Source organism: Trifolium pratense, linkage group LG7 (assembly GCF_020283565.1).
Source record: "Trifolium pratense cultivar HEN17-A07 linkage group LG7, ARS_RC_1.1, whole genome shotgun sequence".
NCBI lineage: Eukaryota > Viridiplantae > Streptophyta > Magnoliopsida > Fabales > Fabaceae > Trifolium > Trifolium pratense.
Window position 1 is genome coordinate 39,406,599 of NC_060065.1, and position 72,089 is coordinate 39,478,687.

The 72,089-nt window shown below is 32.4% G+C and overlaps 5 protein-coding genes across 7 annotated transcripts; all 5 read left to right on the top strand.

Moving 5' to 3' along the window:
* The first annotated feature begins 9,923 nt into the window (after positions 1 to 9,923).
* LOC123893943 (G-type lectin S-receptor-like serine/threonine-protein kinase LECRK3) lies at positions 9,924 to 14,423 on the top strand. Its single transcript, XM_045943783.1, has 2 exons — positions 9,924 to 10,888; positions 12,040 to 14,423. The coding sequence occupies exons 1-2, from the start codon at positions 10,176 to 10,178 to the stop codon at positions 14,378 to 14,380; spliced, it is 3,054 nt and encodes a 1,017-aa protein (XP_045799739.1). The 5' UTR covers positions 9,924 to 10,175; the 3' UTR covers positions 14,381 to 14,423.
* A 1,919-nt stretch (positions 14,424 to 16,342) lies between these two features.
* LOC123893945 (cyclin-T1-3-like) lies at positions 16,343 to 39,731 on the top strand. Of its 2 annotated transcripts, XM_045943786.1 has the most exons (11): positions 16,343 to 16,475; positions 17,621 to 17,721; positions 17,806 to 18,022; positions 18,115 to 18,144; positions 18,236 to 18,379; positions 35,245 to 35,526; positions 35,908 to 35,989; positions 36,598 to 36,732; positions 37,587 to 37,762; positions 37,851 to 38,002; positions 38,246 to 39,702. In XM_045943786.1, exons 6-11 carry the CDS (start codon positions 35,345 to 35,347, stop codon positions 39,268 to 39,270), a joined length of 1,752 nt encoding a protein of 583 aa, XP_045799742.1. In that variant the 5' UTR covers positions 16,343 to 16,475; positions 17,621 to 17,721; positions 17,806 to 18,022; positions 18,115 to 18,144; positions 18,236 to 18,379; positions 35,245 to 35,344; the 3' UTR covers positions 39,271 to 39,702. The 2 variants fall into 2 exon arrangements, with proteins under 2 accessions (XP_045799742.1, XP_045799743.1); XM_045943787.1 differs by lacking the exons at positions 16,343 to 16,475; positions 17,621 to 17,721; positions 17,806 to 18,022; positions 18,115 to 18,144; positions 18,236 to 18,379 and adding an exon at positions 32,840 to 33,096 and having other exon boundaries at positions 38,246 to 39,731.
* On the top strand, positions 23,423 to 31,110 carry LOC123893944 (G-type lectin S-receptor-like serine/threonine-protein kinase LECRK3). Of its 2 annotated transcripts, XM_045943785.1 has the most exons (5): positions 23,423 to 23,801; positions 24,802 to 25,024; positions 25,139 to 25,268; positions 27,631 to 28,081; positions 28,725 to 31,110. In XM_045943785.1, exons 4-5 carry the CDS (start codon positions 27,765 to 27,767, stop codon positions 31,063 to 31,065), a joined length of 2,658 nt encoding a protein of 885 aa, XP_045799741.1. In that variant the 5' UTR covers positions 23,423 to 23,801; positions 24,802 to 25,024; positions 25,139 to 25,268; positions 27,631 to 27,764; the 3' UTR covers positions 31,066 to 31,110. The 2 variants fall into 2 exon arrangements, with proteins under 2 accessions (XP_045799741.1, XP_045799740.1); XM_045943784.1 differs by lacking the exons at positions 23,423 to 23,801; positions 24,802 to 25,024; positions 25,139 to 25,268 and adding an exon at positions 26,382 to 26,549.
* A 2,018-nt stretch (positions 39,732 to 41,749) lies between the features above and the next one.
* Positions 41,750 to 50,454, top strand: LOC123893947 (cyclin-T1-3-like). The gene is made up of 7 exons (XM_045943788.1): positions 41,750 to 41,910; positions 42,960 to 43,116; positions 43,492 to 43,573; positions 45,475 to 45,609; positions 49,517 to 49,692; positions 49,774 to 49,925; positions 50,184 to 50,454. The coding sequence occupies exons 2-7, from the start codon at positions 42,962 to 42,964 to the stop codon at positions 50,249 to 50,251; spliced, it is 768 nt and encodes a 255-aa protein (XP_045799744.1). The 5' UTR covers positions 41,750 to 41,910; positions 42,960 to 42,961; the 3' UTR covers positions 50,252 to 50,454.
* A 3,591-nt stretch (positions 50,455 to 54,045) lies between these two features.
* LOC123893948 (cyclin-T1-5-like) lies at positions 54,046 to 63,932 on the top strand. The gene is made up of 7 exons (XM_045943789.1): positions 54,046 to 54,353; positions 55,693 to 56,007; positions 56,364 to 56,445; positions 57,123 to 57,257; positions 61,879 to 62,054; positions 62,143 to 62,294; positions 62,542 to 63,932. The coding sequence occupies exons 2-7, from the start codon at positions 55,781 to 55,783 to the stop codon at positions 63,600 to 63,602; spliced, it is 1,833 nt and encodes a 610-aa protein (XP_045799745.1). The 5' UTR covers positions 54,046 to 54,353; positions 55,693 to 55,780; the 3' UTR covers positions 63,603 to 63,932.
* The last annotated feature ends 8,157 nt before the right edge of the window (positions 63,933 to 72,089 follow it).

A 72,089-nucleotide genomic window follows, 5' to 3' on the forward strand; every position in this document is an offset into this window, starting at 1 on the left:
CACATGCTTTCATTTCATTAACTAATTTTGCAATCTTTGTAAAGAATTCACTTACAGTTTCTTTTTCTTCCATTTGTAGCTGTGCAAACTTGCTTCTTAGGGTTTGTAGCTTCACTTTCTTCACCTTCTGATCTCCAGCATAAGCTGTAGCCAAAATATCCCAAGCTTGCTTGGCTGATTCACAATCTCCAACCTTTTCAAAGATATCAGGGCTTACACTTTGATTTATTATGAATAATGCCTTGTAATCTTTCTTCTTCAATTCTTTGTGTTGTTTTCTTTGAACCTCTGTTGCACCTTCTGAAAGTGATTCCACACCATTAATCACTTGATCCATCACATCTTGATAATTGAACAAGACTTTCATCTGTTTGCTCCAATTATCATAATTCTTTCCATCCAAGACTGGAAGATTCGCAGGGAATTGACCATTGTTAAAGGTTGTCATGGTTAAAGCACCAACCAGGCTCTTGATGCCAGATGTTGGCGCAGCTGGAAGCTAGGCTTCGATCACTCTGATTCGATCACTTTGGCCTGCACAGGCCTAGCAAGCAAGCAAGGATACACGCGCGCGCTGCACTGTCACTCTGGCCACGCCAATGAGCACAGTTTCTGCAGGATCTACTATCCTTGTTGCTGCAACAATGGTGGATGAATGGAAAGAAAGAAAAGCACTTGTTTAACAGAGGAAGAAGAAGATGATTAGGGAAAAATAGAATCAGTTTTATTCATCCACAATGGGGAAAAGTAGTTGGATTACAATCACTAATCATGAGCCATTTATTTATACTACTAGATCATCACATTAGTTGATGATTCTCTTAGACCCTAACCAACTAACAACTTCCTAACTGACTCTAACACACTCTAACAACCTAGGTGAATCAAACCTAACTGATTCTAACAAACTACACTTAACAAACTAACTAACTTGCTTAAGAAGCAATTAGTTACACTTTCACTTTTGCTTAACTTGCACACCAATTCAGCTTGCACAATATGAATTAATCATTCTAGAAACTTCTTAGAATCAACACACCCCCTTAATTCATGTTGTCCACTGTCTCAATTCCCATTTCACTTCTCAACTTTTCAAATACCTGCACTGTTACAGCCTTGGTTAACAAGTCTGCAACCTGCTCATCACTTCTGCAGTGCATTAGGGCCAAGTTACCATTGCTTACCTGCTCTCTTAATTAACAATTGGTGACTACTTAAATTTTATGTCTATGAGGTAGGAAAATATTTATCAAAGTAAAAGAATTGTCAAAAAATTATCAAAGTAAGATATGGTGCTGTTCAGTAGTAAAAGAATTATAACTCACTGTTTTGATTTTCTCCATTTCTAGAAAGTTTTTTTGAAATGCTTCGAACACTAGTTTACAAGTTGGTTTTTGGAGAGGAGATGCAGATGGAGTTTATTTTGTGAGACTGACAAAGTCAGTAAAATAAAACAAGGAAATCCTTTTGAAAAATCACCAACTTGGAACAATTCTTTGTCCTTAATTTGTGTACGAAGGAGAATGGAAATTTTGAATTTTATAGCCAAAATAGAAGTTATAACTAGTAGTTAGATATATTAATTCTAAGAGGAAGCTATAAATGAGGAAGAGAAAGAATATATTAATTCTATGACTAATTAAGTAATTCTTTAGACTTACTCTAACTCTTGGCCATTGATTTTAGGCAAATCAAAATTACATTAATTTATCTTATTTATTTATTTATATAGAGTCATCTTTTGCCTTTATTTTTTTTTAGGTTGGTCATTTATCTTTATAAATGTGCACAAAATATTCACTTATTTTGTTATTTGTAACATAGTTGTCCCTTATCTTATTGTTTTGCCACATATGTCTTTTATCTATATAAATGTATATGAATTAATCATTTATCTTATTCATTGACTATGGGGTCAGGCAGGCGCGTTTCGCGCCGTGTTTCGTGCCTACCTGTGTCTAACTTGTGTAAAAAAAAAATGTCTTATGTTATGGTCAGGTTGTTAATAAAAGATTTTTTTTGTTAAAAAAATATGTGTCTTATGTTAAGATGAGTTTGTTAATAAAAAATTTTTGTTGTTACTAACAAAAATCAAGGGTATTGTTGGTATTATGAAAAGTCTACACAAAAACTCATGTATCATCTTTACATATAGTATATATAGTATAGAATAGTATAGATAACATAACGAAGCGTTTGAAACATCAATATGCACATCTGAAGGATTCAAAACATTTCATAAAACCATAAATTACGATAAATATTTATGTTGTTCATCCCCATCTTCATCACATTTATTATCTTAACTAATTTATAACAAAATACACTCAAATATACTTCAAAGTTCTATGAATCAATTATTTGAAGTTCTTCTTCTAAACTCTAAAAATCGAAATTTTCAATTCTCATTAAACTCTAAATTTAACAATTTTTTTTTTAAGTTTAACGAATATTTCAAATTAAATTTGGCTTAACATTATTATTATTATTATTATTAACTAATGGTCATGATTAATTACTAATATATACTCCAGGGTAAGGTTTTTTGCACCTTCTTTCTGCTAAAAAAACTACATCCTGTCTATCTCTACACCATCCCTCTGGTCCTTTTTCAAAATATATAAATTAAACTAATGATGGATTAAGGAACACTCCCTCTGGTCCTTTTTATAAGGAATACTTTGAAAAAAATCACACAGACCAATTAAACACATTATAAATGATTATTTTCATTTAATACTCTTAAAAATTTAAATTTATTCTATATATACTCTTATTTAATCAATCTTAATCCAAATAACCTACTTATTTTTAAATTCTCTCTCATAATAAATAAGAGCATAAGTGAAATTAAACCTTTAAAACATTTGAAAATTGATTAAAGTTTCTTATAAAAATAACATTTTTTTTAAGAGGAATGAATGAATATTATTATATTTTGGTGAAAAGAAAGAATATAAATGTGTTGATTTTTGTTGTTAAATTAAAAGTAAAATATATGAATATTATTACGTATTAATAATCTTTTTCTTGTTTCTTTAGAAAGAAGACAAACAAATTTCAAGTAATTAAAATAATTTTTTTTACAAGAATCACTATTTTTTTTAAAAAAATTATTATCCAAAATCCCCGAATATCATACTATCCGCCCCCACGAAGAGGATATGACTATGATATTTAACCAAAGGAGAGGACACGGATATCATACTATCCGTCCCCACGAATATCATACCGTCCCCCCCACGGATATCCACTTACATCCCTTACTTCCTTATTAAGTTCTGCCATTGTTGCCTCGAGAATAGGTTTGCTTTTCTTTTAAGAATTATTTTCTTTTATTTAAGAGTAGTAGGGTTAGAATAATTTATTGTGTGTTGATTTCAGATACAGGGAAATAACACAATAGGTAGATCTGAAATGCAGTTTCATTTTTAACTGCAATATTTGCAGGTAAGTTGCGGGGGAGAATCATGGTAAGATTCATTTTGTACCATTTTGTGTTAGTTTTGAAACAAAGGGGTCAACAACCCACAAGTCAACTAGCTTGTAAATCCAAGGCCCACGGTTTCAACTGTGTAATGGTGTTTCAACGATGATGGGAAAATAAGTACAAATAATGAAATGGCCACAAAAGTGGGGGAGAATCATGGCAAGATTCATGGTCCTAATGGTAATGATTTTACATAATTCTAACTAATGCATGAGAAAAAGTGTCATGCAACTGTTGTTATAGGTGATGGTGACAATGTGCCGAGTCTCAAATAAATTCAACAATTTTCTATGTACAAAAAATTAAGAAAGAAACTCCTTTTCCCACTGGCATTGAGATGACAAAATACTAGACATCGAGTTCACACCAGAATATGTTGGGAATGCTTTGCAGTATTTAGAATTCTGTAGTGTATTTGAAAAGGTATGCCTTTATTATGAATATTAAATCTCGTCAAAAAAATAAATAAAGATGAAAGTTCTCAAAACAATGTTCTGTTTAAACTTGAAATACTTACATTGTGCCTAGAACTTCATCGTAGATAAAGTATAGAAGGATAAGCTTTTTCGACAAGTCCAAATCATAATATCCACTAGTGCCTTTTGTAAGCCAATCCATGAAAATTCTTTTACTACAAGGTCAGATTTAGTAATTAATACCTCCAAAACTTTCAACCATGAATTTTTTTCATTACTTGTAGTTATGGGTGAAGACCTACACCAAAGTGATCGAATAAGAAAGTTTATTTCAAGCATACTATAAAAAATAAATTCATCTCACTCTTAAAAAAATGAAATAAGAAATAAAAAGTCAAATGAAATAAACTCACTCAATTTCTGAATCGGATACTATCAAATTTAATAGCTTGATTTGGAACTAAACCACTAAGGTGTTTTGTCCACGTCGCAAATTCTACTTTCACGTCATTGCCCTTAAAATAGCTTCCACTTCTCCTTTATTGATATCAAGATCCTAATTATACATGATATTAATAAAATGAAGAATAGTCTTAATTTTATATCATGACTATTATTAATTTGATCTTAGACTCCAACAAGAAGTTAAGTTAGACCCATACTAAACCAAACCTATGTATATTTAATCTCTTGATATCAATAGAGGAGAAGCGTGAGCTATTTTAAGGGCATTGACATATAAGCAGAATTGACGACGTGAACACAACACCTTAGTAGTTGAGTTCCAAATCAAAAGCTGTTAAATTTGGTAGTACCCGATTCATAAATTGAGTGACTTTATCTCATTTGATTTTTTATTTCTGATTTCATTTTTTAAGGGTGAAAGGAATTTATTTTTTATAGTATGCATAAAATAAAATGTCTTATTTTGGATCACTTTGGTGAAGGTATTCACCCATAACTGCGAGTAATGAAAAAAATTCGTTGTTGAAAACTTCGGAGGTATTAATTACTACATCTGATCTTGTACTAAAAGAATTTATGTGAATTGGCTTAAAAAAGACATTAGTGGATATTACGATTTGGACATGTCGAAAAAGCTCATCCTTCTAAACTTTATCTGCGATGAAGCTCAGGGCACAACATAAGTATTTCAAGTTTAAACAGAACGTTGTTTTGAGAACTTTCTGTTACTTTATTTATTTTTGTACGAGATTTAATATTCATAATAAAGGCATCCTTTTCAAATATCTACAAGAATTCTAAAAACTACAAAAAGCATTTCCAACATCTTGTGCGAACTTGATTTTTTGTATTTTTGTCATCTCAATGCCCGTGGAAAAAGGAATTTCTTTCATAATTTTTGTACATGAAAAACAATTGGATTTATTTGTTTCCATTTCATCATTTGCTCTTATTAACTTGTTACATTTGCTTTTATCGTCCAATTGTATTGTTATTTGTTGTTGTTTGTCATGGTGTGATAAAAAAATTATGTATAAAAAAGAAAAGTCTTATAATTTGTTTAATTTGTATTGCATCACTACTTACATTTTTAGCATCCAAACTTAATTTAATTTGGTTAAACAAACAAATTCAAGGAAAGCATAGAAAATATGGTTACACTTTATTTTCTAAGAGTTCAATGTTCTACTATCCATTCCCTAATCAACTATTAGTTGTTATCTCAATTAGTGTATACTCCTCAATAATATTTGGTTTTCAAATCTATTATTATTACTATTGATCAAGGTGCATTGCGAAAAACAGAAGCTAGAATATTCAACAGCAAATATGATTGATATCCAAAATAGATCAAAAAGCAATAAGACACACAAGTACACACTTTCATCAGAGAACAACTCTTTATCCATAAGATAAACATTACCTTGATTATAGCTACAAGTATCTCTGATCCAATATTTCTGATTGGCTAACTCCATGAGCAACTCAACTATAATGATGATATAAGAGTCTCAACAATCTACAAGATAAAACCACCATCAAAATAATTCAGTATTATGAAGTTTAGCAACCCACAAAATATGATTATCTAATAAAAAGCACAAAATGGAAATGATACATAACCTTCAGAACTTCACATGGCAACATCTTCGAATATGGAGGCGTCATGGAGGAGGTTGATGAATCTTTAGCCGTAGATTTTCAATTTGGTATCTCAGATTGATTAAGGGTTTGGCAATTCTCATATTGAATAAGAGTTTGAGATTTATCAGTCGATTGATAGTTTGCTTGAGCAAGAAAGGTTTGAGAGAAATGATCGATTGAGAGTGGGAGGGTTTAGGAGAAAGGGATTTCTTCTTTTCTTCTTATTTTGATACTTGATTCAATTACCAGTGAAGGGATTAGAGAGGAATATGATGAAAGGATTACGGAGGAACGAGATGAAGATGAGGGTTATGTTCACTAGAGAAAGTGAGAAAAATGGTTTTTTTTTTTATATATTGGAGAGAAAGGGTTTTGATTCAATTGAAAATTAACTTCACACAAAAGTTGCAATAAAAAAACACTGTCGCACTCAAAGTAAATTTAACTTCCATTCTTCCCAAATTGCATTAGAAAGAAGAATTTGGTAGTAAGGTTGAGCATCGGGCGGGTTCAGACGGGTTCGGGCCCAAAAAAGTCGGGTGACATGAAACCGAACATCCATATTCTAGGCCCAATTCCGTCCAAATTTTGGTTCGGTTTTAATGGGTCTCGGTTTACATGGATCTCAGGTCAATCGGGTGGGTTGACTCGATTTTGAAACAAAGTACTTTTTTTAAGGAAGAAACCAAGATTTTTTCACGCAAATCATAAATAGAAAAAATATTGGAATGTTCAAGATCAGTGTAAAAAAGATAAGTGTTTAATTTTCAAATCTTTCTTTCTTCACTATTGCAGAAATACAAAAAAAATAAATGGAAAAAAAGTGAAAAAAGAAATAGTGTTAAGAAAAAGAGAAATAAAGAAGAACAAAAGATTCACTTAATTTCAGTGTTTTACAGAAACAACAAACTCAATCAAAAAAGAAGAAGAGTGGTGGGTGATGAAACAAAATCGAAATCTATGGGTGTCAAGTTTTGATTTCGAAATCCATGGACAAGAAGAAGAGAAGAACAAACGCTTTCGTATTTCACTTTTAGTATTAGGGAACATGTGATGCAACGATGATGATTAGTAATGTTGGAATAGACAATGAGGATTAGAGAGATTGAGAGAGAATAGTATCAAAGCCTTGAGTTGCTGCATTACTGAGTTTGGTTTTGGAATAGGATGGCAGATGAGAGGCACAAAGACGAGGAGGGAGTAAGGAATGAGGTCATTGTTGCTCTGGCTGCGCTAAATGAAGGAAAGCAAAGGTAGATTTAGGGTTTGAGAGTTTATAGTTAGCTTATATACTAGGTTTTGATTGGATTTTGAGATTGGGCCTATTATTCTATTTGGGCTCAGTCAAGTGTATATTATTAGTTTGGTCGAGTTCGGCTAGGACAGTTTTTGTTTAGCTAAAACTGAGCCCGACCATTCACACCCATCTATAACTGTTTTTAGTCACCCGAAACCCGGTTCACCCGCATTGAACCGCCCAATTTGTTTTTTCTTCTCCCAGTTTTCACGGATTCGGGTGGGTCCGGTTTCTTTGCTCAGCCTTATTTGGTAGTATGTGCGAGGTCATAGGTTCAAACTTTATTGGCTTCAATGTAACCAAGTAAAAAATTAGGGAAATATAAACACAATCATACACAATTTGATGCACAATTTTTAATCCATTCCAAAAACATGACAATCCACTTTCATAATTCACAATTGAAAATAAAGTTCTAAGTCATATAATATTGTAATAAGATCATACTTGTTGGAATCATAATTGTGGTTATTATGTGGAATCAGGACCGACCTTGAGGCAGGGAAACCAGGCCCACAACCCAAGGCCTCAAACTTTTATTATTTCTTTGAAAATAAAGAATTAATTTCTAAAATTAAGTTGCAATTTTTATTAAAATCACTATCAATATTTAATGATATTATAGCTTGAAGGTGTATTTTTTAAAATTACCGTAGAAGGTGTATTTTATTATTAATGATTATAATATGACCATTTTTTATATTAGTGGTGTTATTTACATTTTAAAAAAATAATTATTAATGTTTATTTTGATGTTGTTGATACTATTTAAAATTGAAATATATTATGTTCTTTTTAAATAAAAAATTGTATTTTTATCGGGCGTCCATTTTTATTGTTTGTCCCAGGCTCCCAAAATCTCGGGACCGGCCCTGTGTGGAAATCATGAGAGACAGAAGATCATGAGAGACAGTGAGCATTAAAAAAACCACCATCGCACTCGATATTTTGGAACACTCTAAAGTAAATTTAATTTTCCATTCTTCCAAACATGCATTAAAAAGAAGCCCCTTGTTTTCTACATGGTTGACAAGTCGACACTGTTATAAGAGGTAAGAGTGAGATGTCCATCTATATCCTTGTGGGTTGAGTTTCTTTATGGTCAGGCAACGAGGTTGTACTTTGGGGATGAACATATTATGGTGGCCACTAGAGTCCAATAAGGTGACCCATTGGGACCACTCATTTCTCTTGTGCTACACCCTCTCATTCATAAGATATGAGTCGACAACTGCAAGCTTCTTCTTCATGTTTGGTTTCTTGATGGTGAAACTATCATAGGGGATTTAGAGGAAGTGGCTAAATCCCATGATATCATTAGAGAGACAGGTTCAAGATTGATGCTTCATTTGAATATTCGTAAAACAAAGATTTTTTGACCTTCTTGGGATGGAAACAAACTTTATAAAGGGTTGTTCCCTTCAGACATTGGGAGGTCATTGTCGGGGGTGAAATTGCTCAAATGGGTTATTAGTCGAGATAGAGGATTTATTGAGGAGGTGGCCATGAAAAGAGCTATTAGGGCTGTCGAGTTAATGCATATCTTCTTCCTCAGTCAAGAGATCCACAAAGTGAGCTTCTTCTACTTCGCTCATGCATGGGTATTGCAAAACTTTTTTTCGGCCTAAGAACGTGTCAACCAATTTACATGGAGGAGACATGTGTTTTGTTTGATAAAAAGTTGTGAGCGGTTGTTGAAGACATTGAGGTTGCGAGAGGTCCGTTCTTTGGAGACCTACAATGGAGGATTGCTTCTTTACCCTTTATGTTTGGAGGTTAACTTTGTATTCAGCAGTAGAAGCCACCTCATTTGCCTTTGTGGCTTCCAGGGCCCAATCTTGAGTTTTGCAATATCATATATTGTGAGACAGCGGAGTATGTGAAATGGACTATGATTTTGATAATGCTTTGGACGGTCTTCGTGATTCGATTTTGACTTCTGAAAAATAAGCTATAAGCTGATAAAGTAAGCTATAACGTCATAACGAAAAGATCGTTACCAAACAAAGCTTTTAACATATAAGTTTTTTTAATGAGGAGGGATCCGTTGACTCCAGGAGTAAGTCTCCATTTACTTATTCCGCTTAATAACTCGATATCGCCATTATATTTCTTCAATCCAACCGTTGAATTCAAAGATCTCATCGAGTAGATCAACTCCACAAATTTTTATAAAAATTCAAAACGATTTGATACTTTTTATGATAACTTCAATTGAACGTACAACAAATTTTAAAAAAAATCGTTGAATTTGAATAGTATGAATACATAACTATATTTTTTTAATTTTTATTAAAATTTGTGGAGTTTATCTACTCAATAAGATCTTTGAATTCAACGGTTGGATTGAAGAAATATAATGCCGATATCGAGTTATTAAGCGGAGTAAGTCAATGGAGACTTACTCCTGGAGTCATCTGATCTCTCATTTTTTTTAATAGGGAATTATTCATATTCTTTTTCCATACTTGTAGCACGCGTTTATTTATTTATTTTTTTCAAATATTCGTTGAATACAAGTGCGCAATAGTCATCCTATCATTGTCATAGAAAGAAAAAAAAGAAGTGTGTTATTACTAGTACTTCTTTGTAACAAATAACTAATTAAAGTAAGACAACTAATTATTGTGGCGGCAAACTGGTCAACACAAATATTAACCGAAAAAGTCAAAAATCAAACGCGTAAGTTGATTTGATTGCTTGCACTTCCCTTCGTAAACTGGTACACTTATTATACATCACAGAAAAAGATTATGAAGAATATTTCAACAAAAAAAAATTATATAGTATATGAAGAAAACTTGTATAACTCCTAATAATTAACTATTCTTTTGTTGTTTTCAATTTCAATTTTAGCTTCCATATGGTTGAGCCAATTTCACTGTTGTTCTTCTTCACACTTCACCTATCAGTGGTAACATCAGCGAAATTTACTATAATTAATCAATGCAATTACACGGTGTGGCCAGCTTCATATACCACCGGATTCATTTTGAAACCCGGTGAGAATTCAACAATCACGGTGCCGGCTAAATGGACTGGCCGTTTCTGGGGCCGGACACTCTGCACAACAGATTCCACCACCGGGAACTTCTCCTGCGTCACAGGCGATTGTGGATCCGGCAAGTTAGCATGTGCTGGCCGCAGTGGATCACTGCCTGTGACACTGGCGGAGTTCACTTTGAACGGTGCCAATGATCAAGATTTTTATGATGTCAGCTTAGTAGACGGTTATAATGTTCCGATGGATGTGATTCCGTTAGATGGTTCTGGAAAGTGTAATAGTACCGGTTGTTCTACGGATTTGAACGCAGTGTGTCCAACAGAGTTGAAGGTAACAGAAAATGGGACAGTTGTGGCCTGCCAAGGTCCTTGTGCTGCATTTAATTTGCAGTTTTTTTGTTGTGTTGGGAATCATTCAACTCAAGAAACTTGTGAGCCGAGTGTGTATGCTCAGATATTCAAGACGTCGTGTCCTCGAGCTTATAGCTATGTGTATGACGATAAAAGTAGTACGTTCACTTGTCCGGCTACCGATTACCAAGTCGTCTTTTGTCCTGCCTCCAAAAATGCCAGGTTAGATATCTTACTATATATATATATTTCAAAAGTGATATATTAATTTTAAAGAATTATGAAAATAATTTTCTTAATATGTTGTATGGTGATTGAACATGGAGATGAAGTATGTATATTAGCTGAATTTGATCAATTGTGACTTTTTATTAGTTTGGATAAAAAGAGAGAAACACACTTATTTGTTTTTAATAGTAATTAGTAAGGATGTCTGATTGTATAATTCTATCACAAGCATAATATGATCATACTAGCTAGATGCATATTTATTTTGAGAGAGATACACACTTGTTAGAAAAAACACTTTTTACATCTGGCCAAGGTCAGATGTAGACGCACAAGATATAGTAAGTATACACGTTTTCATATATACTCTTCTTACAAATGAAAAAACCAGAGATTACTTAAAAGTTAAAATAATTTTCACCAATTGCCTAAGTTGCCTAATTGTCTCTTCTCGTGTATCGATAGCCTTGATACATTTATCTTTGAGAAAAATTGGTTGTACTCTAGGGGAATTACGCAATATTGCGGACAATTCCTTAGTTCAGTGTGACAACACGCCTCCGATTAAATTTTCCTGTCATCCGCAACAACAATACTTGTGGGTCCTATCTCAATTTGAAATAAAATTCAATTCAATTCAAATTCATATATCCTGTACTTGAATCTTATCTTGAATTACAATTCACTGTAATTAGTCTTCATTGATTCTAAAATCATTATACAGTAACTTATTTTTTGTGTCAAATTTTATTAAATAAACCACGTTTCTAATTTTCTCATTTGATTTATGGGTTAAATTTCAATCATTGTAGATTCATATATGATATATCAACTTCTAATTTGCCTGTCACTTGTTACGAGCAAAATGTATATGAGTTGCATAAATATGTAGCGTTGCAGGGACCACTTATTAGTAGTCTATGAAACTCAAAGTAGATTATTTAAAAAAGGATCATTGGAGATGCTCTTATATGTACAATTCTTTCTATTCACTATTTGAAAACAACATTAGATAATATCATATTTAGGCACAATCAAATACTAGTTACAAAATATAAGACTTAGTTAACTAAATTAAAATAATTAAGAAAGACTATCAATATTAAATTTGCTAACAATTGATAAAATTTTGCAATGCAATGCAGCTTAGAATCATTGGATCAAGATGGAAGTGTAAGTGTTGGTGAGTCACTTATTGCTGGCAGTGGGACAACTCGATGGCTATCTCCTTCAGGAGATTTTGCATTTGGGTTTTATCAACTTCCCAATGAGCTTTTCTTATTAGCTATATGGTATGTCAACATACAAACTGATGCAATCATTTGGTATGCAAATGGAGACAACCCTGCTCCAAAGGGATCAAGATTAGTATTAAACGATTCTCGTGGCTTAGTGCTCACTAACCCTCAAGGTTCAGAACTATGGAGATCATATTTCACATCAGGTACAATTTCTAACGGTATAATGAATAATGCCGGAAACTTTCAGTTGCGAGATAAAAATTCTGTGGCAATCTGGGATAGTTTCAGTTATCCTACTGACACATTACTTCCTACTCAAGCATTGGAATTAAATGGAAGTCTTTCTTCGCGGCAAGGAGCATTCAACTTCTCGTATGGAAGGTTCAAACTTCACTTACATGAGGATGGAAATCTTGTGCTCAACCTTATAAATCTTCCAAGTAACTATAGTTATGATCCTTACTATAGTTCTGACACCAATAGTGGCAATAAGAATCAATCAAATGTTGGCCAGCGTTTGATGTTTGACAAATCAGGTTTCTTATACATAGAGAGAAAAGGAGGGGAGAACTTTTCTATCAGCTCAAATGTGTCATTGTCAACTAATGATTACTACTGCAAAGCAACAATTAATTATGACGGAGTTTTCACCGTAGCATTTTACCCTAAAGATCCAAAAAGAGGACAAAGTTGGGTCGTTGCAAAGACTGTACCAGAAAACATTTGCTTGTATTCTACATTCGCAGACGGTGAAGGGGTTTGTGGGTATAATAGCATTTGCACTCTTACAAATGACCAAAGGCCAAATTGTACTTGCCCTGATGGATATTCTATAATTGATTCGAATAACGTGTATGCTGGTTGCATACCGAATTTTCAAGTCATTTGTCAAGCTGGTGGGAATTGGGGTTCACAAGATGATCTATATACAATGAAGGAATTGCCAAATACTGATTGGCCTAAATCTGATTATGAAATAATCAGTCCGTCTAGTTTAGAAGAGTGTAAGGAATCATGTTTGCAAGATTGCTTATGTGTTTTGGTTTCTTTCAATGAAAGTTCTTGCTGGAAGAAGAAGCTCCCACTATCTTATGGAAGAAGTGATCAGGTAGTAAAAGGAATTTCTGTCATGAAATTGATGAAAAATGATCCTTTGTCTACTTTGACAAATGAGAAAAAAGATCATGATACTTTGATCATTGTGATTTCAGTTCTTTTGGGAAGCTCTGTGTTTGTTATTTTGACATTGCTTGGGGTAATGTTTTTTGGGTTTCCTTACAACCGCAGGAAGATCAAACATCGTAGAACCAACCAAAATGTTGTTGACAATAACTTGCGCAATTTTACCTTCAAGGAAATAGTTGAAGCAACAAGTAACTTTAGAGAAGAATTAGGAAGAGGTTCTTGTAGCATTGTCTACAAAGGAACAATAGACAAGATGATCAATGTAGCGGTTAAGAAACTAGATAAGTTGCTCCAAGATAGTGATAAGGAATTTCAGACTGAAATGAGTGTGATAGGCCAAACTCATCATAGGAATCTTGTTCGTCTTCTTGGATATTGCAAAGAGGGACAACATCGGATTTTGGTATATGAGTTAATGAGTAATGGAACTTTGGCAAACTTTCTTTTCGTCCCTTCAAAACCAAATTGGAACGATCGAGTCAACATTGCCCTTGGGATTGCTAGAGGTCTTGTTTACTTGCATGAAGGATGTTGCACCCAAATCATCCATTGTGATATAAAGCCGCAAAATATACTTCTAGATGATCAATACAATGCTAGGATTTCAGATTTTGGACTAGCAAAGCTACTGTTGATTAATCAAAGTCACACTGAAACTGGAATTAGAGGAACCAAAGGGTATGTTGCACCAGATTGGTTTAGGAGTGCACCGATCACTACAAAAGTCGATACTTATAGTTTTGGTGTATTGTTGCTAGAGATAATTTGTTGTAGGAAAAATGTAGAGAAAGATTTTATTGCGGAAGAAAAAGGGATTTTAACCGATTGGGCTTATGATTGCTATAAGACTAGAAGACTTGACAATCTTCTTGAAAACGATAATGACGTCGGCAATGACAAGATGAGCTTGGAAAAGTTAGTCATGATTGTTATTTGGTGCATTCAAGAAGATCCTTCTCTTAGGCCGACAATGAAGGAGGTTTTACTAATGTTAGAAGGATTTGTTGAAGTTGTGGTTCCCCCAAGTCCATATCTCTATGGTTCTGTAAGTTGTAATTAAAATTTGTTTCCTTTGAATGAGATTTTAGCATTGCCTTCAGTTTTAATTTCAAGATGCAATTGAACAATTTATCTTTTATTCATGTTAATATTTCATAGTACTGAGAAATTAAATTGGTTGTATTTATAAACAATTAGAAGCTATGTTTTGCTTTTTTATATACACTTAACAAATATGGTGTCCATGTATTGATCCAAACAAATATTACACAGTTAAAAGGTTAAAACCAAAACTCTATTATCTATATACAAAGTTAGTAAATATTAAAAACATGATTGTTTTCTCTGATTAGTTTAAATGGTTTATATGCAATTTTTCTTTTTACTGGGAACTAGTTGTTATGCCTGTTTCATCTATCTTCTGAGTTTTATATAAGTTAATCTTCTAAGCCATTTAATCAAGAGACTTTTCAAGGGATACTTAAATACTGCAAGGTTCACAAGATTTCCTAAAAATGACATTTTCGTCGGCATAAGGTGTATTCCAAAGCCTACATGAAACATAAATAAAATTGAGCATTTTTAACTCATCTTGTGATATTTCACACATAGATAATAGTCAATAAGATATTGAGACAGAGTGTCACTTCAAATAACCTATGATTGTCCAGTTGCGCGCAGGTTAATTGGATTTGTTGGCTTATCTTGTTGTAGTTTCTGTTTGTGTGTCCCTAATTGTCTATGGTGATTTTTTGAGGTTGATCCTCAGTGAAATTAGAAAGATTTTATCACTTTAATTTTTTATTTTTTTCCACAACAACAAAACTGCTCTGTTGGTTGGTAAAGGACGTCGCATTTTATATGTAAAGGTTGGGATTTACACTCTGAACGCTCACTTATCCATTTTAAACGTGAAATTTCTAGCCACCAGATTACTTCTAAAAAAAGTTCATCCGTTAAATGACCATTAGTCAACAACTCTCATGTGACATGCATATTAGTACATTATATAAATAGGTCCGAAAACTAATTTTTATTTTGTAAATTGTTCCCTAAATCACATAAATCTCATCTATTATAATGATAAATTATAGTTAATTTTTTTTTTTTTTTTTTGGTCAGGTAGCCTAGTGGCTTGAAATTCCACCTTTAAAGATGGATAAGTGGAGTGTCCAGGGTTCGAACCCTGGCTCCTGCATATAAAATGCTGATGTCCCAACCAATTGAGCTAAGCTCATGGGGACTAATTATAGTTAATTTTTTAATTGTAAAAAAAAAAAATGAAAATATAAGAATTAGTAATAAATATTTGGATTAAATGTGTTTTGGTACCTATAAAATTACCAAATGTTATTTTTGTTCCAACAAAAAAGTGGTATTTTCGGTCATACAATAATTTTATAATGCAGTTTTAGTGCATGTCATTTTTCAAAATTTTAAAAATTGTTTTATTATCGTTAAATTTTTAAATTTTTGAAAAATTTGTTTTGGTATATCTTTATTTACAAAACTTTAAAATTTTTTAAAATGCAAATAATTAAATACGAGCCTTTTAAATTTCAAAAGCTAAGATAAAAAGAACGAAAATAAAATTTTGAGTTTATTTTCGAGGAAATTTTTATAGTGCTCTAAATATGTTTGCAAAATAATCATTCTGAAATACATATCTATCTAATGGTAGAAATTTAAAGTACGTGCATAATAATTTTTATAAGAACCAAAAATATATTTATTTATTTAGTCAAAAATTTTTTTTTTGGAAATTATATATTTATGTAAGATTAATTATACTTCAATGAAAGGCAAACAGACAACAAGTTGCACCGCTAACTTTTTTTTTGAAATGAAAAATATATTTATTTAACCATACAAAATTTAAAAACAAGAATACATTATTGAATTACTTTAAAAAAAATCTTAAACAAACGGCACATTAAGTGAAGGGTTTACACACACGTACGCATTGTGAATGAAACATATGTGTCTGCTTAAATGAATGTTACGCTAATTTGTGAAAAGAATAAAAACTCATTCTTTCTCCTTCAAGAAACAAGAAAATAGTGAAACACGCACACATTGTGGTGTTTGGTGGGTCGCTCAAAGATCAAGAAACTGGTATGCTCGATCTGTACCGATAATTTCTTCTATTTGCTACGGTAACATTCAATCTTCTGCTTCATAAAATCAAAACCGTTTTTTTCTTTTTTGATGAAAATTAGGGTATAAACCCTAAATCAAAACCCATTTTTGAGATTGATAAAAGGTATAACTTTACCCATTTTTCTCATTCTTGATCATTCAAGAACATTCAATCTTCTGCTTGAGAAAAACAAATAAAAACCTTAATCGTTCAAAAATGGGTTCTGGGATACCGATTTTTTAATTCGTGATATTTCAAGAAAATTCAATTTTCTGCTTGAAAACACGAAACTTTAATTGAGGAAATGTGTTCTGTTCCAATAACTTTCAATCTTCTGCTTATTGGAAACTTAATTCCAACATATTTGCCCCGTTGGGTTTTCTATTTTTTCATTCTTGAGTATTCAAGAACTTTCAATCGTCTGCTTCGGAAAAAAAAAAATTAACCTTCAATTTTTGTAAGAGATTAAATGTCGCTGAACGTGAAAGCTAGTTGTCGCCGTAATTGCTACTCAAGCAATTGTCTCTGTGGGTGTCCGGTTTTCTATTAAAAAAATTATGAATTTTTATTCATAATAATGCATGAATGGATATATATTCTGCTTTGATGACCCTTAGTCCCTAAATTCAATTTTGAAACTGCAATTAGAAGTGATTTTGCATTATGAACTTAATGACCCTTGTCCCTAATGTTACATAAGTTTTGTAAGGGATAGAATGCCTCAATGACCTTTGAGGAAAATTCATTATGAATTCTTTATTCATAATTGAAAAGTTGGATGGTGGCGTTCAAAGCAAAGTAATTTTAATATGAAATTTATTCAAAATGTGGATGGATAGACTTTGTTCCATTATTTTTGTAAGGGTGGCCTAAATATGCTGGATGGTGGCTTAATGTGAAAGTTGGTTGTTGACCCTAGTCCCTAAATGCTATTATAGTATTATCTATTGTGCTTTGATGGACCCTTAGTCCCTAAATGCAATTTTGCAACTAAAGTATGAAGTAGTTCCTTGTGTTTGATTGGCCTACCTGATAAGGGTTTCAAAGGAATTCTCTAAGGAAGAAACGAATCAACTAAAGCAAAGTACAAAGAAACCAACTCTATGATATTTATACTGTATCACATCTCTTGCACTGATCATCTATATTATTCAAATGCAGAACCTGATCCAGCATTGAAAATAGTTTGTCGCCAGATTTCACCTGTTATACCCCATAATTACAAGGAGAGTAGCTATCATGTATCAGTTTTTACTTTTACGGTAGGCAAAACTCACTTAAATATAAATTTAAGTTACAGTTTTATATATAAATTTAACAATAATCGTCAATTTTATTTGATGCAGCTGAATAATTTTGGCAAAACAACAGCAGATGTCACCTTGCTTTTCACATGGGCTGTAAGTGCTATGTTTTTTTAGTTGCTGTTATAGTTACCGCGTGTTAGTTTTAAATACTTGTTTTTTGTTGATGAATTGAGTGCAAACTATTTGATGTATGCATTCATAATTCTGTTGGAGGACATTCTGAATTTACTGGTCAGCACTTCAACTCAAAGATAAAGTAAGAAAATTGTCAGTTGGTTACTTTACTTCATCCCCACAGCTTGCCTGTACTTTATTCTAACATTCATGACACATATCACATTTTGCCAGGATGCCTGATGGGGTGCTCCTACATCACAAGTAACTCTAACTTATTAATATCTTTTTAAGCAATGGACGAAAAGAAATACAATCCTTAAATTTGTAAATTAACTGATATATGCATGTACAGGACTGCAAAAGAGAAATCTCCCGTCACATTTGCGATTGTTGCAGAAGAGGCCAATATGTTCATGTCTCAGAATGCCATGTCTCTGTTGTATCTGGTTCTTGCGAGGGTATCTCAGCGAAGGACATGCGGCATGAAAATAAACAGGTTATTGACCTTTAAGATATTATTTTTATGAAATATATCTGTTGTTGTTATTACTATGTTGAGTTATTCATTCTTCCTTCCTCATGCTGTCTTCTCCCAGATAAGCTTTTATTGTGTTCTAACTTCTAATTAATACGCATTCTATAACACAAGTACTTAGAATTTCCTCTGTCATTTTGCTTTTGTTTTGTGTGTCTAACACACTTCTTATCATGAAAATTATCAGTACTTGAGTCTCTTTGGACATCACACTTTCATTATATTTTAAGATTAAAAGTCAAATTAGAGCAACTTTAATTGTGCAAAGTGTTATGTTAGAAGATTCTATTTGGTGTACCAATATTTCCAAAGACCATTTTTTGTCTGTTACGATAATGGTGTTTCACACGTTTTTGGAATTTTGATTCCTACATATTTCCTCTATCTGATTTATAATTGATACTTGTTGGGAAGTGGGAACGACGAGGCTTCTTGATTATTCAGAAATCTTTAATCTTTGAAAAAACTGAACCTTCAAATTTTGTATGGGATTGGATTTCTTGATGCCCAAAAAATGTTGGATAAATTACATAATGACTCTAGTCCCTGAATGCGAAAAAGCTAGTTGTTGCCTTAATTGCTACTCAAGCAATTGTCTCTATCGGTGTCTTCTTTTCTATTCAAAAAATTATGAATTTTGTTCATAATAATGCATGAATGGATATATATATATTTTGCTTTGGTGACACTTAGTCGCTAAATTCAATTCTGCAACTGCAATTAAAAGTCATTTTGCATTATGAACTTAATGACCCTTGTCCCTAATGTTTCATAAGTTTTGTAAGGGATGAATGCTTCAATGACCTTTGAGGAAATGGCATTATGAATGCTTTCTTGGTGCCTAAAAAATGCTGGATAAATTACTAATGACTATAGTCCCTGAATGTGAAAAAGTTAGTTGTTGGCTTAATTGCTACTCAAGTAATTGTCCCTATTGGTGTCCTCTTTTCTATTAAAAAATTATGAATTTTTATTCATATATATATATATATATATATATATATATATATATATATATATATATATATATATATATATATATATATATATATATATATATATATTCCTTTGGTGACACTTAGTCCCTAAATTCAATTTTGCAACCGCAATTAAAAGTGATTTTGCATTATGAACTTAATGACCCTTGTCCCTAATGTTTCATAAGTTTTGTATGGGATGAATGCTTCAATGACCTTTGAGGAAAAGGCATTATGAATGCTTTCGTGGTGCCCCAAAAACGTTGGATAAATTACTTAATGACACTAGTCCCTGAATGTGAAAAAGCTAGTTGTTGCCTTAATTGCAACTCAAGTAATTGTCGCTATCGGTGTCCTCTTTTCTATTAAAAAATAATTATGAATTTTTATTCATAATAATGCATGAATGGATATATAGATTCTGCTTTGATGACCCTTAGTCCCTAAATTCAATTCTATAACTGCAATTAAAAGTGATTTTGCATTATAAACTTAATGACCTTTATCCCTAATGTTTATAAGTTTTGTAAGGGATGAATGCTTCAATGACCTTTGAGGAAAATGCATTATGAATGATATCTTGATCCCCCAAAAATGCTGGATAAATTACTTAATGACTCTAGTCCCTGAATTTGAAAAAGCTAGTTGTTGCCTTGATTTCAACTCAAGCTATTGTCCCTATCGGTGTCCTCTTTTCTATTAAAAAAATTATGAATTTTTATTCATAATAATTCATGAATGGATATATATTCTGCTTTGATGTCCCTTAGTCCCTAAATTCAATTCTGCAATTGCAATTAATAGTGATTTTGCATTATGAACTGAATGGCCTTGTTCCTAATGTTTCATAAGTTTTGTAAGGGATGAATGCTTCAATGACCTTTGAGGAAAATGAATTATGGATGCTTTCAAAGCACATTGTGGAAAAGTTGGATGGTGGCTTTCAAAGCAAAGCAATTTTAATAAGAATTCTATTGTCTTTTTATGACTGTAATTGTGAAACTGTCACTAGTTGGTATACATGAGCTCACGAATTCCAAATTCGATAGTAAGATGGATATACTTTGTTCCATGATTTTTGTAAGGGATTGTCATTGTGGCCCAAAAATGTTGGTAATGCCTTAATGTGAAAGCTGGTTGTTGCCTTAAATGCAGTTTTAATATAAAATATCATTCATAATATAAGGTATGAATATTATCTATTGTGCTTTGATGACCCTAGTCCCTAAATGCAATGTTGCAACTACAATATGAAGTGATTTTGCAAATGTAAAATGGAGTGGATGGTTGTTTTGGGTTAGCCTATTGATAAGGGTTTCAAGAGAATTCTCTAAGGAAGAAACAAATCAACTAAAGAAAACTACAAAGAAACTAACTCTTTGGAGTCTGAACTATTTCTCAGAGTATTTATCTGGTATATATGGCATTATGCAGATCACTTATGTCATATAAGGATACTTGCATTGTGATCAATGGAGGAAACCATACTGAGGTAGTTCTGTCATTGTTTTTAATTGCAGGTGGTTGTATAAGAATCAGATAGCCCTAGATTTTTCTTGATAATTATAAATGCAAGTCTTGGATTTAGTAATGGAATACTTGTGAACTCTTATAAGTGGCCTTTCAGTTATGCAGGATTGAATTGATTGATAATGTAGGTGGTACAGCATCCTACAAACTTGCTATTGTGAGTGATGACAGTTCTTTCAAACAATATCATTATGTAACAAGTATGCTTTGTGCCGAGAACCCTGAAAGATACTCTCTTTTCGTTTGCTACGGTAATTTTTTGAACTTTCTTTCCACACATATTTGCATTCATGCATGTTGAGATACCCATTTTCTCATCCTTGATTATTCAAAAATATCCGATCTTCGTCTTGATAAAAACAAAAGAAACTTAATAATTGAGCAAATGTGTTTTGTCCCAAGACCCTCTTTGGTACCGATATTTTTAAAGATTAACTTTACTCTTTTTGTTTGCCTTGGTAATTTTCGAACTTTGATTGCAATATATTTGCATTGGTACATGCTGAGATACTCAATTTTTTCATTTTTTATTTAGTCAAGAACATTCAATTTTCTGCTTGAAAAACCCCATTTTTCTCATTCTTGATTATTTAAGAACATTGAATCTTCTGCTTGAGAAAAAAGTGAACCTTCAATTTTGTAAATCAAAATTTAAAAGGGTATTAAAACCTATAAGACTGAATCATTGTGTGACGGAATCTTTTTTCATTATCTAAAAAAGGGGTGGAGTATATATTGCTCTAGTAACCCCAAATTTGACCGTTGGAATCGATGAATATACGTTGTTTTATAAATTTTAACGGATGGATCATAGATGCCTCCATGACCATAGAGTAAAATGTTGGATGAACTTGACGACCCTAGTCCCTGAATGTGAAAGCTAGTTGTTGCCTTAACTGCAACTCAAGCAATTTTTTCTGTCAGTGTTCTCTTTTCCATTAAAAAAAAGTTATGAATTTTTATTCACAATAATGCATGATTATATATATATATATATATATATATTCTGCTTTGATGACCCTTAGTCCCTAGTGTTACATAAGTTTTGTAAGGGATGAATGCCTCAGCCCTCAATGACCTTTGAGGAAAATGCACAATGAATTCCTTATTCATAATGGAAAAATTGGATGGTGGCTTTCAAAGAAAAACAATTTTAATATGAAATTTTATTCAAAATGTGGATGGTGTCTATAGTCTTTTTATGACCCTAATTGTGAAATTGTCACTAGTGGTATGGTATGCCTTAAAGTGGATGGTGTCTATACTCTTTTTATGGCCCTAATTGTGGATGAGCTTACTAACTTCAAATTTGAGAATAAGATGGATATATACTTTGTTCCATGATTTTTGTAAGGGATTGCCTTAATGTGAAAGCTAGTTGTTTGCCCTAAATGCAATTTTAATATGAAATTTTATTCATAATATAAGGCATGGATGTTATCTTTTGTGCTTTGATGACCCTAGTCCCTAAATGCAATTTTGCAACTACAGTAAGAAGTGGTTTTGCAAATGCAAATGGAAGTTCTTCCTTGTGTTTGATTGATTAGACTACATATAAGGGTTTCAAAGGAATTCTCTAAGTAAGAAACGAATCAACTGAATCAAAGTACAATGAAACCAACTCTTTGGAGTCTAAACTATTTCTTCTAATACCATTTTGGTATCTGTTAGTCTTTTTTACTACAGACCTATTGTGAAATCCGAAAACAAATTGTGGGTGTTGGTATAAGAATCAGATAGCACTAGATTTGTGTTGATAATTACAGATAGCACTAGAATATGAAAAAGGTAGAACCTTACCCATTTTTAACATTCTTGATCATTCAAATAGATTCAATCTTTTGCTTGATAAATACAAAACCTTTTATTGGTGAACATAGCGGTGTTCAGATTCAGCATGCTAATAAGGTGGTTAATTCCCAAGGTTCAACGATGATTTCGAAACTGAAATCTCATGGAACTGTTAGTGGAGGACTTTAATTGAAGTTTAAAGCATGCTGGTGTGGGTAAAGGGAAGGTTGGTGGTTCAGGTGTTGATGTTGTTGTGGCTTCATGGACGAATCATATCAACTTTCTATCCCGAATTTGAAAATTAAAATCAGATCAAGAGGTATATGGTTCCTGTCTCGTTTTTTATGTTTTGATTTCACGAGTGGATGTTATTAGACAATCAAACACAATTTTTTCAAGAACATTCAAATTAAACTGATATGTTCTATGTCGAGACCCTGAGGTTGAAAGATGACCCTCTCTCCTTTCTATATAGAGTATATGCTTATGGTTCAATATTTCAGATGAAAGATTTTAAAGATTTGAAATTGAAACTTTTGATATATTGTTAAATGGCAAAGAAGAAGTTGGTTTAATCTAGTGAAGAGAGTTTTCATATGGGATACACATTCAACATAAGATAAAGGACATATAGTGTAATTTTGCCTAATTTTTAAGATTAATTTTTTTGTGTTCACCCTCTGGTTTCCAGGGACGGTAATCCAGAGTCCGGCCTCAGATTAATATTTTGTGTGTAAGATTATGCTTATTTCTAATGATTAAGAAAAACTTAATTTCAGAAGGAGAAAAGAAGGAAATGGATATTTGGAAAAGTAAAGACAAAGAAGTTACCTTCAATTACAGCTCCACCAACAACATTAAAATAAACAGAACAAAATGAAGCAGATGTGGAAAAAACCAAGCATTCTGAATCTGCAGTTACTGCTACTGAAGTTGTTATTCTCAGTGGTGTTTCACAAGATAATTCAGAAGAATCTGAACCTTTTAAAACTGTGAATGGTGTTCCTCAATCAATATATAAGTGCTAGAAAGAGATTCAAGAATTTGCAGCCATCAAAATTCAAACTGCATTTACCGGTTACCTAGTAAGTTTGCATAAGCTATTTTCTTTAGCCTAAATCTTACTTCATAATCTTTACTGCTAAATTTCTCATTGATGGATTTAGATTAGTTTGATAAACACCGACTTGTTTGGATTGACACTTTTGAGCTTATCTACTAACATAAGTTTTGTGCGACTGTTTGGGAGAACTTATGAAAAAACCTTAGGACAATTTTCATAAGTTTTTTCCCTAAGCTCTCCAATATAGCTTATAAAAATAGTCTGTAGCATATATGAAAATAATTTATCTTTGTTTTATCTTTTGCCATAAAAATAGCTTATGTAAACTTATGTATAAGCTCTTATTATGATCGGTGTTTGTGCTTTAAGTTGCAAATTGATCAACAAATTGAAATATGAATGTTATTAGAAGAAAATTTTAAACCACGGTCACCTCTTAATCATAACTACCTTTGTCCCTAAATGTAGGACAAATATGTCTCTTAACTAAATCACAGAAATTAAGAAAATTGGTAGTGGTTCCAAATTTATTCGCAATTGATGTTTTAGATCTTTACTATCTAAGAGAGAGAATTAGTTTATGTTTTCATTATTTTTTATTACAAATTGAAAAATAAAATGAAAAGTAATTAGGATACGCTGATAAAGAAATAGTTAATCCAGTTGAAAGCTTGATATAGATCCTATAAAAAGTGCAGCAAAAGAAAATATCAAGAGTCTCTTATATTTAGAGACGAATGTAGTACATCGCCATCAAATGCAGTCGTATGGCCTCAATTGGTATTTAGGGACAAAGGTAGAATATTAAAGAGAACCGCCATCGAAAGTGGCTGATACAGCTTCAATAATTAAGGTCGAAGAGACATCAGACACTTTGAAGCGGTTCCCCGAATCCCGGAGGCAGACCCTTTTTAGAAGCAGAAGCTTGTTAGAAAGTCAGGCAGCTACCAAAAGAAACCTTAGTGAAAACAAACTTAGTCACAATATTATTCTCTTGTTTATTGACTTGTATAACATTCCAGGCAAAGAAGGCTTTTGAGGGCATTGAAGGGAATAGTGAAACTTGAAGCTATCATTCGCGGGAGAGGAGTGAGACGCCAAGCAATGAGTATTCTTAAGAGCCTACAATCCATTGTAAGTATCCAATCAAAGATATGTGCAAGGAGACTGCAAATGGTTGAAGGAAGATGGGAGGATTGTGTTGAAGATGAAGACATGCATTATTCTAAAGACAAGATAATTCGAGTGAGCATATATAACATGTTACATTATTCCATTAGCTCAATTCACATTACAAAGTTCAACAGCCAATTCCATATTCAATTTATAAATTGAAACATAAAATTTTCACATTTTTAGATGGACTCAAACAGTGAAAGACAGTGGGATAGGAGTACTTTATTGAAGGAAGAGGTAGACACTTCACATGATCAAGAAAGAAGCCATTATTAAGAGAGAAAGGATAAAAGAATACACATCTAATCATAGAGTAAGCTCTTAACTCTTTCATATATTTCTGCTTGATTGTTTTGCACATTTAACAAATTAATTAAGTGTTTATAGCATAACCACTAAACATATAAGCTGTTTTATAACTGTTAAGAATCCATTAGGGCCAAATCTAAGATGGTATCCAAGGTTGTCAAAATCGGGATTTTACCATAATTGGAAAGGGGAAGTAAAATCGTAAATCGTATTGTAAGATTAATTTAACGACAAATATATGAAATAAATTCATTAGCATAAGTAGGACAAAGAAAACTTTAAATCACACTTAAAATACTTCAATAAATATGGATTCAAAATCATATCTCACAAAAACATTAAAAACATAGTTGCATTTCATTAAAATTAATAACACCAGAACTCACATAACATAACCATTGTCTTAAACAAAATAAATAAAGCTATTTAAAAACTAGTCCCAAACAACTAAACCAAACTCGTAACTCAAACAAAACAGTTAAAGCTAGTAAAAAAACACCAAGAACGCCTAATCTTCAAACTGGACCTAATCTGCAAACTGATGATACTCATACTACTTCCTCATCATCCCCATTTTCTTCACCATTCAAGTTTTTGAGATATTCCTCAATCTTTTCCAGAGGTGGTACATCATCAATGTCATCTTCTATAACATTAACATCATCATTTGGAGTACCATTTTCCTCTACAATCCACTCATCAGCCGATGAGACATCTCCAAGATGTAACTCTTGAGGTGGTCTTCAAAATTGCTGCATTTTTGCCAATTTTGCATTTGCCATGACAAAAACATTATTCATAGTTTCTTGCTTCAACCTGCTCCTTCTTTTTGTGTGGACCTAAATACATACAAATGCAAATATGATAAGCAAACTAAGAAATAGGAATTTTAGCATTCAAATTTCAGATTTTTGAATTCTTACCATCTCAAATTAATATTATTAGAAATTAATTTTTCTTGTAAAAAATTAAAGATTAATGATTGACTGCAGTCGGCTTCCTAATTGGTACACTACATCAAAACCACAGAAAAATAAGAAGTAAAAACAAAAGAATAAGACAAAGAACATTTCATAAAATAAAAAATATAAGATGATGAAGAACATTTCAAAAGAAAAAAAAAAGTATAAGAATAGAACTTGGATAACCCCAAATTAACTATTTTTAAGGGTTCCCCACTTTCTTCAGTTCTTGTTCTTATTTTTTCTCAATTTCAATTTTAGCTTCAGTATGGTTGAACCAAGTTCACTTTTGTTCTTCTTCACACTTCAGCTATCGGTAACAGGTACTTATACAGCAATTAAATAAAGATTTAAATAAGTTTTTGGTTAGTGAATTTTAATTTTAGTTCTCAAAATAAAAACACAATATTTTCATCCTCGCATAACTTTTTGTTTTGTTCTCGGTCATTAGCTAGTTTATGTTTGTATTTAGGCCAAATGTGCATTAACGTGCTTTTAAGTTTTGTATTTGTAACAGTTAATTCCTTTAAAAAATTTAGGTAATAATTAGGTCTTTTGAGTTTTTTATGTAATAAATACGTCTTTTAAATTTGTAACTTGTTGCAAAGTTACCCCTTCTAGTTATTCTCTATTACAAAAATTTGTTGCACTGTTACCCGTGAAACTTAAAAGTGTCTTTGGATGCATTTAGCTCATATTTATGTCAAAGTTACAACCATTTTATGTTAAAAATGTGTTCAAGTTATCTCCAACTCGTGCATGTTCATATTATGTTGAAAAACATCAATTAAATAAAATTAATAAATTATATTCAATTAGGGACTAAAACCTGCTGCCGTATAAGTAGAGTCTTTCAAAGAATTGTTGAAGTTGTCGGGAATCTATCTACGTAGGACCTGTTGCGAGTCTTCCCAACCATAAAAGTCAAACAGCTCAGCTCGAAACAAAAAAATTTAGAAGTGTTCTTGCATTAGTTGTTTATATGGTGATGACCAGGTTGGCAAAACACCATTTTAGTGATTTATGTATATTTAGGTAAAACGTGAATCCTCCATAATATGGTCAGTTTAGAGGGGCGATTGTTTCATGGTTGAGAATTTCATTTTTAGGAATAATTTTTCCAGAAAATAATAATGGGCATTTTATTCCTTGAAGTTAATTTCCTAACTTTGTAACAAAAGTTTTGTAAAAAAAAAATAAAAAAACTTTGTAACAAAAGTAGAAATTTATATACGTAACTTCTACATTTCCTTGAAATAAATAAACATTACATTTCTTTTTATTTTCAACAACAAAATAAACATTCACTATATTTTTAGAGACGAAAAAACTTATTTACGGCAAATTAATCAACACATATATGTATATATTCAATAACTAATTAAGATATCATTCCTTTTGCAGTTGTAATTTCAGCTAAATTCACTATAATTAACCAATGCAACAACACAGTATGGCCAGCTTCATATAACACAAGTGGAAATGCAATCCTTGCAACCACCGGATTCAATTTAACATCGGGTGAGAATTCAACAATCATGGCACCGGCCAAATGGAGCGGCCGTATCTGGGGTCGGTCCCTTTGCGATGGAAACTTCTCCTGCGTCACAGGCGATTGTGGATCCGGCAAATTAGTGTTGGTAGTATGTAACAAGCGAAGTGAATTACCACTTGTGACGTTAGCAGAATTCACTTGGAATGGTTTTAACGATCAAAATTTGTATAATGTCAGCTTACTAGACGGTTATAACGTTCCAATGGATGTGGTTCCGTTAGGTGGTTCTGGAAAGTGTAACAGTACAGGTTGTTCTACGGATTACAATGTTGTCTTTTGTCCTACCTCCAATAATGTCAGGTTAGATCATGGTTATGACTATCTTACTATAAATGTTGTCTTTTGGGTCTCTTCGGTTAAAAAGTATGATTGCTTATATGAATGGATTTAGGGTATGTTTACTGTTACGGTGGATTTGTCATAATCATGGTGATTCACTGTGATTTTTTTTACAGGATCATTTAATTTAAATCTTGAATTATTGTAGAGTATATGATATAGCAACGTCTAGTCTAATTTTTATTAGTAATGTAGAGTACTGGGGTTCGAACTCCGATCCTTTAGTAAAAAAAAAAAAACTCTGATCCCTGCATATTGCATTCAACATCCCTTGCAAGTGAGATATACTCACAGAGACCAATATACAATTTTTCTTATTCAAGTATCTTGGTATTATTCAAATGTAACCTCTATCACGGCGTCACTAAATATAAGACTTGCGTGATTCAGCTGTGTTTTTTGCGCTTTACTGGGTGGACAGTTGACCGCAATTCTTCCCCGTATGTCATGAGTAAAGAATCCAGCTACAACAGTTGATTTTTTTTTTTTATAAAGACTAAATTGACTAATAAGAATTATAAAGTTTATTAATACAAAATCTTTTAAGAATTGATATAGTTTTCCATATTTACTACTCATTAATTATTTATGATATTTTAAACAGATTAGGATCATTGGATCAAGGTGGAATTGTGAGTGTTGGTGAGTCACTTACTGCTGGCAGTGAGACAGCCTCATGGCTCTCTTCTTCAGGAGATTTTGCATTTGGATTTTACCAAATTCCTGATGAACTTTTCCTTCTAGCTATATGGTATGCCAATATACAAAATGATTCCATCATTTGGTATGCAAATGGAGACAACCCTGCTCCTATAGGATCAACATTGGTATTAAATAATTCTAGTGGATTGGTTCTCACCAACCCCCAAGGTCTAGAGCTATGGAGATCAGATTTCACGTCAGGTACGATTTCTAATGGTATAATGAATGATGTCGGAAACTTTCAATTGCGAGATAAAAATTCATTTGCAATCTGGGACAGTTTCAGTCATCCAACTGACACATTACTTCCTAATCAAGTAATGGAATTAAATGGAAGTCTTTCTTCGCGACAAGGAGTATTTAACTTCTCGCGTGGAAGGTTCAAACTTCAATTACAAGATGATGGAAATCTTGTGCTCAACCTTGTAAATTTGCCAAGTAACTATAGTTATGATCCTTACTATAGTTCTGACACCAATAGTGATGATAAGAATCAATCAAATGTTGGCCAGCGTTTGATATTTGACAAATCGGGTTTCTTATACATAGAGAGAAAAGGAGGGGAGAACTTTTCTATCAGTAGCCCAAATGCGGCATTCTCAACTAATGATTTCTACTACAAAGCAACAATGAATTATGACGGAGTTTTCACTATAGCATCGTACCCTAAAGATCAAACAACAGGACACGGTTGGGTCATGGCAAAGACAATACCAGAAAACATATGCTTGTATTCTTCATTCCGAGATGAAGGTGTATGTGGGTTTAATAGCATTTGCACCCTTACAAATGATCAAAGGCCGAATTGTACATGTCCAGATAAATATTCCCTAATTGATTCAAATAACATGTATGCCGGTTGCATACCGAATTTTCAAGTTATTTGTCAAGCAGGTGGGAATTGGGGTTCAAAAGATGATCTATATACAATGAAGGAATTGCCAAATACTGATTGGCCTCAATCTGATTATGAAAAAATAAGCCCGTCTAGTTTACAAGAATGTAAGGAATCTTGTTTGCACGATTGCTTATGTGTATTGGCTCATTTCGATCAAAGTTCCTGTTGGAAAAAGAAGCTCCCGGTTTCTTATGGAAGAAATGATCAAACCGTAAAAGGAATTTCTATAATAAAATTGATGAAAATTGATCATTCGTCCTCCTTGTCAAATGAGAAGAAAGATCATGATACTTTGATAATTGTGATTTTAGTTCTTTTGGGAAGCTCTGTCTTTGTCATTTTAACCTTGTTAGGTATAATGTTTTTGAGGTTTCGTTACAACCGCAAAAAGATCAGTAGTAGTAGAAACAACCATAGTAATTTTGTTAACAATAACTTGCGCAATTTTAGCTTTAAGGAAATCATCGAAGCAACAAGTAACTTTAGAGAAGAGTTAGGAAGAGGATCTTGTAGCATTGTGTACAAGGGAACAATCGAGATGATAATCAATGTGGCAGTTAAGAAACTAGATAAGTTGATCCAAGATAGTGATAAGGAGTTTCAAACTGAAATGAGTGTGATAGGTCAAACTCATCATATAAATCTCGTTCGACTTGTTGGTTATTGTAACGAGGGACAACATCGGATTTTGGTATATGAGTTAATGACCAATGGCACTTTAGCAAGCTTTCTTTTCACCCCTTTAAAGCCAAATTGGAACCAAAGAGTCCACATTGCTCTTGGGATTGCAAGAGGTCTTGTTTATTTACATGAGGGATGTTGCACTCAAATCATCCATTGTGATATAAAACCCCAAAATATACTTCTAGATGATCAACACAATACTAGGATTTCAGATTTTGGACTAGCAAAGCTACTATTGATTAATCAAAGCCACACTGAAACTGGAATTAGAGGAACCAAAGGGTATGTTGCACCAGATTGGTTTAGGAGTTCTCCAATAAGTGCAAAGGTTGACACTTATAGTTTTGGTGTATTGTTGTTAGAGATTATTTGTTGTAGAAAAAATGTAGAAAAAGAATTTTTCACTGAAGAAAAGGGGATTTTAACTGATTGGTCTTATGATTGCTATAAGAATAAAAGACTTGACATTCTTCTAGAAAGTGATAATGAGGTTGGCAGTGCCATGATGAGTTTGGAAAAGTTGGTCATGATTGTTATATGGTGCATTCAAGAAGATCCTTCTTTTAGGCCAACAATGAAAGAGGTTTTACTGATGTTAGAGGGAAATGTTGAAGTTGTGGTTCCCCAAAGTCCCTATCTTTATGGTTCTGTAACATTGTAATTAAAACTTGTTTCCTTAAAAGATATTTCAGTATTGCCTTATGTTTTTTTTGTTTTAATCCTCTAGTTCTAGAGAAGGGCTCTGATAATTCAGAGTTGGGCACGAGGTAAGTAAAGTCTGGCAAAAAATTGTTCCTAACAAGGTTTGAACTCGTGTTCTCTCAAACTATTCATCACTCAAATAAATTAAGGGCGCGTTTGGATTAACTTATTTTTTAGCTTATATTGTATAAGTTGTTTGTATAAGCTGAAAAATAAGCTAATCCAAACAGATCCTAAATAAAATCAATCTCATAAACAATTAAAAAAAAAAAAGACAACCTTTTAAATAATATAAAATGAAAAAAAAATAGACAACCTTAAAAATTTCAATCTAATATACTAATATGTATATTCATGCACACAAATTTATTTGATGTCTAACTCGAGTAACGCCGGAGATCTAAACTTGTTGAAAAATTGAAAACAAATTTTTAAATAGAATAATGTTTTTCTTTTTGGTAAGTAGAAATAGAATAATGTAGGGGTGTACGTGGGCCGGGTTGGGTTAGAATTTGCCTAAACCAAAACATGAACCACATAAAGTACTCCGGATTGGATATAGTAAAATAACCACTCGTTACAACATTGGACTAGGTTGGATAAATTCGCTAATTTTCGGGTTGGGTTGGGTCGTGATTACCCAAATTATTATTATTTTTTTAATATTACATATCTAAATTATGAAGAATCATCATATTTTTTTATTAAAATAACTCACTCATTGTTTTTTCTTGAAAAATAGAGTAACTTTTTTTCACTATGAAAAATAATCACCTATTTTTGGTGTAAAACCGCTAATTTACGGGTTGGATATTGTGTTATCCAAATCATTTTTTTGTTTTTTTATATCAAATGATTAAACGATGAATTATCATATTTGTTTATAAAAATTATTAAATATTTTTTATTTTGCTAAAAAATAGTGCGATGAATTATAATTATCATATTTGTTTATAAAAATTATTCAATCTTTTCCTTTTTTTTTTTAAACAAATAGTGCGATGAATTGTCATATTTATTTATAAAAATTATTTAATTTTTTTAAAAAAATAAAAAATAGTGCGATGAATTATCATTTGTTTATAAAAGTTATTCAATCTTTTTATTTTTTTAAAAAATTGTATAACTTATTTTTACTATAAAAATATTTAATGATCAAATGACAAAACCTTAGCACTGGTGGGTCAGTGAGTTTTGTCGGTTGGGTCCGATTTTACCGAAAAATGATTTTTTTTAATGGATTTTTCATCTTTGAAATTCATATCCCCTCAATTGTCCGACTCAATCCAATTTTTAGGGTTGGATTAGGTGGATTTGAACGGGGTGACCGGATTTGCTCAATCCGGGTACACCGCTAGAATAATGTGATATAAGAATCAAAGTAATATATATTCAAATATAAAAAAAAGTAATATATGATTCAAAAAAAGAAAGTACTATATATAATTTGCCGAGACTAACAATGAATTGTTCTAAGTGGTAGTTGGGAGTTCGATTCCTAACTTATCCTTATGGAGAAAATTCGGTTGAAAGGGTTAGTATGACCCACAATTTCGGTGATGAATATTAGTCATTGTTAATGGCGGTGAAAATTTCGTAAATATATAATTTGATGAGATTTTTTGGCTAATAATTTGTTGAAGGATATCTATCTAAAAAGAAAATAAATATCTTTACAAAATACAAACAAATATTTGTTAAGATATATACACAAAATTCAATAATCACTTAAAAAAATAAAAAATAAATTTGTTTATGTACAAAAAAAAACAAATTTGTTCAAAAATAAAAACAAATATATTTGTTGAGATATTTATTCAAAAAATTAAATAATGACTTTTTTTCAAAGCAAAACCCCTCTATTTCTCTCCACACACACTCTCGCGCCACAACTTCTTCCTGATGTTTGGTTTCGTCTTCCCACTGCTCTCCGACAAACTTCGTGTCGCTCTCATCAAATTCTTCTCCGACTAGGGAAACTCAACTTCAGGTAACGGTTAAATGCCTTTTGCTCATGTAATTTTCAGCTTGTTAAGTTCGTTTTGTTTTACTTTTTAAGTTCGATCAATAAATTAGTGTTCGCTTCCATGTTTCATTAGTATTTTTTTTAATTCCTGTTTAGTTTTACTACAAATTGCTATGATAAGTAACAAATTATAGCCATTAGGGTCATTCAAAAGAGCTTATTTGGATTTATTGTATAATCACATGTGCAAGTGTTTGGAGATTTGAAGAACTAATGAAAATAGATCATGATATGTCTACCAAGGTTTTAAATTGCGGTCGCGGATGTTGTAACGGTTGCGATTGTTGCAAATGCGGTCATTGCGGTTGCTGCAACAGCGCAATGCTCCTGTTGCATAGACTTAGTTTATTCCATAAACACTAGTTTGAATATGCTTAAAATACACGGTTGAGAGATTGTTAAAAGTAAGATTTTTCATTAGATTTGACACAAGTTAGGATTTCAAGTTCATAAATTTAATTTTATGGTGAGAAAATTTGAACGAACATCGCCGAACACGTTTGATGCGGCTTCTGATGCGGTCGTACACGTGAATTAAAAACACACCGCAATTGTGGTGCGATGCGGTTGCGGAGGCTACAGCATCAGAAATACTGCGGCCGCAATTGCGGATGCGGACCGCAATTTAAAACCTTGATATCTACTAGTTGTTTTGAGCTTGTTTTAGTATTGCAAGATAGTTTATTAAAAGAGCTTATACAGGTTATGTGATGTTTAATTCTGTAAGCTTTTGATAGTGGAAATAACTCTTTTGTAAGTTTTTATATGATAAGTGTTTATCATATAATTTCTTAATTAAGCTGTTTTATCTTTCTAACATAATTGGGGATTATCAACCATTATGTTATTTATCTGGCACATTATTCATCAGTGTATTTATTTTTTGGTATTAATCCTCTGGTTCCTAGGGGAAGGGCCCCCTTGGTAATCCAGAGTTCGTCTACGAGGTAAGTAAAGTCTGATCAAGAATTATTCTCACCAGAAATCGAAGTTGGATTCTCCCGAACGATTCGTCCTAGGGGGAGTTCATTAACCACTTGAGCCCAATGTCTTCGTTAACTGATAAATGTTTAGGGCCCGTTTGGTGCGCAAGATAGGATAGTGACAGGACATGATATAAAGCATGATAAGGATAGGATAAGATATCAGCAGGATAACAATTATCCTCAGTTATCATATCTTGTTTTTGGTGCACACAAGATAACAAACAATGTAACTATTATATCTTGTTTTTAATACATACTTGCTCATAATAATATGATAAGATATATAACAATTTAAATGATAAAGTTACTCTTGTAAAACAATTGTTATTTTTTTAAAATTATTTTGTAATACTTTGAATTTTATAAATAAAAAATATAAATAAGTATTCAAATAACTTTATAATTCCAAATAAAAATCATGAGAAAATAATCAAGTTTAATTTTTTATATGAATTATGATCAAATAAATAACTCAATAAAATATACATGTTAGATAAGCCAAATAAATATATGATATATCTCATACGTAAATAATAAAACTACGATTGCAAAAAATTATATTTAATTTTTTATAAAATTTAAATTAATATCCATATTTTTCAATTTTTTAATAATTATTTTACTTTAAAATATTGTAATTTTAGTAAAATTTTGATTTTTTAGAATATATTAATTACAAAATTAACCCTGTGAGAAAATCACATATATATTTAAAAATTAATTATTTTATTATTTATATTTTATTTGATTTTATTTTATTTATTTTAAAATATGTTTTATAGAATAAATCAGTAATTTTTTTTCTTCTTATTTTATCCTGCTGGTAACCCAGCTCAAATTCAGGATAAGAATTATAACTAGAGAGACAGGATAGGATAATCTTCAAGATTAACTTATCATATCCTGCTGTATCATCAAACACTAGATTGCGACAGGATATGATACAGTTATCTTATCCTGGCTTTTATCCTGTCCACCAAACGGGCCCTTAGTATATTAATTATTGTGAAGAAAAAAATTACCTTGCTAACATAATTTGAGGATTATAATCATTATGTTACTTATCTTGCACATTAGTGATTAGTGTATTTATTATTTGTTTCTCATTTGTGTATTTATTGGACAGGCAACAATTGGATGTTAGAGTCGTAATCATTACATTGTGAAATTTGGATACAAATTTGTATACATACACATCCAAACTAAGTTTAATCAGCTTTTGATTCATGGCTGGATTTTTGCTTGGTGATGTCTCAAATAGAGGAGCACATTCAGGATGGTATTTTTCTAGGAAGGAGATTGAAGAAAATTCACCATCCCGAGCAGATGGCATAAATTTGAAGAAAGAAACTTACCTACGCAGATCATACTGTACGTTTCTGAAACAATTAGGCAAGGAACTTAAAGTGTGAGTTTTTATCAGTAGCCTTAGATAAACTATCTTAACTGCAATAAGCTGCTTCTATTTATTTTCCATTTTAAGACTGCTTAATAAGACATGTGCATCATTGCATGTATCCTTGGTTTCTTTTTGTTCAACTGGTATTAATGTACCCTGGCAAATCATTTTTAAATTTGGACAGAAAGTAAGATTGTTTTCAATGTGATTTGTTTATGTATTGGAGCTCATTAGGATTATCATAATGACTTGACATGTTTATAAATTATCTTGGTAAAGATTTATGGAAAAAATTGTTTCTTGTCATATTTAAATTACTAATAAATGGCGATAATGTTACTTACCTTCATTTATCCTGCTGGTGATAATAATGATTTAAATCTGATGCAGACCTCAAGTAACTATTGCAACAGCAATAATCCTTTGTCATAGATTCTTTCTTCGGCAGTCCCATGCAAAGAATGACAGGAGGGTGAGTCTGTATTTTGTTATGATAACTCTCACATTTTATGCATATCCATTTTTGGCTGGATAATAAATGTCGATGGTTGGGTATTATAAAACAAATGGCTTATTGTTGAGGATTGGTTTATTTACTCTTTGTGCTATACTTATTGTAGTGCTTATGTATCTAACACTGGCACTTAAAAACTGGTGCACTATTTTTGTGTTTGAAACATGGATACAATACAAACAAGGACACCGGAAATAATGTAGCCACATAGACACTGTTATGTCCAATATATAGGACACCAACACACAACCACACACATTTATAAAAGATCAAAAAGAGGTGAAATTCGGCGATTCACAGAATTTCACATAATCCTAAGAAGCAAAATTCTTCCAATTAAAGTCACAAATACCCAGAAAACTTATGGATCTTCTATCTGTTTTGCTTTCCTACTTTTTTCAGCATTTATTTGAGTCCATGGACATGTACTTCTGGTTGTGATATATGTCTGAGTGCATAGTCATTAATTGTTTTTATGTTTCACAGGATGCATGGTTTAATAATATGTAGGATGAAATATTAAGTTAGAGACACACTGATAATTAATAAGTTACAATGTTTTGCAGACCATTGCAACAGTGTGCATGTTTCTTGCTGGCAAAGTTGAAGAAACTCCTCGCCAATTGAAAGATGTAATCCTTGTTTCATATAAAATTATATATAAGAAGGATCCATCAGCAGTTCAGAGAATCAAACTGAAGGTAAGCCACTTAATATGTCCCAGTGTTATAAACCCATGATTAAGAATTGAAGAATAGGAAAAAAGATAGAAAGAAATAGGTGAATCTATCAATAGTGAATGAGATGAGGTTTTGGCTCCTCCAAATGAGGGGTTACTTTTGCAATCATTTGTCTGGATTTAAACAACTTCATAATTTTGTATTCATTGCATGTACTAATTACAATTTCAAGTGTTGTCTTTTCCAGTGAGCGGTTAAAATTGCATCCCGTCATTTTAGAGTAGACCGGTTCAAATTATGAATATACAAGGAGAGAATTGTACTCCCTCCTTCACAAAGGATTCTCCCTTTTTCACACACTATTTTATTTTCTAAATCTCCATTTTTGATCCTCATTGTCATTGCCCCATTTATCAAGTATCCCCTTCAACTAACTAACTGAATTTTCTAATTGTTCACTTGCCAATGCCACCCTCTTGAAATTGGTGATTCCTGCCCATCTCTCTGGCAGTAGGAATTCATTTCCTCCGTAAATCCTATTTTACGTGAATAATAGTCTGACTATTTGTTACTTCTTTTACATGATAATCCTCTTCTTTTTTTTTCTTTTCTGTTTTTTTAAGTTTTAATTTTCATCCTACCTCAAGTCATAAATTTTTCGCATGCAATTAATTGTTTTGTTTACTTGCAAAAATGGCCAGGAAGTGTATCTGGATTGATTTTGATCACTTATTTTTGTTGTTTGTTTAGCTGAATGTGAATTTGTTTTTGAATTATTAATTTTCTTCCTATAGCATGTAATATAAAATTTTCTCATCCAAAACGTTAAAAAAAATAATCTCATCCAATATATTCTACATGCAAAAATGAAACAGGAAGTGTATGAGCAGCAGAAGGAATTAATTCTACTTGCAGAGACTCTTGTTCTTACAACTCTTGATTTTGATCTTAACGTGCACCTTCCTTATAAACCTCTTGTTGAGGCAATAAAGAAATTTAAAGTTGGTCAAAATGAACTTGCTCAAGCTGCTTGGAATTTCGTAAATGATGGGTATGAATCGTATGATGATTAAACCATTTTTGTTATGGCCAATGGCCTTTGAATTTCCTTTCCTAAAATTAGGGTTTGACATGCGCAGACTTCAGACATCTCTTTGCTTGCAATTTAAGCCCCGTCACATCGCAGCTGGAGCCATAATCCTTGCTGCCAAGTTTCGAAAGGTGGAGCTCCCATCTGATGGGGAGAAGGTCTGGTGGCAAGAGTTTGGTGTCACCCCACGCCAATTGGAGGGTTGGTGTTTTTTTTCTTTCGATACTAGTATAAAGAAATGAGAAACAAAAGTACTAACTCATCATCATTTCCCTTTTTCCATATTCTAATTCATGTTGCATATTTCCCTCTATTTGGAGTGTGGTGGTATCTTAGTATTCTACTATTGTAATAGATTGGTATAATCATGCCAACATTGAGTATAACAGTAATTTATACTTTTTTATTTCAATGCAACACCCAATGTTTACCTACATTTTGCAGAACTGAGTAACCAAATGCTCGAGCTTTATGAACAAATTCGAATGCCGCAGTCCAATGATGCTGAAGGAACTACGGTTGGTGGGAATTCCAATCGGACCACCGTAAAAGCTCCAAATAGTAACGATGAAACAGCAGCTGCAAACAGTAATTCCCAGACCGGAGACACTAGTTCGAGACCTGAAACATCAAAGCCTGCATCTTCTAAGATCGCCCTTGATTCATCTGTTGCTAACCAGGTTGGGCGCTCTGTCTCTAATCCTGGTAGAAGTAGTGATTATGGGGCCAAAGAAATGACACGCAGGGTGATAGATTATGTCAAAATTAATCAACATTCTGAGGAGGAAAACTCACTGCAAGCACAAGATGTGGCGAGATCTCGGTCTGATAATGGTGAAAAAGAGCATGAAAACAATACTCTTAGAACTGAAACTAAAGAACACGCTGAACCGAAAGATAAACATTACAGTAGAAACCCAGATCATAAGGATGGTAGTAAACTTAGCCGGCCTCCTCAAGAAGCCATTACAAATTTTGATACAGACAAGTACAAAGCTGCAATAGAAAAACGAAGGAAAGCAACTGGTCATATAACCAAAAAAACAGATTTCATGGATGACGATGATCTCATTGAGAGGGAACTGGAGGATATAGATTATACTCCTCCTCATAGTGAGAAGAGTAAGCAAGATAGAAGGCAAAGCTGGTCTAAGCTCTCAGATAGATCAGATTATGACAACATTCACGGGGGACATCAAGATCATGCAGATGAGAAACCTCATGGGGTAAAGGGTCTGCCATCACTCCAAGATCATGCTGTGGAAGAAGGTGAGGTGTCAGCTTTTGACTGCATTAGTTTAGGGCTTCCGTCACCCAAGTCAAGCAACCGCAAGAGGAAAGCAGGGAGCTCACCTGATAGAGTGGTGGAGGGGAAGCAGAGACATAATTATGGTTGTGAATCTCACCACAATAATCGTTCTGATTATGTTGAAGATCAGAGCAAGGTCAGCAGGCTAGGCCATACTTAGAGGGACAACAAAAGGCATCCACAGGCATAACATGAGTTCTTGATTAATGTCGCATTTCTTCTGAAGAAATTCAACTAATGTCTCTTGATTATTAGGATAAATCAGATTCGAAGTTTCATCTTCAAACTCTTTTGGTTACATGGTCAATGTTTTCGTCTTCCACAAACACTGCCTCGATGACGCATACTTCATGTGTTGGTAAATCTTCTTTCACACTTGTGATGTCTACCATATTGATCCCGAATTTGGCTTTTCCTCGAAGATCAATCTCCCTTCTTTGATGTATATGAAAAACGGATCACACAGATGGGCATGTCCCCACTAGTATATATAGGTCCGTTTGAATTAATTTATTTGAGCTTATGCGATATAACATATGCATATAAATAAGTTTTTATGTATTATTATAAGTTTTTCAACGTAGATTATGAAAAAACATCTTATAAAGATGCAATTTTTGTTAGTATAAACTTATGAATTATCATAATTTTTTTATTTGCGTAAGTTATTTTTTTAAGTTTAAAAATAAGCCAAATTCAAACGGACCCTATATAGAATTTTTTTTTTTTTTTTTTTTTTAACTTAAAGGGGAGCAAATGGTGACCCATCAATCCTAGACATATAAATAAAAAGAGAAGTACAGATAGAGAATGAGAATGGGGACATAACCAAAACCTCTAGCACTTGGGATTACTAGAGGTCTTGTTTACTTACATGAGGGATGTTTCACCCAATTCATCCATTGTGATATAAAGCCACAAAATATACTTCTAGATGATCAATACAATGCTAGGATTTCAGATTTTGGACTAGCAAAGCTACTATTGATTAATCAAAGCCACACTGAAATTGAAATTAGAGGAACCAAAGGGTATGTTGCACCAGACTGGTTTAGGAGTTCTCCAATAAGTGCAATGGTTGACACTTATAGTTTTGGTGTATTGTTGTTAGAGATTATTTGTTGTAGAAAAAATGTAGAAAAAGAATTTTTCACTGAAGAAAAGGGGATTTTAACTGATTGGTCTTATGATTGCTATAAGAATAAAAGACTTGACATTCTTCTAGAAAGTGATAATGAGGTTGGCAGTGCCATGATGAGTTTGGAAAAGTTGGTCATGATTGTTATATGGTGCATTATCCTTCTTTTAGGCCAACAATGAAGGAGGTTTTACTGATGTTAGAAGGAAATGTTGAAGTTGTGGTTCCCCCAAGTCCCTATCTTTATGGTTCTGTAGCATTGTAATTAAAACTTGATTCTTTAAAACATATTTTAGCATTGCCTTTGGAAATAAAATTGTTTGTATTTATCAACAACGAGAAGTTTATTGAATGGTACTTGTACAACAATTAATATATCATTACTAGATGACATTGTTGGAGCAGACAACTTTTGTTTATGAAGGTTTCTATTCTGTCTTTATTTTTTTGTAGGTAGACGAAGTCATTATAAACTCACACATATAAGTGTAGGAGTCGGGGTTCGAATCCCAATAATAACGTCTGATCTAACAATTTCGGCATTTATGCCAATTGTACTGGGATTTGTGGATTTATAAGTATTTCATGGAGGATAATTAAATTGAGCAAATCATATTATATGGAGGATAAACCTTGGGCTTTTCCCCATACTCGTCTAAGCTAACCTTAATTCTAAAGTTTAATTTTATACCTCAAAACAAAGTAAGATTATGTTTGTTTTTAAACCGTGTTTCAAAACAAATGTCTATATTTAGCTAATGCACGCATAAAAAGTAAGAGAGTAGAAAATATTTGAAGAGATTTGGTGTAACGGAATTGGTGTAATCTCTTAAAGGATATTTTCTCTTTAGGCCCTATGGTTCTTTTTCACCCTTTGGATTTTACTTTTTTGTCCTAATAAAAACTTCGGTTTTTGTTAACCGAAATTTTCCTGAATTTGAACTAGAAAAAACTTTGGTTTTTGCGAACCGAAGTTTTTATCAAGGACAAAATTGGAATATTGGGGGTATAAAAAATACATGGGGGGCCCGAAGAGAAAATATCCTCTTAAAATGTGAAGAATTAAATCAAACTCGCGTAAAAAGTAAAGGAATTGAGTCCATACCCTTAGAACTTGCATCTTAGTTATTTTTGTAAAATGTTCAGTTAAAATATCAAAATTGAGACCATAATCCTATGTCTCACTTCTTAATTATTTTTGTAAAATTTTCATTTAAAATAACTAAATCAAGGGTTAAGCAATTTTGACCATAACATTAGGCATGACATCTTAATTATTCTTGTAAAGTGTTTGATTGAAAAAAAATTCGATTAGGAGGAGAGAACTCGGCTTATATGTCACATCAATTTTCCAATAGAGATTAATCACCGCTAATAGCGGTTGAAATTTCGTACCAGAGTAATAAAAAAAATTGCTCAAAATTTTTTTTGCTAATAGTTTATTGAAAGATATCTATCTAAAAAGAAAATAAATATGTTTATAAAATAGAAATAAATATTTGTTAAAATATATACAAAAAAAAAAAACCTCTCTCTTTCTCTCCACACACACTCTCGCGCCACAACTTGTTCCCTAATTTTTGGTTTCGTCTTCCCACTGCTCGCCGAGAAAATTCGTGTCGCTCTCATCAATTCTTCTCCGACACTGAAACTCAACTTCAGGTAACGGTTAAACGCCTTTTGCTCATGTAATTTTCAGTTTGTTAAGTTCGTTTTGTTTCGATAAGTAAATTAGTGTTCGCTTTCACGTTTCATTAGTATTTTTGTTAATTCCTGTTTAGTTTTACTACAAATTGCTATGATAAGTAACAAATTATAGCCATTAGGGTCATTCAAAAGAGCTTATTTGGACTTATTATATAATCACCTGTGCAATTGTTTGGAAATTTGAAGAAATAATGAAAATAGATTATGGGCCTGTTTGTTTTGCATTTTTTTAAAAATATATTTTATAGTGTTACATAAATTTGTGTAAAAAAAATTTACAAAGAAACTTTTAATTAAAGCTTAGAATGAAAATTTGGTTTGAATAGTTATTCTTAAAATGTTATTTTAGGAATTTAGTCATTTTATTGAAGAAAAAAATTGGATATTAAAATTTCAAAAAATCACTTAATTTTGAAGCTATTTCAAATAGATTTTCATAAAAATCATTTTTGAAATACAACATTTTGAAAAAATTGCTATTTTGACTATGTTTTGATCTTCAATAATGCATGTTTATGTTATATGATGTCAAAATTAGTGTTTCAATTTAGAAAAAACGAATACAAAAAAACGTGTAATATTTTGAAAAACGATTTTACAAAATCTATTTTAAAAAATACAAAGAAAAAATCCATTTTTTTAAAGCTGAAACAAACAGGCCCTATGATATCTCTACTAGTGGTTTTGAGCTTGTTTTCATGGATATTGCAAGATAGTTTATTAAAAGAGCTTATACAGATATTATGTGATGTTTAATTCTGTAAGCTTTTGATAGTGGAAATAACTCTTTTGTAAGTTTTTATTTGATAAGTGTTTATCATATAATTGCTTAATTAAGTTGTTTTATATTTCTATACAATTATTGTAGAATCAATCATTTATATCAAGATTAAAGTACAGAAAATTGACCTTGCTAACATAATTGGGGATTATAAATTTATAATCGTTATGATACTTGTCATGCACATTAGTGATTAGTGTATTTATTATTTGTTTCTCATTAGTGATGGATCAAGAGGATGGATCAAGCTGGTATTTTTCTAGGAGTGAGATTGAAGAAAATTCACCATCCCTAGCAGATGGCATTGATTTGAAGCAAGAAAATTACCTACGCAAATCATACTGTACATTTCTGCAAGATTTAGGCATGCGACTTAAAGTGTGAGTTTTATCGGTAGCCTTAGATAAACTATCTTAACTGCAAGCAATAAGCTGCTTTTATTTATTTTCCATTTTAAGACGTGTGCTTCATTGCAAGTATCCTTGGTTTCTCTATGTTCAACTGGTATTAATGTACCCTGGCAAATCATTTTTAAATTTGTACCGAAGGTAAGATTGTTTTCTATGTGATTTGTTTGTTTATTGGAGCTCATTAGGATTATCAATTATCATAATGACTTAACATGTTTATAAATTATCTTGCTAGAGATTTATGGAAAACTTTGTTTCTTATCATATTTAAATTACTAATAAATGGTGATGATGTTACTTACCTTCATTTATCCTGATGTTGATACTGATTTAAATCTGATGCAGACCTCAAGTAACTATTGCAACAGCAATGATCTTTTGTCATAGATTCTATCTTCGGAAGTCCCATGCAAATAATGATTGGAGGGTGAGTCTGTAATTTTTTATGATAACTCACATTTTATGGTGTTAATTGTTATCTGATTGAAATATGAATAAATTTGATGCATATCCATTTTTGGCTGGATAATTAATATAGATTGTCGGGTATTAATTATATTTTAATTTTTTTGCTGTTGTGACAACAATTGTGCACTATCTTTTATGTATGCGGGATATTGTGGTTAGTTAAACTAAAATACGATAGTGTGGACATTAACGTATTCTTGTAAATTTATAAGGAAAAACATTAAAGGATAAAATGCTTCAGTTATTTATATCTCCAAGTTGATAAAAGTTAAAAACAAATGGCTTATTGTTGAAGACTGGTTTATTTACTTTTTGTGCTATACTTATTGTAGTGCTTATGTATCTAACTTTGGCACTTAAAAATTGGTGCACTATTTTTTAGTGTGTGAATCATGGATACAATACAAACAAGGACACCCGAGACAATCTAGGCACATAGACGCTGTTATGTCCAATATGTAGGACCCCAACACACAACCACGCATTGATAAAAGATCAAACAGAGGTGAAATTTGGCTATTCACGTAATCAAAGTTAGAAGCAATATTCTTCCAATTAAAGCCACAAATAGCCAGAAAAATAAAAATATCCAGTAAGGTGTCCCGTTCCCGTAGGAGCCGTGTATGAGGTAGGGAATTGTGAATTGAAAGGGTGTATGCTATACAATGATTGGCGAAAGAGTTGGCTTATCAATTGGTAGTTTTGTTGCCAGCAATTGAATATTGAGGTCGTGGCAATCAGCCAGTTTTTTGGTTACCTTGTTTTTATACCAATGTTGGACTTATATTTGATCTTTATTCTATTGCAAATACTTTAAATTTCGCATTAAATTCATAACACTACATTGTTGAGACTTGAGAGACATTATCATGAGAATATAATATTTTCTTTTTTCGGTCATCCAACTTACTGGGTAGTTTTAAGTTTTAACATATGCTTAGTGATCTAATCACTGTCCTATCCCATCTTATGGATCTGTGCGAAGTTGTAAAATTTGTGCAGTTTAGTGATCCCGTGCACATGAAATCACAATGTGGTGTGGTTGATCAGTTTAGGATTCCAGTGACAACTCAAACTCATGATATCAGCGAGCTCCACGAGTTGGGTTATTGCAATTATCATTATTCCACTGATAAAATAGCAATATCATATTTTGTTTAATATTTTTCTACTACTATTATCTTGGTTAATCTGTAGGCACCAGTCATTGGAGTGTGATGTGATAACTAATTAGCTGTTTTAGGTATCAAAACTACACGGATGCTATGGTAGTAATTGATTTTATTCCATGGCATGTAAAGATATGTGAAGATATTAATATATATGCCTGATGTTATATTTTATATTTGAGCATCTTGGGTGATGATTATAAATATGTTAAACCAAAAGATTGATGAGTATATGCTTTATTAGGTTGTACCCTCATAGCATATCAGGATAGAAATCTATATTAAGAATTCAGTATAATGACTTTTCTTATAATATGATTATTGTTATAGCTAAACAAAAATTGCAGTTGTAGAATTCTTCTATGTCGGTTATCAGCCCACTTCATCCCTTGTTAGTTGTTTGAGTTTTTTCTGTGCTATTTAGAATATTTAGTCTTATGTTTTTGTTTGTATTGTATTGTATTTTCTTTCTTTTTTTCATTTGGGAAACTTATGAATCTACTCTCATCTTTATCTTCTATCTGTTTGGCTTTCCTACTTTTTTTCAGCATTTATTTGAGTCCATGGACATGTACTTCTGTTTGTAATATATGTCATTACTTGTTTTTATGTTTTCACAGGATGCATGGTCAATAATATGTATGATGAAATATTAAAATGGTGATAATTAATAAGTTACAATGTTATGCAGACCATTGCAACAGTGTGCATGTTTCTTGCTGGCAAAGTTGAAGAAACTCCTCGCCAATTGAAAGATGTAATCCTTGTTTCATATCAAATGATAAATAAGAAGGATCCAACAGCAGTTCAGAGAATCGAACAGAAGGTATGCCACTTAATATGTTCCATTGTTGCAAACCCCATGATTAAGAATTGAAGAATAGGAATTAAGATAGAATGAAATAGGTGAATCTATCAATAGTGAATGGGATGAGGATTTGGCTCCTCCAAATGAAGGGGTTATTTTAAAGGTTAAAGTGCACAATTGTAACCTTTCCAATCAATGATCTGGATTTAAACGACTTCATAATTTGTTATTCATTTGCATGTACTAATTAAAATTTAAGTGTTGTGGTTATCATTGTACTCTGTCCTTTATCCTCTAAAATCGCATCCCTTCATTTTAGAGTAGACAGGTTCAAAATCTGATCATACAAGGAGAGAATTATAGTCCCTCATTCACAAGGGATTCTCCCTTCTTCACACAAACTATTTTGTTTTCTAAATCTCTATTTTCTTTCCTCATTATCATTACCCCATTTATCAAGTTGGTATCCCCTCCAATCCAACTAACTAACTAAATTCTCTAATTGTTTCCTTTCCAACTATCCTAATGCCACCCTCTTGAAAATCCTGCTGGTCATCTTCCCACCATGTTTCACGCTTCACTCTTGATAATCCATCATCCCTTCAATGTGCAAATTGTTGATTCCTACTGGTCATCTCCCCACCATGTTTCACCCTTCACTCTTGATAGAGCCCAAATTAATGCAATCAGCCCACAAATGAGGTTTTTGTTCAGCAAGTGTCATGTAGTCCTAAGGTGTGAAAGTTGTAAAACAGGAGAGATTGGGGAAAAATGAAGTCAGATAATGCCTGAAATGCTGCGCTGGCAGAAAATGAGTAAAATAGGGAATCATGAGGGGAATTCGATCATCATATAATCAGAAGAGGTGAGGAGAAATGTATTTTTGGCATTCATTTGAGTTAGTTATGAATAGAGAGCAGGTATTTTTGGCGTTCATTTGTGTTAGTTTTGAATCGAGAGCAGTGCTCTCTATAAGAGCCCGGCTTTGTGGGAGTAGGAATTATTTTCCTCTGTAAATCCTCTTTTACGTGAATAATAGTCTGTCTAGTGCCTACTTGTTGATTCTTTACTGTTGATTTATTTTTTAGATCCTTGGTCCTTTCTCACTCACTTGATTATATTGAGCAGTGTTGTGTCCCTGACCCTAGCATCAGAAGAACTTTCTGTGCTTGTTTAATTGTCTGCACCTGAAAAGTTTCAGCACTAGCAATCCAGCCTTGAGGATATTATCCTTTGAAACTTGGAATGATTGGTACTCCTTGTTGCCATTTCCGCTGCTCCTACCGCCTCCTTCCTGTTATTCAACTTGCTAACGCATGGGCAGGGGAACCCCATCTCTTCTGAGTTTCTTAGTCTACACACCTGCGTCAAACATGAAGTTGTTTTATGTTGTCTACCATGGCCACATTCTTCTAGGCTTCCTAGAGATGAATGCAGACAAATTCTATTTCTGTTTCTGAAGTTTCAATACTTGACTCCATAGCTGAACATGCAGGATGGGAGTTCTCTCGTCCAAGGGTTTCCCCTTTCTCACAGAAGCTGTCTAATTTTCTGAATCTCTTTTCTCCCTCCTGTTTCTCTCATTTATCTAACTGTTCGGCCACCTAGCTAACTAAGTAACTAACTTAACTATCCTGTTCCTAGCTAATATCTAGGGATAAACAGAATAACCAGTTACAAGGCCATAAGCACAACCATATGCGTGAATTGGCCCTTTTTTTTTTTTTTGTAGTTGGGTTGTCTGATTTAGTAAACCTGACTGGTGAAGTTGAGGTCCATATTCAAACTTGGTTGTCTGATTTTCAGTCTCTCTTATTACTCTATGTTTGCTCAATTGCAGTACACTCCTTTGCAGTCAGAAATCGATATTACAAACCCTTATCCTAATTTGAATCTCTATTCATGGTCAAAATTTTGCTCACTCAAGATTCATTCCTCCATTCCCACACAGTTACACACATTTAGATTTTGCAACACCAAATCCAGCAGCAGTACAATTAGTGTTCCTCCATCCTGTTTCTTTTGCAATGAATTTTCCAGGAAGAGACTGGAGTTGAAAAAGCTCCGGTCAGATCCTGGTTATGAGGACTCGTGATGTTGTGGTCGTTGAAGTGGGAGTTATGACAGAGCCCTGGGGTGTTTGTGAGGCCGGGGAATTCTGCCCCGCTGGGTGTGGTGACGGGTAAAAATGGGGTAAGAGGGGAGGAAAAGGGTGGAGAATGGAGGAGTACCACTAGTGATGGGTTGAAACTAGGGATGACTTTTCTGATTTGTTCATTTGGATTATGAAGGATCCTGGGGTGTATAATTCGGACGATTGAGATACAATGTAAAAACAAGACTGGTTTTTGAGGTAGTGGGAGAATTCACAAAACTGAATTGGAAATCAATTTTTGGACAAAACTGGTTTTAAAGAAAAACAATTTTTTAACATTTTTTACTTTTAAAAAAACCAATTTTTTTTCAAATAGAAAACAAAATTTAAAATATATATATATAAGAGTGCTAAAATTTAAAATCCATAAGCGGATAAGCCTATAGTGTAAAAACTTGTTCACATTGTGCTAAAATTGGTTTAGGACATGCTAAAAATTCTGGCTATAATGACAGTGTGCTTAAAATTGCACATCAACATAGGCCCCATTTGAATTAGCTTAGTTTTGAGTTTATGCAAACAGCTTATGAAATTTTTATGTATTACTCCCTCCGTTTCAAATTACTTGACATTTTAGAAAGAAAAAAAATAATATTAAGAAAGTGTATTTTTGCACCTTATTTTCCTATTATACATTTATTTTAATTTACCAATAGGGAGTATTATAAGTTTGTCAAGGTAGTTTATGATAAAATAGCTTATACAATACAATTTTCACTAGTGTGAACTTATAAAATAGCATAAAACATAATTTATATTGTATAAGCTGTTTGAATAAGCTCAAATATAAGCTAATTCAAACGGAGCCTTAATATTGCACAAACTAATAACAAGTGACCATTAAGGCACTAAAAAGTTGTTAATAATATAACTTGTCTTACTAAAAAAAAATTGTTTTTTTATTTATTTTTAAAATTAAAAAACGTTAAAGTAAAAACAATATTTTTTTTTAATTTTGGGGATTTTAAACTTTAATTTTTGGTTTTGGTCCTTCATTCGCCACGTCAGCATGCCACATGTTATGCCGTTAGCCACATCAGCATTTTTGAGAGGGGAGGGACGAAAACCAAAAGGAATTGGACATGCAGGGACTGTTTTAAAAAAAAAAAATATACAGGGACTAAAACCAAAAAAACGGGAACATACAGGGACCAATGTGATATTTAAGCCAAAAAACTATCCATCAACAGCTTTATATTAACAGACTGATTTCTCTAATTGTTCCCTTCCCTGCTTATTACCACCTCTTTTTCTATTATCAAGGAATCTCTACTCCCTGTGATGAACATGAACTACCTATTGATATACTGTTTCATATGCAGTCGTTTGATTTAGGTGCTCTGGTAAATATCGTTTTAAGTAACGAACTTAAACCTAACATCTATTATAGAGGAAATGCTTACATTTCTCTTTTTTTTTTTTTTGACGAAAAATGCTTACATTTCTGTCATGTAATGTATTTGTCGCTGCTGCCAGGAAGGGAATATTGCAGGCAAAAGATTTATTTGCAAGTTGTATCTAGATTGAATTTTATTTTATTTTTTTTATAATTCTTATTTTCTTCTTACCTCAAGTAATATAAATTTTTCGCATGCATTTAATTGTTTTGTTTACTTGCAAAAATGGCCCAGGAAGTGTATCTGGATTGATTTTGATCACTTTTTTGTTCTTTGTTACTGAATTTGAATTTCTTTTGAAGGTTTAATTTTCTTCCTACATCATGTAATATAAATTTTTCTCATCCAATATATTCTACATGCAATGAAACAGGAAGTGTATGAGCAGCAGAAGGAATTAATTCTACTTGCACAGAAGCTTGTTCTTGCAATTCTTGGTTCTGATCTTATAGTGAACCATCCTTATATACCTCTTGATGAGGCAATAAAGAAATTTAACGTTGCTCAAAATGCCCTTCCTGTTCTTGCTCGGAATTTTGTAAATGATGGGTATGAATCGTATGATGATTAAACCATTTTTGTTATGGCCTTGGAATTTCCTTTCCTGAAATTAGGGTGTGACATGCGCAGACTTCGGACATCTCTTTGCTTGCAATTTAAGCCCCATCACATTGCAGCTGGAGCCATATTCCTTGCTTCCAAGTTTCTAAGGGTGGAGCTCCCATCAAATGGGAAGAAGGTCTGGTGGCAAGAGTTTGATGTCACCCCACACCAAGTGGAAGGTTGGTTTCTTTTTTTCTTTTCAATATATACTACTAGTCGTATAAAGAAATGAGAAACAAAAGTACCAACTCATCATCATTTCCCTTTTTCCATCTTCTAACTCATGTTGCATGTTTCCCTCTATTTGGAGTGTGGTGGTATCTTAGTATTCTACTATTAAAGTAGATTGGTATAATCATGCCAACATTGAGTATAATAACAGTAATTTATAATTTTTTATTTCAATGCAACTCCCAATGTTTACCTACTTTTTGCAGAAGTGAGTAACCAAATGCTCGAGCTGTATGAACAAAATCGAATGCCGCAGTCCAATGATGCTGAATGAAAAAGAGCATGAAAACAATACTCTTAAAGATTAATTTCAAAGATGTAATTTTGTTTGTGCTCAAAATATTTGAGTAGTTGTTTAAAGTTTGGATTGGAATGTGATGCTAAAAGAATTTATAGTTAACTACTTTATAGTTCCATGCACTTGGACGAGTTGATTGAATTTTATTCGATATTTAAGTTCGTTATATTTTTTTATGATATATTTAAGTTCGTTAATATGTTAGTGTAAAAATTTATTTAGAATAAAATAATTAAAAATTTGTTATAAATTATTGTTATTAAAATATAAGTGAAACTATTGTGCTCTTTTTATAAAATTAATAAATTTGTTTTAGTCGGCCGATTCTGGACTACTAGGGCTTCTTTCACCTAGGAACCAGAGGGTTATAAACAAAATAAATTGCTTTGTTAAAACTATTGTCTTGTGTATATTTTTTAAAAATTATAATTAATATGTTTTAATTATTTGAATTTTTATTTAGAAGATAGCACAAAGTTAATAAATGTAACTTATTGATTTGTGATAAGCATATGTCCTTTGTATGATTTTTGTAATAAATTATAATTATTAATGAAAAATATATGTCCTTTGGCAAGAGATTAAGGTTTAGGAACAAGTAACACATAAACCGCTTTCTGAAGATTTTGGAAACACCTGCGTCTTGGCACACAAATAAAAAGGCGTGGATTAATTTTTCAATCAAATCTTTCAGAGATCTCAAGCAAAATATATCATTCGCGAAAACAGAGCGCACTGGATGTGGTATCCAATGTTGAAGCATGAATGTTGTATCCAATGTTGAAGCATTGTATCCAACATCTAGCTTGAGTATTTGTTTTAGCAAAATGAGGCCAACACAAATCTCTAACATATTCAAAATAATTACACATGAGTGAAAGACAAACAGGCAACAAGTTGCGCCACTAATTTTTTTTGGTTGGCAAAACCAATCCTTTTGAAAACTATACCCATAGACCTAAGAGAGACAACATTGCTATGCATGATCCTTTGAATTCTTTTTAATACATATATATTAAAAAAAGGTCATGCTAACCGGTGTCCTCGGGCACTAGTTGAGCATACTTAAAAAGGAAACAAATGAAAAAGTTAATAATGAGAGAGAATAACTTTGTACATCATTAAAGCATTGAATGCACAAATTATGAGATAAAATTTCCATATTTATATCCTTAACCAGTGCCCCGGGGGCACTATGCAAACCTGTGCCCCCGGGGCACTATGCTAACCGGTGCCCCGGGAGCACTAGTTAAGCATACTAAAAAAGGAAACAAATGAAAAAGTTAATAATGAGAGAGAATAACTATATTTGGAGAGTTATTTTCAATGTTTGGGATGATGCTGAAATTAATATATTTTGGTCCATTCAAAATGGAAAAGATGTTAGGTCTTGGAAGCATAAGTGGATCGATGATATTTTTCCTCTTAGCACCAATTTTGCTAATTGTATTTCAGTTGATCAGATAAACTACTCTGTTTGTTTTCATGCCGATGACATTGGGTGAAAATGGGAGGTCCTTAACCAAACATATTGTTCGACGATGTTCGTACCAAAATAGTTGCTATTAAACCCCCGTCCATAGAGCTGCATTCAAATTTTCCATATTGGAGTGCTACTACGAATGATAAATTTTCTCTTAACTCGGCCTACTCACTTTTCAATTTTCATGGATAAAAGATCCATCGAGAAAATTAATTCACACTTGTTCAAGCTAGTTTCTAAATGGAATGGTCCTAATAATAGGATATGTTATTTTCTTTGGAAAGTAGCTCTTGGTAGACTTATGACCAGGGGCGGCCCAAGCTCATGTGCAACATGGGCCATGGAACAAGACCTCTTAAAAATGAGGGCCTCCGAAAAAAATTACAGGATAGTAGTATTAATAAGTTAGGGGTGTATAAAATTTATTATATTACAATATTGTAATGCTCAGACCTAGTTTTCCTAAAGGAAAAAAATAGGAATAGTAATAGAAAAGAGACCCATGCCCAGTTTTTTAAAGAATTTGTGTTGTTTTCAATTTTATTAAAAAATCCTTTATTCCTAGTTTCAACATGATATTGTTTCTTATTTAGTAAAAAAAATATAATGTTTTTGTCCTATTTGTTTTAATGCAATTGGTTCAATATTGATAATTTATATGTTCACAAGAATAATAATTAATTTTTTAATGTTATTTACAATTTAAATTGATGATATTTTTTTTTAAAAAAATTACGTTTTTATTATTAAGGGACCACTTTTATATTTTGCACATAGCCTTCAAAAATGACACAAAATCAACACGACAGATGACAATAGTTGTCCCTCGTTGCTAACAATGACCTAAATTCATTAATCATGTATTAAGATACTGTGAAGAAGCAATGAAATTTTGATACTCAATTATCAAATCAGATAATTAGGCGAAATTTTTAGCCTAAGTCTCATGTCTTGGCTTGAATGGAAACTTGGTAATGAAAATATTGGAAATACACCCTGGAGTTGGGTGACTTTTTTGGTGTCTCTATCAATGCGCTATGGAATGATCGTAATGAATTGGTGTTTAATCAATACTTCAACCTTCAGCAAAATTGGGTTCTTCGTATAGCTAACAAAATGTAAATGGTAACCTGCGGCTTATATGGAGAGCATTAGGTCCATCATTCCTATTAGATGGGAGCCCACTCCTATAGATACTCTTAAGTTCAATGTAAATGGAGTGCATAGTAAAATGAATGGTTTCTCAGCTTGCGGTGAATTGCTTAGAGACTCACGACATGGTCTTATTCAGGGTTTGTATTGCAAACTTGCCGCAATAATTCTCACGGTGTTGAGATGTAGAGTTTAGTTTATGCTATGCATATTGCTTGTCATCTTCATCTCAATCGTGTCATTTTTGAAACAGACTCTACTCTTGTTGCATTGTGAGGGTGTTTTTATCCCTAGTTTAATTTGTTAATTTAACCTGTTTATTATAAAAAAATTACTTTTTTTTTTTAAAATATTTAAATTAAAAGCCACTAGGTTTGATTTAGTGGTAAGAGATTTGAGTATAATGCACGAGATCTTAGTTCAATCCTCATTGACTACATCGTAAAAAAAATGTATGTTAAAATATTTATGCCAAATTAAAAAAATTGAAAAACATAAAACAATTTTCTTTTAGCACAACAACAAAAAATTAGAATAAATGTAAAAGTGACAAAATATTGAGAATTTGAAAATAAAGAAAATAAAAATTTATTGAAATCGATTATGATAAAATTATATTCTATATTATTATTTGGGTAAATGACCATTTATCCCTATAAAATAAGCGAATTTTCATTTACCTCTTGCATATATTTTATTTTATTTTTGTTTACCCCCGCAAAAAATAGATTCCCTCATTTTGCCCCAGGGGGCAAATGAAAGTTCGCTTATTTTGCAGGGGTAAATGATCATTTACCCTAATTTTTTATATAATATTATAAGTTTTTCAAAATAGTTTATGATAAAATGATTTATAAAAATACAGTTTTCACTAGTTTTTTTTTTTTTTGAACATAGTTTTCACTAGTTAAAACTTATAAATTAATATAAAACCTTCTTTTTTTTTGTTGATGGAAATGAGGACCTAAACCCGACATAAAACCTTATTTATTTGAATAAGCTATTTTTTATCAGTTCAAAAATAAGTTAATACAAACATAGTCTAACTTTTTTTAAAGTAGATTATGAAAAAACATCTTACAAGAAAGATGCATTTTTTGTTGGTATAAATTTATGAATTAAATAATAACATTTTATTTTTTGAAAGCAAAGACATAAAAAATAAAAAGAAATAGGAAAAATATCAGCGAATGTATGTGGTCGGTGATATGGCCGAGTCCGTTTCTTCTCTCTTCATTACTATACTGTAAACCCTAATTCCACAAATTATCCCAATTCTTCTTCACCCAAACTCATTCACCGTGACTCAACCCTTCTCTTTCTCTCTACACTTTGTCGCATCGCAGCTTGTTCCCTGATTTTGGTTTCGTCTTCCCACTGCTCGCGGAGAAAATTCGTGTCGCTCTCATCGAATTCTTCTCCGACACTGAAACTCAACTTCAGGTAACGGTTAAACGCCTTTTGCTCATGTAATTTTCAGCTTGTTAAGTTCGTTTTGTTTTACTTTTTAATTTCGATAATTAATTAGTGTTCGCTTTAACGTTTCAATATTTTTAATTCTTGGTTACTTTTACAAATTGCTATGAACTGGTAATTTGTTTGTTAGTTTTATTTTTTTTTATTTTTTTTTTATAATTGATGATCTAAGCATATTTCTATAGACATTTGATATGGGTTATTATAGATGATGAATTGTTGGTATTGATGTGAAGTTCAATTTTGTATACATACATGTTCATATATTAGTGAATGAAAAATGATAGTGTTATAAGAGAATATATGATATTTATGCCCACTTTTTTTAGTGAGAATAAATTTTCCAAATCTGAGATTGACTGATATGATAAATTTTCCAAATTATAGACATTAGGGTCAAAATAGTTTATTATAAGTTTGTCAAGATAGTTTATGAAAAAACAACTTATAAAGATACAATTTTTGTTAGTGAGAACTTATGAATTTACATAAAAGCTTATTTATTTGCATAAGTTATTTTTCAGAAGCTTAAAAATAAGTTAATCCAAACGGGCCCTATAGGCATTAGGGTCTTTCAAAAGAGCTTATTTGGACTTACTATATAATCACCTGTGCAAATGTTTGGCAATTTGAAGAACTAATGAAAATAGATTATGATATGTCTATTAGCGGTTTTGAGCTTGTTTTCAGAAACATTGCATGATAGTTTATTAAAAGAGCTTATACAGATGTTATGTGATGCTTAATCTTGTAAGCTTTTAGATGGTGGAAATAACCTTTTTGTATGATTTTATATGATAAGTGCTTATCATATACTCCCTCCGTCCCAAATTATAAGGGAAAATAAAAAAATCACACTTATTAAGAAAAAGTAAAACATGATAATTTGAAATATGTTTTTGTGAGTTTTTCTTGGAATAAGTTGCATAGGAAGATGTAAAACCAATTTTTATTGATCGTTGTTTATTGAGAAAAGGGGAGAGAGAGAAAATTAAATGCAATTTGCATTTAATTTTATGAGAATAAGGGAAAAACATTCTTGAAAATGATTTTTTCCCTTATAATTTGGGACAAAAAAAATGAGTTTTTTTCCGTTATAATTTGGGACGGAGGGAGTAATTGCTTAATTAACATGTGTTCTTTTTCTAAATACCTATGTACAATCAATCATTTATATCAGATTAAAGTAAAGAAAAAAATGACCTTGCTAATATAATTGGGGATTGTAATCATTATGTTACTTATCTTGCACATTAGTGATTAGTGTATTTATGATTTGTTTCTCATTGGTGTATTTTTTGGACAGGGAACAATTGGATATTAGAGTTGTGATCATTACATTGTGAAATTTGTATACATATACATCAAAGCTAAGTTGAATCGGCTCTTGACTCATGGCTGGATTGTTGCTTGGTGAGGTCTCAAATCAAGGAGCACATCCAGTTGGTTCTCAAAGATACTCTGAAGAGAAGCCAGATGATGGATCAAGATGGTATTTTTCTAGGAAGGAGATTGAAGAAAATTCACCATCCCAAGCAGATGGCATAGATTTGAAGAAAGAAACTTACCTACGCAAATCATACTGTACATTTCTGCAAGATTTAGGCATGAGACTTAAAGTGTGAGTCTATATTGGTAGCTGCTTGTAACTGCAATAAGCTGCTTTTACTTTATTTTCCATTTTAAGACATGTGCATCATTGCAAGTATCGTTGGTTTCTCTTTGTTCAACTGGTATTAATGTGCCCTGGCAAATCATTTTTAAATTTGAACAGAAAGTATGATTGTTTTCTATGTAATTTGTTTATTTATTGGAGCTCATTAGGATTATCATAATGACTTAACGTGTTTATAAATTATCTTGGTAGAGATTTATGGAAAAAATTGTTTCTTATCATATTTAAATTACTAATAAATGGCTATGATGTTACTTACCTTCATTTTCCCTGATGTTGATACTGATATAAATCTGATGCAGACCTCAAGTAACTATTGCAACAGCAATAATCTTTTGTCATAGATTCTTTCTTCGGCAGTCCCATGCAAAGAATGACAGGAGGGTGAGTCTGTATTTTGTTATGTAACTCTCACATTTTATGGTGGTAATTGTTATCTGATTGAAGTGTGAATAAATTTTATGCATATCCATATTTGGCTGGATAATAAATGTAGATTGTTGGGTATTATATTTTAATTTTTTGTTTTTGTTGTGACAACACTTGTGCACTATCTTTTATTTATGCGGGATATTGTGGTTAGTCAAAATAAAATACGATAGTGTGGACATTAATGTATTCTTGGAAATTTATAAGGAAAAACATTAAAGGGTAAAATGCTTCTGTTATTTATATCCCCAAGTTGAAAAAAAAATATAACAAATGGCTTATTGTTGATGATTGGTTTACTTACTTATTGTGCTATACTTATTGTAATGATTATATATTATATATAACACTGGTACTTAAAAACTTTTGCTCTATTTTTTAGTGTTTGAACCATGGTTACAATACAAACAAGGACACTCGAGACAATGTAGGCACATAAACACTGTTTGGCTTTCCTACTTTTTTCAGCATTTATTTGAGTCAATCGACATGTATTTCTGGTTGTGATATATGTCTGAGTGCATAGTCATTAATTGTTTTTATGTTTTCGCATGTTGCATGGTCAATAATATGTAGGATGAAATATTAAGTTAGAGACCCAGTGATAATTAATAAGTTACAATGTTTTGCAGACCATTGCAACAGTGTGCATGTTTCTTGCTGGCAAAGTCGAAGAAACTCCCCGCCCATTGAAAGATGTAATCCTTGTTTCATATGAAATCATAAATAAGAAGGATCCAACAGCAGTTCAGAGAATCAAACAGAAGGTATGCCACTTAATATATCCCAATGTTACAAACCCATGATTAAAAATTGAAGAATGAGAAGAAAGATAGAAAGAAATAGGTGAATCTATCAATAGTGAATGGGATGAGGATTTGGCTCCTCCAAATGAGGGGTTACTTTAAAGGTTAAAGTGCAGAATTGTAACCTTTGCAATCATTTGTCTGGATTTAAACAACTTCATAATTTGTTAATCATTACATGTATTAATTACAATTTCAAGTGTTGTCTTTTCCGATGAGTGGTTATCATTGTAATCTGTCCTTTACCCTCTAAAATTGTATCCCCTCAATTTAGAGTAGACGGGTTCAGAATATGAATATACAAGGAGAGAATTATATTCCCTCCTTCACAAAGGATTCTCCCTTCTTCACACCAATTTTTATTTTCCAAATCTCCATTTTCTATCCTCATTATCATTACCCCATTTTTCAAGTTGGTATCCCCTTCAACTAACTGAATTTTCTAATTGTTCCCTTGCCAACTATCCTAATGCCACCCTCTTGAAAATCCAGTTTCACTTCAATGTGGAAATTCACTCTTCATAGAGCCCAAGTTAATGCAATCATCTCACAAATGAGGTTTTAGTTCAGCAAATTTCAAATGGCCCTAAGGTGTGGAAGGTTAAACCATGATAGATAGGGGAAAAATGAAGTGAGGTAATGCCTGAAATGCTGTGCTTGCAGAAAATTAGTAAAATAGAGAATGATGAGGGGAATTAGATTATCATATAATCAGAAGAGGTTGTAGGAGAAATGTATCTTCTGGCATTCATTTGAGTTAGTTATGAATAGAGAGCAGTAGCTCTCTATAAGAGCCCAGTTCTGTTGCAGTAGGAATTCGTTTCCTCTGTAAATCCTCTTTTACGTGAATATTAGTCTGACTTCTTGTTGCTTCTTTACCAAGGTTGTCAGAACCGGATAGGTCATCGAACCCGTGAGCTTGCCGGTTCAAGGTTCAATTGTTTGGACCGGGGTTCAACTGGGTTGGACCGTTTTTAATTAAATATATATTTTTATATATTACTATATCTATACTTCTATATCTATATCTATTAAGAGGATACATGAGTTTTGGTGTGGACTTTTCATAATACCAACAATACCCTTGATTTTTTTTAGTAACAATAAAAATATTTTATTAACAAACTCACCATAACATAAGGCACATCTTATTTTTTTTTAGCAGCAAAATTTTTTTAATTGGACATACGTTAGACACAGGCAGGCGCGGAACGCTCGTGCCTGGCCCGCTAGTAATATATAAAATAATAATAAAATAAAAAATTACACTATATTAATATGTGAGAGGTTTGTTTTTGACGGAATATGTTAGAGGGGTTGAGGAGTAACTAAATATAATTTTTATATTAAATAAATGAGATTTAATTATATCATGTATACAATTTTCGGTAAAACATAAAATTTGTACTTCTTTTACTATTTTTTTTTGGTGAAGTTTTTTACTATGTTTTTACTTGGGATGATAATTTTATTGGGCCAGTGGAAAAATATGTTTGCCCAAGCCCATTTTCAACCCTAATTCTATAGATTGATAATTGGAATTGGTTGGAGAAAGCAGCCGTCAGCCTCCTCTTTCATCTTGCTTACTTTAACAATTGCTTATTTTTTTTTCTTCTTTTTTTTAAAACACATGTGCTTATTCTTTTGTTCCAACATACTTTCTTCATCTTTCTCTGCTTCTTTTTGTTCTTACTTCTAACAGACTTTCTTTCTTTATGTTCTTTATTTTCATTGTTTCTTCAAAGCTTTTTTCCTTCTCTTAGTATGATGGTTTGAAGGTTTCATGGTTGTAAAATGCTTTCTTCTTTTTCTACTGGTACATACCGAAATGCATACACCAAATTTGTAACGTGAAATTTTTGAGTCATTTTGGAAAGGAAAAAAAATAAAATAAAGTCAGACCGGCGAAGCATTTTTCCCCCCGGTTTGCTCGCAGAACGGTTTTATGCACCGGCCGGACCGGATACAGGTCCAGTTCCCGGTTCAACTGGCCGGTCCGGTTTTGACAACCTTGTTCTTTACTGTTTGATTTATTTTTTGCATCCTTTCCCATCCTCAACCACTTGTTTATTTAGTCAAGTACATACATCCCCCTGTATTATTTTGGACATAATAAGTCCATCTCCCTTCCCTTGTCTTCTGTCATTCTCTTCACAAGGAACCTATTGTACTGCTCTGTTTCCTCTGCTCTTTCACCATGTTAATCAGTTGATTTTATTGAGCAGTATTGTGGCCATGCCCCAGCATGAGAACTTTCTGTGTTTGTTTAATTGTCGTCACCTGAAAAGTTTTCAGGACTAGCAATCCAACCTTGAGGATATTGTCCTAGGAAACTCAAAGTTCCACTTTCTTCTCCCATGATTGGTACTCCTTGTTGCCATTTGTGCTGCTCCTACTGCCTCTTCCTGTTACTCAACTTGCTTATCCATGAGCAGAGGAACCCCATCTCTTCCGAGTTTCTTAGTCTACAGTCTACACTCTCCTTGTGCGTCAAGCATGCAAGATGTTGTTTTATGTTGTCTATTGTGGTCACATTCTTCTAGACTTCATAGAGATGAATGATGTGTTCGCAGGACACCTTGAGAAGTTCTATTTATGTTTTCAATACTTGACTCCATAGCTGAACATGCAGGATGAGAGTTCTCTCATCCAAGGGTTTCCCCTTTCACAGAAGCTATCTAATTTTCTGTATCTCTTCTCTCCCTCCTGTTTTCTCTTATTTATCTAACTGTTCTGCCACCTAGCTAACTAAGTAACTAACTTAACTATCTGTTCCTAGCTAATATCTAGGGATAAACAGAATAACCAGTTACAAGGCCATAAGCACAACCATATCCATGTTGTGGTCGGTGAAGTTGGAGTTACGCCATAGCCCTGGGGTGTCTGTGAGGCCAAGGAATACCGCCTCAGTGGGTGTGGTGAGGGTATGAAATAGAGGAAGAGGGGAGAAGAGAGTGGAGAATGGAGGAATACGACTAGTCATGAGCTGAAACTAGGGTTGACTTGATTTCTTCATTTGGATTATGAAGGATCCTGGGTGTATAATTTGGACGAGTAAGATACAAAGATGCAACGAAAAAACAATATGGTTTTTGAGTTAGTGGAAGAATTGACAACTGAATTGGAAATCAAATTTTGGGCAAAACTGGTTTTGAAATCGGATTCGGTACCGGTTTCAGTGGGATGTGGTTTGGTTTTGAAATCCAATCTAGATAAATGGTTAAGAATGGTATGTGATTGAGTTTTGGGAAAAAAACAATCCATCAACATGTTGATATACTGTTTGCTATGCAGTCATTTGATTTAGGTGCTCTGGTAAATATCTTTTGAAGTAATTAACTTAAGGCGGAGGCTAGCGTGAGTGAAACATATCACTCACCTGTAAGAGAGGCAAATTACCCGCTATAGTAGGTGTAGCTGGTAAAAGAAAATAATATATTTTTTAACTTAGAATTATTTAAAAATAAAGTATTTAACAAAGGTTATTTAAAAAAACAAAAATTCACATGCTCTTCTTCTGAGTACTTGTCTTCAACGTCAAAAAGAAAATCTTCATCTTCTTCATCCCTTTGTTCATCTTTTTTCATAAAAAATCCCGGATCTTCAACCAAGCTTCAAACAAAACCCAGGAAAAAAATCCAAAATTATAAAATTACAAAAAATACCAAATTTTACCCAGATCTCTGCACTCAAATATTTCCTTCTTCCTCTTCCACTTAATTTCTTTGCAATATAAAATCTGCTATTTTTTTAAATGATCAAGAATATGATGAAAAAGAAGTGTACATGGGGTGTTCTTGATTTTATGATAATAAACTGTCATGGGGATACATTAATGAAGCAAAAGAACAGATTTGAGGGAAAAGAAAGAAAAAATAAACTTGTTTTTGGTGCTGCTGTGCAGGTCCTGGGGGAATAAGCTTGAGGTTGTCTCTTTGAGCTTCTTTTTGATTGCTGTATTTTTTAGTATCTTTTTGTTGGCTAGTTGTGTGGTGGTGTGACACAGGTTTTGTTGTGTTTTACTATCTTCTACTTTGATTAAAAAACTAAAAGCAAAAATATAATTTAAAATAACCCACAAAAAACTGTAGCAACAAGTATCTAGTCATTCATCTCTACCTTTCATTATCTTGTCATCTAATCCAATGGTGAAAAAGCACTCTTCACGGGTGAGAGATATGTTTCACTTTCTCACGCTAGAATCCGCCTTAACTTAAAGCTAACAGCTATTATAGTGGAAATATTTACATTTCTGTCATGTAACGTATTTGTCCCTGCTGCCAGCAGGGGATAGTGCAGGCGAAAAAATTATTTGCTAGTGGTGTCTAGATTGAATTTGATCTCTTTTTATTTTTAATTTTTTTTTTTAAGTTTTCAATTTCATCCTACCTCAAGTATTATAAATTTTGTTTTGTTTACTTTCATAAATGGCCCAGGAAGTGTTTCTGGATTGATTTTGATCACTTTTTTTTGTTCTTTGTTTAGCTGAATGTGGGTTTCTTTTGAAGTTTTAATTTTCTTCCTACATGATGTAATATAAATTTTTCTCATCCTATATTTTGTACATGAAAAAATGAAACAGGATGTGTATGAGCAGCAGAAGGAATTAATTCTACTTGCAGAGAGGCTTGTTCTTGCAACTCTTGGTTTTGATCTTAATGTGCTCCATCCTTATAAACCTCTTGTTGAGGCAATAAAGAAATTTAAAGTTGCTCAAAATGCCCTTGCTCAAGTTGCTTGGAATTTCGTAAATGATGGGTATGAATCATATGATGATTAAACCGTTTTTGTCATGGCCAATGGCCTTTGAATTTCCTTTCCTGAAATTAGTGCGTGACATATGCAGACTTCGGACATCTCTTTGCTTGCAATTTAAGCCCCATCACATCGCAGCTGGAGCCATATTCCTTGCTGCCAAGTTTCTAAAGGTGAAGCTCCCGTCAGATGGGGAGAAGGTCTGGTGGCAAGAGTTTGATGTCACCCCACGCCAATTGGAGGGTTGGTGTCTTTTTTTTCGATACTAGTGGTATAAAGAAATGAGAAACAAAAGTACCAACTCATCATCATTTCCCTTTTTCCATCTTCTAACTCATGTTGCATGTTTCCCTCTATTTGGAGTGTGGTGGTATCTTAGTATTCTACTATTAAAGTAGATTGGTATAATCATGCCAACATTGAATATAATAACAGTAATTTATAATTTTTTATTTCAATGCAACTCCCAATGTTTACCTACTTTTTGCAGAAGTGAGTAACCAAATGCTCGAGCTGTATGAACAAAATCGAATGCCGCAGTCCAATGATGCTGAAGGAACTACTGTTGGTGGGAATTCCAATCGGACCACCGTAAAAGCTCCAAATAGTAACGATGAAACAGCAGCCGCGAACAGTAATTCCCAGACTGGAGGCACTAGTTCGAGACCTGAAACATCAAAGCCTGCATCTTCTAAAACTGCGCACGATTCATATGTTGCTAACCAAGTTGGGCGCTCCATCTCCAATCCTGGTAGAAGTAGTGATTATGGGGCCAAAGAAATGAAACGCAGGGTGGAAGATAATGTCAAAGTTAATCAACATTCTGAGGAGGAAAACTCACTGCAAGCACAAGATGTGGCGAGATCTCGTTCTGATGGTGAAAAAGAGCATGAAAACAATACTCTTAGAACTGAAACTAAAGAACACGCTGAACCGAAAGATAAACATTACAGTAGAAACCCAGATCATAAGGATGGTAGTATACTTAGCCGGCCTCCTCAAGAAGCCATTACAAATTTTGATACAGACAAGTACAAAGCTGCAATAGAAAAACGAAGGAAAGCAGCTGGTCATATAACCAAAAAAACCGATTTCATGGATGACGATGATCTCATTGAGAGGGAACTGGAGGATATAGATTATACACCTCCTCATAGTGAGAAGAGTAAGCAAGATAGAAGGCAAAGCTGGTCTAAGCTCTCAGATAGATCAGATTATGACAACATTCACGGGAGACATCAAGATCATGCAGATGAGAAACCTCATGGGATAAAGGGTCTACCATCACTCCAAGATCATGCTGTGGAAGAAGGTGAGGTGTCAGCTTTTGACGACGTTAGTGTAGGGCTTCCGTCACCCAAATCAAGCATCCGCAAGAGGAAAGCAGGGAGCTCACCTGATAGAGTGGTGGAGGGGAAGCAGAGACATCATTATGGCCCTGGATCTCACCACAATAATCGTTCTGATTATGTTGAAGATCGGAGCAAGGTCAGCAGGCTAAGCCATACTGAGAGAGACAGCAAAAGGCATGCACAGGAAAACCATGTTTGAAAATGGATAGGTTATTATTCTGAAATATTTTCTGGTCATCTTAGCTGCCAATGAATCTCTCTGATAGAGGAATTTTATGTGTTTTAAGGACTTAAAACAGCTTATAAAAAACGGACTTGAAAACAAATTTGATTTGGATGGAAGGACTAATGTCATTTCCTCGATTTATGGGCATTTGGGAAACTGCATCATGTAAGTTAATTGTTATAATATATTAGAGTGAGACTTGTAATGGAGGGTCCATTTTCCCACATGATCCATGTTTTTGATCTTGCCCCTGTGAAATATAATTATTAGCAACTATAAAGGGAAGATTGTTGGTGTTCTCTACGCTCAGGAGTTTGAAGTGCTTGTCTAATGTCTAGTATATGTATTTATTATAAATAGCCGCACATTGAATTGGTTAAAATTTAAATGGGTTCCATAGGGCTGGAACGAGTGAGTCAAACTTGCCTTGGTTCGACTCAATAAAAATTGGTTTACTTCAAAATTCGACTCGAATTTGATACAAATTATATTTTTAAATCGAGTTCGATTTGTATAAAGTTCAAGAACAATTTGGTTCAGTTTGTTAGGTTTAGCATGTTTAAGTTCAACTTCTTTTAGTTAACGAATTTAATTTTCAGCTACATTTAACTCATTGATTCATGAAGCAAATTTAACAAGTTAATTGTTGGATCAATTTTTTTTTTGGTTTACAATGAGTGGGAATCGAATCCATGACCTATTGTGTACTACCCAAATTCCTTATCACTAGATCAAATCTAGTGGCTTAGAGCATCTCCAATAAGGGTATCTAAGAGAGTATCATAGATTAATGATATGATACCTTATTTTTTTTATCATTGGAGTTTCATGATGTGGCACATAGGGTGTCAAAATTGATGATACCGGTACCTTAAATAAGGTACCGTATCATCAATTTAATGTTGTTATTAGCTTCCATATATGTCAAAATATTATTAGCTTCCATATACTAATAAAAAAAAATGACGATTCGTCATTTACTCATTTAATATTAATCAAATAAAAAACATTAAAATTTGGACAACCCACAACCCACCCAATCCAACCCAACCCGAAATGAATGGATTTATCCAACCCGATCCAACACTAAAGTGAGTGGTTATTTTACTCGACCCAATCCAGAGTACCCTATATGATTCGGGTTTTAATTTTGGCTAAACTCAACCCAATCCAACGCATGTACATCCATAGTTCCAGGCAGCTATGGCAGCCTGTGGTGGCATTTTCAGAAACTCTAGTGTTTATCACTTAGGGAGTTTTTCTTTTAATATTGGTGAGGGAAATGTTTTCCTTGCTAAGCTAACTGGCACTATGTTAGCTGTTGAGATTGTTGCTTCCAAGAATTGGTTCATTCATGGCTTTGAGTCTAACTCAAGACTTTTTGTTTCGGCTCCTAGCAAACCTTTCATAGTTCCTCGTAGAATAAGAGATAGTTGGATTGGATGAATTGTTTGCTCCTTAGTAAATTCATGAGGTTTATGACTATTCACATTTATAGAAAAGAAAATCATTGTATGGATAAATTTGTTAACATTGGTTTAACCGTTCAACTTTTACTTGGTGGAATGATGTGCATAGGGCCCTTTCTAAGGGTTTTGGTTTATGTCCCCTCTCTTCTCCTTGATTTTTATATATTGTAGGGCTGCTTAGCCTCACTTTTGCCTTAAAAAAAGGAAAATAAAATAAAGCAATAATATCAAAAAAAGCATAGGCAAATGTTAGCTGGTTCATCTCGTGTTATAGACTTCTCGTGCCATATAGCACTGCTCTTTTTTTAAAATATTAAATTAAGATATCTTTCTAATAGATTAATTTATATATAATGGCAATATTAAACCTTTTCACTCTTATCTAATAATATTTTACTTTTTTTGGTACATGATCTTCCAATTGTTAAATATGCTTGGATCTCATCCCCAAAAGCTAGCTCAAAGGGTGAGGTTGCCCTCACATATTTATACACTTAACCGTCCGGGAACCTAAGCAATGTGGGACTTCAAACAAACTCCAACAACACAACAACATATTCAACACCCACCCTCACGCCTAGCGTGGTCCTGGGTCAAATGCCCACATTGCAGTCCTTAACCCGGCTCTGATACCATGTCACGAATATCAAGGCCTAACTCATCCTTACAAAACCGGCTTGTAAGGTGAGGATTGCCTCCTCTTTACAAACTCTTCTCAAGAGTCCTATCTATCCGATGTGGGACTAAATCCCACCGAGTGTTGGCCGCTAACACACCCCCTCACGCTTCAGCCCGACGCAATGGGTCTGAAGCGTGAACGATGTCGGAAACCCAACGATAGACCCGATATGTTGTTGTGTTGTTGGAGTTTGTTTGAAGTCCCACATTGCTTAGGTTTCCGGGCGGTTAAGCGTATAAATATGTGAGGGCAACCTCACCCTTTGAGCTAGCTTTTGCGGATGAGATCCAAACATATTTAACACCAATAAAAACTTAAAAAAAAAAATCTAATTATCTAGCTTCTGTCTATCATTCTCACTTGCATTGTAGTGAACTGTTTCTACTCTATTTGTCGATTCTTTCTACATTGAAGATTGACATTTCATTTTATGGAAACCTTTAGAAATTTATCAAAGCATATCAACGAATATTATATTGCTAACAAAAATCACACACGTATGTAAAATAGAACACCGTCTAATAATATTTGGTTCCGAATCGACACATCAAATGTTTTTTGATTTGAGGTACTTATAAATATGCAACCTTCTAACATTAGTTTCTATTTAAATTTTAATAAATAATCAATCCCCACATATTTTCGATTTGCAAGTTTTGTCCTTGATATAAAAAACATTATGTTTTATTACGTTACACGTATACTAAAAAGAGAATGATTGAAGTCATTAAGTTTGGTCTAGTGATGAGAGATTTTGCTAGTATGCATGAGGTCCTGAGTTCAATCTGCTCCATTGTAAATAAAAAAAGAGAAGATAATAATTGTTTTTAATTGAAAGTAGTTGTGTCTTTTTTTTTTTTTTTATAGAACAAATAGAAATTTTTCATTTTTTTCAAAGGCGTAGGTTTAAATCCTTCTACTACGTATTAAATTTGATCTTTTTTGATAAAAATAGAATAGATTATAAAATTGCGTCAAAAAAGAATTGGACTCGTGACCTTTAACACTATATGCATACATTCTTAACCAACAAACCATCTTCTCAAATTGATATTATAATGCGCAAACATATATATGTAGTAAACATTTGTAAATTTATAAAAAAAAATCAAGGATATTTCAATAATTTCCAATTTTTGGGGGTGGCTGTGACCCAACCAGCCACTCCCTAGTTCGGCCACAGTTGATTTTATACAATTGTTTACAAAGAGTATTCCGACCGCGAACACAACCATAAAAAACAACTTAAAAAAAAGTGTATCTTCTTTGTGTGATTGGGGTTTCCAATGAGAGCTTGCATAACACTCCAACTATAAGAATAGACTCCCTTTAGTCCATCCCTACCATATGCTACTATATATGATTCTTCTAAAAACTTTTTATTTTTATTTTTTCTTCTATCATTTAAGTATCATGAAAAGAGTATTGGAACAATAAAAGTAGATGATAGCGTTTAGACAAAGGATTGAATACCCGACTTGAATTGCAAATAGTAAAATGATCATGTACATAAAAAGCATGACAAATCTAAGATCAATGGATCTCTTATGTTCCAAAGAGATACAAAAGAAAGTGTACTATAGAACAAGAATAATATATTATTTTTGAATTAATAAAATATAAATATTATATTGATTGGAAATTAAACAAAAAAATTGGTATACCCGTAGTGATCTTATGCCTCAAAATCAGCCCTAGATTCACTTCCGTGCAACATCCACCAATGCAACAACATGAGCATGTTTGGTCCTTAAAACCAATTGGGTTCATAAAAGTAGATGTGATTGAAAGGTATATAGAGGCATGTGTCGACTGTACAGTTGAAATTTTCTTGTGTTTCTTGAATTTGGGTTTATTCCTTTTACATTGTTTTGGTTTAATTTGGGTCTTACATGCATCTTAACCATATATTTAGGTTATAGGTTAGATATTTTTTATTGACAAGAAGGTTAGATTGTTTAATCATTAATTGGTACATTTTTTTCTCAATTTCAATGATTAAATGTAATATCAAGACTTTACATTTTAGCTTGTAGACTATTGAGTGATGAGATGGATTCCAAAATATAATTGCTTGCTTTCCAAGCTTTGTTTTAGTCATAAAAACCAAAACTATTACCGATGCAAGTGGTAGTTGTAAAGTGCATGTGCGTATAGTAAACTGCGAGGTATTGAGTTCGATTCTTAGTAAGTCTAATATCACATATTACTACAATGAATCTAAATAGATAAGTGTCAGCACTAAAATTCTACGTTGGACTACGGCAAAAAAAGTGAAAATCTTTCCAATTAATATTAAACAAAAAGTCCCTAATTCGTCTCACAATAATTGTGACAATATATCACATAAATTAAGAAAATATGATAAAAGAAAAAAAGAGAACTACAGTATTATCCAATTGTTTTTTTTTTTGTGTGTTAACCTTTCGATTCATAAGGGAATGTGATCATTATTGTAATTCGGGGTTGACGACGAGGTAAAAAAAGTCTAGCCAATAAATTGTTCCACTCAGAAATTGAACTCGTGTTCTACTGAACGATCCATCATTTGATGAAGTTCTTCTTAGATATAAAGTGTAGTAAGTAGCTGAAGTGAATGAGTTAGAGAGTGAAATGATAAGTAAGTCAGAGATTAGATTTCAACCGTTAATAAAACTAATAGAAAAAAAACTAATAATACTACATTTCAAAAAATAAATGTATAGTGTAGAATAATAAATTGAGAATGAGGATACAATTAAAAATTGAGCAATTAAAAGTGGCCATCTTATTGGGATAAATTTTAGTTGCAAATATAAAAGTCATTTTTGTTGAAAATCATATAATTGATAGCATTACATTATATAAATAAATACAGTTCTCATAATTTAAAAGTAAAAAAATCATCAAAGATCCTCCATCAAAGACTAAGAGGGCTTAATGAAACATAAGGAATTAGGTATCAAATCAAAGTGTCAAGTCAAATGATTCGGTCAAAAAAAGAGCAAATAAAGACATATGCATCTTTTGTTACATCGTGAACTAACCAAAAGTATTTGCCATTACCAAAATATATATAGATTAAGCAAATCCATGTTTTGCCTCCTAATTAAGTGTCATTTTTTCATGTTATGTTAAAATATTTTAATTAATATAAATGTAGAAGATAGATAAAAGCAATAATATTTGTTACCTAACGTGGAACATTTTTTGTAAGTGGGAGGTGGAGTCTCATGTCTAGCTGGTTGGTTAAGTTGTATGATGGGTATGGAAAAAGAACAAGCAGAGGCACCTGATACTACTTACAATCATGATGAATATTAGATTAGATAATCTTCAATTCTATCTTAAATTTTTGCTTTTTGTGGCAAATAGTCAGAGAAAGATGAAATTTGAAGGAGAAGCTATACATATATTCAAGTAAATCAGCATTTGGATACTAAAAATTATATAGTAGAGCAATTTAGTATCTCAATTTTATGAAATTATAATAAATTAGTCATTCAAATAAAAACATCAATCAATATATATTCTCAATTTAAATATCTGCTTTGTGAGCGTTAGTCGAAATCAATGAAAGACATACATATTGACTTAAACAGTTTCCTACAGTTGGTGTGTCAAGTGTTAGTTATATAGTTTCATATTGAATGAAAAAGTGAATATTGCATAATATATAAGTAAAATGACAATATATCGAATGCCTTAAAATTTTGGATAAAGATGTATTGTCAAATTCTCCTTGTGTGATTGTTCAAATCCAAATGTGACGATAATTTTTTGTACTCCCTTCATGACCTCACACTTATATCAAAGTTGATTGTTTACTAAAAATGACCAGTTCTTTGTGTCGAAAGTCTCCCTAACAATGGAGGTCAGACGACACATCACATTGAGGTGTTGTCAACAGCAATGCAAATGGATATATGGATGAAAAAGCTTTTGCCTTAGAGGGAACATATACTAGATGAGAATGAATTTATACTTAAAGGGAAATTGTTGGCGGGTCTAGTGAGTTAGCAGCCACATATTAAATGAAAAGTGAATTTTGAATAAGATATATAAGTGAGATGATACATATACTTATGATATTTAATTTATTATTACTCAACCATCCAATTTGACGGGAGAAACTGCGAATCCTCTCACATAATTGCAATTTTATAATAACAAAATTGCAAACAATTTCATAATATACAACTATCCAAATCTCTAGTACACTTGAAAGATTTGAATTCTTGTAAAAAAACCTCAAACTAACTCTCAATTTACTCTACTCTATATGAGATTTATTAATTGGGTACTAAATTTAAACCCACACAAATTTATTGTTTCTTTCTCTAAACAAAATCTGTTTGTCAGTTCCAATAAATTTATCTCAATTGATAAGAATATCACAAATTGCAACTCAAATTACTTACTCCCTCCGTCCCAAATTATAAGGGAAAAAAGCCCATTTTTTTTGTCCCAAATTATAAGAGAAAAAATCATTTTCAAGAATGTTTTTTCCTTATTTTTATAAAATTAAATGCAAATTGCATTTAATTTATTCTCTCTCTCATTTTCTCAATAAACAACAACCAATAAAAATTGTTTTTACATCTTCCTATGCAACTTATTCCAAAAAAAACCCACAAAAACATACTTCAAATTCTCATGTTTTACTTTTTCTTAATAAGTGTGATTTTTTTATTTTTTCTTATAATTTGGGACGGATGGAGTATTTACTTAACGGTTGAATTTCTAATTAATAAATTACTTAAAAAAATATCTTGTTTGCCAAGTTGGCATATATAGTTCTCCCACTTTTGTGACGGCTGATACTAAACTGGTAAGGTGGGAGACCAGGAATCTTGGCAGATAACAAAAGATTGTGCAAATTTATATAATATATATGCTTTTTATAAAAATCATTTTGAACCAGATACTCCTTTTATCAAATGTTATAGAAAGTAATGGAAAAACAAAAGTATTTTTCTCTAACTCTTTATTCTTTAGAGAGCACTATAACATATGTAATAAACAATATGCTCACATTTTTGTTGGTGAATATGTGAACTATTTTATGTGGATAAATGAAATGATGTAGTATGGTCTCAAACACAAAGACAATTTTGTTTTTAAGCGGCATACATACTAATTTATATTATCAACAATTTGGCTGGCAGTTGTGATAATGGGGGCCATGAATCAAGTATTCATAGCTTTGTTATGTGTATATTAAATTATATCTAAAGTAATCTCAATATATATGCATTATTAATGCAACCGTAGGCTTTGAGTTCAGTGGCCGGCCGGTATGGGTGAGAAATTTTTTCAGATGCAACTTTTTAAATCAATTGTATCAATATTTCCAAAAGAGTTTAATTGATATGCACTGACGGTGTAAAATAGTTTTACACCATCGTCCAATAAACAACCATTATTTTGTCATGTCATATCAAAAAAGTGGGGTGAAGTGGGGTGATGTGGCAGAAAACATGGTTCATAATGTAAAATTATTTTACACCGTCGGTGCATATTAATTAAATCCTTTCCAAACAGTCTCTAAATTATTTATTTATTTTTTTTTAATTAGCTCTCTGGCTTTAAGGGGTTTTAGATGTCTTATTTAGATTAATGAAAATGCTAAACAATACTTCAAATACTAATTAAGTAGACTAATAAGAAAGTTTTATCTTAAAATTTGTGCATTTAATATCTTAAAAATATAAAAAGTTATCTTTTTAACATTAAATTTATCTTTAATTTCTTTTTCTGGTATGCTTAACAAATGCCTCAAGATCGTACTGTTTATCAGGACCCTTAAATTAAATATTAAAATTAAACTAATAATAGAAATAAGTACAAAAAATTTAAAAGAGTTATTATTTATTTATGTTATAAATAACATATAATTTTGTTAATAACATCTATAACATATATAAAAAGTCATATTTAAAAATTTGTCTTCTTCTGTGCTTGCAAAGTGACAATATTTATAAAAAAAACTATTAACTTATCCGTGCAGCCACATAGGACGTGCCTTTTTTGACTAAAAAGATAACGATATTCATTCATTCCAATAATTGATATAGTACATCAGATCCAAATACACATTCAACATCGCTAAAAACAAAAAGGATGAATCTGCGAACAAACTCACAGCATCCGTGTTAATAGCATACAACGGCAAAATGCATACAAATAATAATATGATAAAACTAAAGTCACCGAAATATCCATGCTTCCGGATCTGCAACGTTGATGCCCAAATCATTGATTGAATCTGCAATTGATTGAAGATGATCTTTCAATATGAACTAAACGAACACCGTAACAAGACGGAGAATT

Bases quoted from the DNA above. Each gene is read 5' to 3' on its own strand.
- LOC123893943 (XM_045943783.1), top strand. From the start codon at position 10,176: ATGGTTGAGCCAATTTCACTGTTGTTCTTCTTCACACTTCACCTATCA. The intron at 10,889-12,039 runs GTTAGATATCTT...AATGCAATGCAG, and splicing joins CCTGCCTCCAAAAATGCCAG to CTTAGAATCATTGGATCAAG.
- LOC123893944 (XM_045943784.1), top strand. From the start codon at position 26,495: ATGGTTGAACCAAGTTCACTTTTGTTCTTCTTCACACTTCAGCTATCG. The intron at 26,550-27,630 runs GTACTTATACAG...TTCCTTTTGCAG, and splicing joins ACTTCAGCTATCGGTAACAG to TTGTAATTTCAGCTAAATTC. The intron at 28,082-28,724 runs GTTAGATCATGG...TATTTTAAACAG, and splicing joins CCTACCTCCAATAATGTCAG to ATTAGGATCATTGGATCAAG.
- LOC123893945 (XM_045943786.1), top strand. From the start codon at position 35,345: ATGGCTGGATTTTTGCTTGGTGATGTCTCAAATAGAGGAGCACATTCA. The intron at 35,990-36,597 runs GTGAGTCTGTAT...AATGTTTTGCAG, and splicing joins ATGCAAAGAATGACAGGAGG to ACCATTGCAACAGTGTGCAT. The intron at 37,763-37,850 runs GTATGAATCGTA...TGACATGCGCAG, and splicing joins TGGAATTTCGTAAATGATGG to ACTTCAGACATCTCTTTGCT.
- LOC123893947 (XM_045943788.1), top strand. From the start codon at position 42,962: ATGGATCAAGAGGATGGATCAAGCTGGTATTTTTCTAGGAGTGAGATT. The intron at 43,117-43,491 runs GTGAGTTTTATC...AATCTGATGCAG, and splicing joins TTAGGCATGCGACTTAAAGT to ACCTCAAGTAACTATTGCAA. The intron at 43,574-45,474 runs GTGAGTCTGTAA...AATGTTATGCAG, and splicing joins ATGCAAATAATGATTGGAGG to ACCATTGCAACAGTGTGCAT.
- LOC123893948 (XM_045943789.1), top strand. From the start codon at position 55,781: ATGGCTGGATTGTTGCTTGGTGAGGTCTCAAATCAAGGAGCACATCCA. The intron at 57,258-61,878 runs GTATGCCACTTA...AAAATGAAACAG, and splicing joins TTCAGAGAATCAAACAGAAG to GATGTGTATGAGCAGCAGAA. The intron at 62,055-62,142 runs GTATGAATCATA...TGACATATGCAG, and splicing joins TGGAATTTCGTAAATGATGG to ACTTCGGACATCTCTTTGCT.